General features: G+C 48.1%; 1 protein-coding gene across 4 annotated transcripts; it reads right to left on the reverse strand.

Moving 5' to 3' along the window:
• Positions 1-27,977: 27,977 nt before the first annotated feature.
• TRIB2 (tribbles pseudokinase 2) lies at positions 27,978-53,262 on the reverse strand. 4 transcript variants are annotated; one of them, XM_047782619.1, is made up of 4 exons: positions 53,175-53,190; positions 51,621-52,572; positions 46,444-46,736; positions 27,978-30,488 (listed from the first exon to the last, which is right to left on the reverse strand). In XM_047782619.1, exons 2-4 carry the CDS (start codon positions 51,888-51,890, stop codon positions 30,020-30,022), a joined length of 1,032 nt encoding a protein of 343 aa, XP_047638575.1. In that variant the 5' UTR covers positions 51,891-52,572; positions 53,175-53,190; the 3' UTR covers positions 27,978-30,019. The 4 variants fall into 4 exon arrangements, with proteins under 4 accessions (XP_047638575.1, XP_047638577.1, XP_047638574.1 ...); XM_047782621.1 differs by lacking the exon at positions 51,621-52,572 and having other exon boundaries at positions 53,175-53,262; XM_047782618.1 differs by lacking the exon at positions 53,175-53,190 and having other exon boundaries at positions 51,621-53,168.
• Between the last annotated feature and the right edge of the window lie 18,162 nt (positions 53,263-71,424).

Raw genomic sequence — 71,424 nt, forward strand, 5'->3', positions numbered from 1 at the left:
CCTTCCAGCACCTCTCCTGGGTGAAACAGCAGCTTCCCACAACTGGGCGGCATGTGAGTTTTAGTCTCCAAATCCCCACCCCTGCCTGCATACCTGAAGCATGTAAAGATGAGCTTTCTTAACATGAAACACTCTTTTCTGATTCTTGAGACTGTGGCCAGATGGTAGGAACAGCTGAATCTCCTTAGAGAAATTGTTAAGAAAAGGCAGGAAATAGAAGAATACAAAAATACATTTCTAACTTTTGGGAGAGGAAACGAAAATTGTGCAGAAAAGACTGAAAACTATGCATTAAGAAAACAAATTATTGGGAGTTCCTGCTGTGGTGCAGTGGAAACGAATCCAACTAGGAACCATGAGGTTTTGGGTTTGATCCCTGGCCTTTCTCAGTGAATTAAGGAGCCAGAATTGTTGTGAGCTGTGGTGTAGGTTGCAGACGTGGCTCATCTGACATTGCTGTGGCTGTGGCGTATGTAGGCCAGTGGCTACAGCTCCAATTAGACCCCTAGCCTGGGAACTTCCATATCCCATGGGTGCAGCTGAAAAAGACAGGAAAAAAAAGAAAAGAAAAGAAAGAAAGAAATTATTGGAGTTCAGCTTGATGAGGACGAGTATTCAGAGCAGGCTAGAAGGGACAATACCTGAAGTATCAAAGTATCAGAGTGAGTGACAAAGCCACGGGTGAAGGAAATGCATGGAAAGCCGACAGTACAGTTAATACATGGTTCAACCTCTTAGTGAATGAATGAAAACTATGGAGACTCCTTGATTCCTAATTGTCACTATTTCTTAAAAACCTTTTGCTTTTTAAAATAAATGGTTATTGTTCATTGCAGCACTATTTACAGTCGGTAAGACATAGAAGCAAACTAAATGTCTATCAACAGAGGAATGGATAAAGAAGATGTGGTCCATATATACAATGGAATATTACTTAGCCATAAAAATTAAATAATGTCATTTGCAGCAACATGGATGGACCTAGAGATGATCATACTGAGTGAAGAAAGACACAGAAAGACAAATATCATATGAAATCACTTATATAGGAAATCTAATAAAGATGATACAAAATAACTTATTTAAAAAACAGAAACAAACCCACAGATGTCAAAACAAATCTTATGGTCACCATAAGTGAAACTGTTGGGGGAGGGAAGAATTGAGAGGGTGGGAGTAACATATACACACTACGGTATAAAATAGATGATTAACGAGAACCCACTGCACAGCACAGGAAAGTCTGCTCAGTAGTTTGCAATAACCTAAATAGGAAAAAAATGGATATATGTGTATGCATGACTAACTCAGCTGTACACCTGAAAATAAAATTAAAAAAATTAAAAGATCACAAAATAAAATAAATGATTGTTTTCTAGCAATGCCTATGCTTTGGTGTCCCTAATGGAATGGAAATATGAAGAAAGAAGTGAAATCAGATGCTTGAAGGGCTTGAGAGCCAACATTTGCTGAGCACCTGCTGAATACCAGGCAACATTCCAGGAAGCAACTAGAACATCTCAAATCCTCTAATTCTCACAGATTCTACAAGAATTACCTCTATTGTACAGGTAGGAAGCCTGAGGTTCTAAGAGGTTAAAATACTCGCTCACGAGGAAAGGGTGAAGTAGAATGTACATCTGGCAGCATGGTGCCAAAGCTCCAGATTCGTTTATTTCAAAAGAAGACGACTTAATCATTTTAATGAAACTGATGGAAGTGATATGCCCAGGGCTCTGCTGTCTTCCTTCTCAAAACTGTCTCCACTCCACCATTCCATGACTATACTTAGTCTCTTCGGGCTCCTTGCAGCCATATAGGAAGCCTGCTTGGCTTGCAGCATCCTCCTCCCACGTTACCTCCACCTCTGCTGAGAAGTTCCACTGCACAGACAAGCCCTCAGGCAGTGCGAGAGGTCGGCAACCCAGGAGCAAGACACTGTCCTCCAATAACCCATTTCTCCGGGTACAGCACTGGCATGGGAACAAGTGCTAATTATTCCACTTCCGGCATCCTTCAGAAACAGCAGGGACCATGCTGGAAACCGGCCAGGGCAGCCTGATCAGCTCCACAGCTACAGAAGTTCCTTCTTAGAGGAAGTCACTGGGGGCGGGGGTGGATGCCTGTTTGTGGAGGGGCAGTGGGACTGAAGCCTGGAAACCAGGCTTCAAGGGGCATGTCCATCGGTTTCTCTGGTTCCCTTTCCTCTCTCTCTGCTTTTTTCTCTTTGTTTTCTCCTTTCTCTTCCCCTGATCTCTCCTTTGCATCTTTTATTTACAACCTCCTTATATCCTTCTCTGCAAGCTTTTCTTTCTCCTTCCTCCTTCCTTCCTTCTTTTCCACATTTTTACTTGCTTTCTTTCCTTCTGAGCTCTCACGACTAGAGTGTTTTTGCACGACACATTATGTAGTTTTACAAAAAAAAAAAAAAAAGCCTTAACCGTGTGTGTGTGTCTATCTGTATCTATATCTATCCACCGCTATAGATATACCATACATGGTTATCTGTATCTATATAGATATAGATATTTATTTGGCCACAGCCATGGCATGCAGAATTTCCCTGGCCAGGAGGAGTCAAACCTGAGCCAAACCTGAGTGGTTGATGTCAGATCCTCAACCACTAGGCCACCAGGGAACTCCTATATATATTTTTTTAATATCTTGAAGGTCTTGGTTTCCTAGAAACAACATCCTGCTCTCACTGTTGATTCAAGAAAAGATTTAGGCCTCTCAGTCTCAGAAGTAGGGGGGACCTCAGAGAACACCTAGTGCAATTCTCAGCGGATGCAGGTGTCATGCAGGCAACGCACTCAACAGATATTCTTCAAATTGTAGTCAGGCCCACAGATCTGGTACAGAAGGGTGGAGGAGGTGAGGGTTCAGGCAGCTCAGCACAGCACCCAGGTCATCCTGGAAGAGTGGAGACTCTACTGAAAGCAGTCAGCTCCAGGACGGGCACCCTTTTTTGAAGATCCCTGGGGTCCTTAGGAAAAGCTGAGACATGGAATTCATCATGGCCAGGTGAGGTGTGAGCATGGAGGGATCCTAGTTTTCTGTAGGGTCTATGGTAGCTGAGCAAGATATTCTTGTGGAAAAGAATCAAGGAAGAGGCCCCTGTATAACGCTCATTTTATAGAGAAACAGAGAAAGGGGAAAGTATGCATCTGTTAGCCCAGAATCAGGACTAGAACGCAAGTTCCTCGATAAGAACTACTATCTGAGTCCACTGCACTCAGCTATCTCTGTACCAAAAGCAAGCTGGTCTTGCTGCAAGATTTGGCTGCAGATCTGCCATGAAGACCCGTCTTGGCAACTCTCCTCCTCTGCCACCTGCCACGTCCTGTCTTCTCCTTCCTTCTCCACCTCATCTCTACCTGACCTCCACTCACCTGCTTAGTCCCCCCATATCCCAGCTGATGGCTCAGATCTACCAGGGACATATGGTGGCCTTCCTGATCTAGTGGCCAGAGTCTGGTCCTGGATAAGAAGAAAGGATATCACGCTGGGAGGAAAAGACAAGAGGCATCCCTGTAGCACCGGCACCGAATTCCAGAGCAAACGCTCACTCCAGGTCTCCAGCTGCCGTTGTGTGAAATGATGACACTCTGGTACTGGTGTCGACGCCGTGACCATAGGAGGAGGCATTGGTCTACAAAGACTCTGCATCTGCAGAAGTATAGGCGTGGCTGGGTCTTCAGAGCGCCTCCACACCAACCCTTTTTGGAATGGAAAACCAAATCCCAGAGAGGGACATGACTTACCAAAGGTCACACATCATTTAAGGATGAATCTGTTAAAAGCCCGCCTCTCATTCTGGCCTCAGAGCATCCCCACTGTGGGAGACTCACAGGAGAGTTCAGTAAAGGCTACTTCCCTCTCTTTGTTTCTTCCCTCCTCCCTCCCTTGTTTCTTCCTTTCCTTCCTTCTCATTAGATGAATTTATAAGTACTGAGTGCTTCATTTCCTGGGATTTTTCCCAAATTTGGTTAGATTTATGGATCCATAGTTTTCTCTTTTCACTCATGTCTATAAATGCACTCAAAGTGTTCTGAGATCCTTCTTCCTGCCCTAGACAGGGTGGGGGTGAACCTAAACCAATGACCTCCTAGATCTCCCTCAAACCCTGACCGGCTCCCCAAGGCTCCATGCAAACTGGAAGGAACATGGTGGAGGCAGATGCGTCCTGGTCCTGCTGCAGACTCCCAGGCTGCCCGCATTGCCTGGGTGCGCTCCCGAGAAAGAACAGGACAAGCAGAGAAAGAGCCTAGGAGACTGAAAGGGGAGGAAGAGCAGTTCCCCAGACCCAAGTGTCTCAGTTGAGTTCTGTAAAGGCAAATTGTGCAGTTGGATTTGCCAAAGACAAAAGAGTGACATTTGCCTACAAATCCCAGAGGTCTGAAGCCACGTAAAACATCAGTGCAGGGCCAAGGAGAGAAACTATCTTCTCATCTCCCTCCGGAGGTGACTTTCAGGGGTCACCTCTGGGCACTGGGGGAGGGGAGCAGGAAGGAGATGACACATGGGGGTGCAGGCTGAAACACAGAGCCTTAACTAATGTCAGAGAGACCCAGTTTCCACCCGAGTCTGTCACCTACCAACTAAGTGACTCCAGCCCAGGCAGTTAACTGGCTTTTGTGCCCCAGGTCCACTACTCACAACTGGGTGACCTTGGATCCATTACTTAACCCTGGCAAATCTCCTCCCTTATACGGTGAGTACGATGACATCTTCTTTGCAGAAGTGTGATAAAGATTAGACATGATTAGCACAGAGGACAGAGTAATTGTCGCTGTCCTGTTGTTATTGTGATCACCATAGAGGAGAAAGGGAGGGCCATTTCAAATGTCCCTCCGCCTAAGTGGGATTCCCCAGGGTGGAACACGCTCACAGGTGGTCCAGCCATGGCAGAGGGAGCCCTTCGTTTCAGCATCGGAACTTGCTGTATTTGAGTTGTGTGTCTGGAGCACCCAGAACACTCAGCAGATGGGTGTTGTATAAATAGCATCTTTGCCACACTGTTGTCACTGCCCAAACTTCCTTACCAAGAACTAGGTTGTGTCTGCACTTCTTGGTGCTCCGGCCCCTCCCCCTGGCCAGTGTGGCCTCCGGACAGTTTTGGACTTGTCCCTACCCAGGGGTCCCAGGACCCCGTGAGCCGTAGGTAGCTCCCTGGCTGCTGCCTCCTCAGCTGTCTATTCAATCAAAAGAGAGCAGCACCAGGCTCTGGCAACAACCGGAGCCCCATCCAGGCTTTGGGCACATCTCCATCTGGCCAAGCATCTTCTGTCTGGGATGCGACCACCCACGCATTGCTTCCCATCCAACAGTCAGGTTCATGGTGATTCAGCTTCTGCCTCAGTTCTGCAGGATCCGCTCTGCTCAGAGGCCTGGATGGCCTGACTGATGAGTGAGCAGGAAGTGTAGGCTGAGCGGCACTCCCACCCCAGGCTTCAGGAGAGCCTACTCACATCCGAGATGTTGGGGGAACTTCTCTCCTGTCATTATTTTTAGCCTTATTAGCTTTGCATAATCTTTGGAAGACAAAACTCAGGGAGGCACAGAAAGAGGGAGTCAGGCAGCTTGGCTCCCAGTTCTGATTTTGTCACAAGGAACAGTGTGACCTTGATTCATCTTTACTTCTTTGAGACTCAGTTTCCTCATGGGTCCAGTGAAATACAGATCTTCCTCAATGAAGGGATTCTGCCCTGTCCTGATAAGTCAATCGTAAATTAAAAATATCTTAAGTCAAAAATGCATTCCAGACACTGTCCTAGCAAACATCAGTGCTGAGTCTAGACTACCTTAAATGTGCTTCGACAATTACATTTAGCAACAGTTGGGGAGTTCCTGCCTTGGCTCAGTGGTAATGAACCCAACCAGTATCTATGTGGACACAAGTTCAATCCCTGGCCTCACTCAGCGGGTCAAGGATCCAGTATTGCCATGAGCTGTGGTCGCAGAGGTGGCTTGGATCCTGTGTTGCTGTGACTGTGGTGTAGGCCAGCAGCTGTAGCTCTGATTCGACCCCTAGCCTGGGAACCTCATGTGCCACAGTTGTAGCCCTAAAAAAGCAAAAAAAGAAACAAACATTAGTCAACCGTTGGGCAGAATCATCAAACACAAAGCCCATTCTATAATAAAGTGCCGAGCATCTCCTGTAATTTTTTGACCACTGTACTGAAAGTGAAAAAAAAAATGGTTGTCTGGGTGCCCAGTGGTTGGAAGGGTAGGAATTGTCGATCCACTTGATGGCATGATGACTGGGAGCCCAGGCTCAGTGCCACTGTCTGGCATCGTGAGACTCTTGTACCATACATTATTCAGCCAGGGACAGACCAAAATTCAAAATTTGAAGTACAGTTTCTACTGAATGGGTATCACTTTTGCACCATGAAAAGTTGAAAAACTAAGTCCAACCACTGGAACTCAGGGACTGTCTCTGTAATCCTGTCAGCCAATCATACGGAGGGCTGTTGACAGTCTCCAAAGAGATGATAAGAAGGTAAGAGAGCATTGTCAACTGTAAACCAACATTTAATTATCACAGACTTACCAACCCCTTGGTGAAAAGATTCTTTGTCTTTTAGACTTTGGGTTGGAGGCAGGGCCTGGAACAAGGGCTTAGGAAATTGGGAGAAGAAAGAAGTTGATGGTCTCAGAGTAAATGTGGGACACATTCTAAATGTTTGGAGTTTGCCAAACTGAATCTCTTCTTTCCCATCTTTTCTGCTTCCTTCTCTCACATTTTTCTTTGAGGCGACTCTGACAGTGGTTCCTTTGCCAGATGCTGTTGCTAGAGATACTCTGATGTGAAACTGCCAGGGGAACCAAGAGAGTACATGAGGAAGACAGAAGCAAAAAAAGAGATTAGGATATGGTGGGAGCTATAACAGAACAAGTGCCAGATTCAGGAAGTCCACGGGGAGAGTGAACCAATCAGGGAGCAGAGTGAACCAAGGAAGAGTGAACCAATCAGGGAGCCCACAGCACAGTGAACCAATCAGCTTTAAGAGAGTGGTCACCGGTGGTCTTCTGAGAGCAGTAATACCATCTTTATTCTACAGGTGGGGAAACAGATACTCAGGAAGTTTGGATACCCTGCCTCAGGTCAAAAATCAATAGGTGGTACAGCCTGGATTCAACCGGGTCATATATGCATCCAAAGATCCTTCATCCTCTTTTCATTACACTATTTTGAGCAACTTTGGCTGCACATTAAGGTTTTTTGTTTTGTTTTGTTTTTCTTGCATCAAAATTCTTGGAGTAAGGAGGTAATAATCCTCATAACCCCCTAATTCACCTTAAAAGGTCTTTTGTTCCAATACCGCCTTCCTAGTCTAAGCCTTTATCTTCCTACAGTAAGACTTTGTTACTGCAATGGCTTTCCTGATGCTAACCTCTCCTCTGTCCTCCTCAGATATTTTAATGACTCTATCAGGTCAGTATCGCCAGGACACAGATAAATTTTTGTTGTTGTTGCTGTTGCTTTTTTGGGGGGGGATGGGGGGAGGCATATGGAGGTTCCCAGGCTAGGGGTTGAATTGGAGCTGTAGTTGCCGGCCTACACCACAGCCACAGCAACACAGGATCTGAGCCATGTCTACAACCTACACCACAGTTCACAGCAATGCCAGATCCTTAACCCACTGAGCGAGGCCAGGGATCAAACTCACATCCTCATGGTTGCTGGTTAGGTTGTTACTGCTGAGCCACAATGGGAACTCGCTCAAGATAAATTCTTAAGCCCATTTTAGACTCTATCATTCTCCTTCCACCCTGCCTAACCCTCCCCAACTTTCTCCCAAGTTTGTCCAAGCAAATTTGATCTCTGCTCTTACTTGTTGTGAGCCACACGGGAAGTCCACATCTCTGCTCTTATTCACTGAGCTGCCAGTGGCTATGGGCACAGGGAGTAAAAAGAACACAGCCTCTGGAGCCACAGGATCTGGGCTCATTTTTCCCAACTCTGCCACGAATAGTCTGTGAACCTGAACAAAGTCACTGAGACCTTGGAACCTCTGTTTCTTTGTCTCCAGAATGAAAACATTGACATTGACTCCCTAGGCTTGTTGGAGGTTTAAGGGATGTGATTTATCACAGCGAGCCTGGGGAAGTGAAATGCATTTGATAGTCACCAACCTAGCAGGCAATCTGCAGATAGGCTAGGCTTCTGATGAGAAGAAGCTCTTTTTAACATTTATACCCTCCAGCTTCATTGAGCTATAACTGAAATATAATGTTGGGAGTTCCTGCTGTGGCTCCAATGGTTAAGAACCCTATACAGTTTCCAGAAGGATACAGGTTCCATCCCTGGCCTCGCTCAGTGGGTTAAGGATCCAGACTTGCCAAAAGCTGCAGCGTAAGTCACAGATGCAGCTCAGAACCCACATTGCTGTGGTTGTGGCATTGGCCAACACCTGCCATTCTGATTCAACCCCTAGCCCGGGAACTTCTATGGGCCTCAGGTGGGGCCCTAAAAAAAAAAAGGAAAAGAAAAAAAGCATGGCGGGGGGAGGAAATATAACAGTGAAAAAGTTTAAGGCGTACAGTGAGATGATTTGATATGTGTATATAGTGCAAAAAGATTGCCACAATAAAATTAGCATATCCATCATTCACAGTTACCCCTTGTGTGTGTGTGTGTGTGTGTGTGTGTGTGTGTGGTGAGAAATTTGAAATTTCCCTCCCTTTGCAACTTTGGAGGATGCCAAATAGTATTGTTAACTACACTCATCGTGCTGTACATTCGATCCATATGAACCTCCAGTTACAAGCTCTTTTTCTTTAAAGGCAGAATCTTCAATTCCATAGCCTTCAAATCATCTCTTTGGAAAAGATCATCTTTCAGGCAGATGCTCGCTGTCCCTTAAACTCTGACAGTGTAGATCAGCTCAACCTCAGGCCTGTCTGCCTGCCATCGATGCATCATTTTTCTCCTCCTCTTTCCCGTACATTGTGTTTCTCTTTTCTAATGAAGGTTCCCTCCTGATTTTCGCTGTTCTGAGCCCAAGAATACAACACTTGGAAGGAGATTCTGTGAATACACGCTGGGAAATGTGGGCCCCATGTCAAGAATGAGCGCCTCCAGCTCCGTCTAGACTGTAGACTGAGGCTCCGCAGGGAAGCGGTGGTGGCGATGCTGCCTGAGTCATTAGGTTCTTGGGCCGGGACCCAGGCTTGGCGCAGGCAGCCTGTGCGCCTCGTCAGCAGTGCTCTCCAGCTGGCACAGCCCGGCGCCCGATGACTTTACCGAGGCCAGCTTCTGTCTCCGGTTTCTTCGAATCTTTCACTTGTATGACATTGCAGGGAGCTGTGTTCTTCTCTGTGTAGATCCCCAGGACGATTTAAACAAAAATGAGGAAGCCGTCCCTTGCCAGATCTGTCTTCATCTCACCTGCCTACTCTTGAAGCGCTAAGCTCACGGGGAAATTTACCAAAGACCCAGCACACGCTGCCTCCACCCTCCTGCTATAAGTCTGATATCTGGCAAAGTTCACTGAACCCACCCTGGCTCCACTGTGTGTCATGGGGAGAAAGCCTGTGTGATCTCTTTTCAACACAAGGGTGGTAGAAGGTCAGGAAGACAGGTTTAATTGCTGTGTCTGCCACCTCCGGCTAGAGGCCAGACTTCTCTGAGGAAATACATAATAATGTTGTGTTTAATTGAATCCAAGATGCCATTATTTAAGCCCTTCCAAGAAGGGGAAAAAATGCTCCAATTAGACTGACACACTATTGACAATGAAATACATCCTGCAATCAGAGGTGTTAAAGTGTTAAAAAGGGGGGAAAAGTGTCTTAGAACAATGAAAAGTAGCACCTATCTTAAAAGGGTTCCCACAACAGTTCATTAAAATCATGCATCTGAAAGTGTTTTGCAAGCTGTCAAGTACCATAGACACGCTGTTACCTTTAATAGAGGCAGCCTGCTGCCATGGAGAAAGCCAGGGCTTTGAGGTCAGCCAACCTGGTTCAACTTCCAGCCGTATCACTTCCGGGCTGTGGAATCTTGGACAATTTTGTTTACCCTTGTGGCTCTCAGTTTTCTTCTCTGTAGAATGGAAAGAGTGATTCCGGCTCTGCTTCTCCCTCAAGCATAATATTCTAAGTATGGATGGGACATACTTACAGTGAAACTTTTTAAAAAAATGTATCCGAGATTCAACTTGAACTGGGTATCCTGTATTTTTATTTGCTAAACCTAGCAACCCTAATGGAAATGACAGGGACCAACGGATGCAAGGGGCAGGGCGCTCTGGGTCGGAGGAATAAGACCTGGGAATTGTCAAAGGGTAATATTAAAGGTGAATGAATGATCCTTTGTGGCTTGGGATTCTCCCATGCTTCCCTTGGGGGGTTAGAGACAGCAGTGGGGGGAGGGAGGCGCTTCTCAGAGACAGTGTTTGTGATGACTAGGGAGCAGCTGGGAGCGATGCAGAGGCAAATAGACACCATCACCGAGGGGTGAAAGCTTGGGTGGCAAGGACATCCAGGTGGTGCTCAGATGGTGTCTTGTGAAAAGCCAGGAGCAACAGTCAGCAAATAAATGTCTTTACAAAAAAAAAAAAGAAAAAGAAAATAAAATAAATGAAGATGACTAAGTGAGTAATAGCTGCAGGAAGAAAACCCAAGAGCTGCATTGAGTAAGAACATGTTCCAATGTTTTTCAATAAATGATGGAAAAGCTGTAAATTATTCATTTGTTATTTTTGTAAGCTTTTCAAATCTATGATTTTTTTTCCCTGTTTTGTCTCCAGTTTTTGGATCCACCAGAAAAATGTTTCTCCTCCTTCATAAGTAATTTCTCTTTGCAAATGGAGTCTCAAACCACAGCAAAACTGCAAAGGTAAGGTTTGTTTCTCCCCTCGTGGGTCCCACTGGATGGAATCCCAGGTCACCTCTGGGCTTCATACTGCGACCTTGTTCCAAGGAGAAGGCAGAGTTTGTGTGGGATTTGGTTTGTTTTGATTTTGGGAGTTGCTAAATTCAGGTCTTTGATATTTGACCATGTTTCTGCACTATGGAAATAGACTTGGATTGTCGTCAGTAAGAAATGAATGGCATTTGTGTTTTCTCAGAACACACACAGACCCATGAATGAGGTAGACTGGGGTTACGGTTGCTGGTTTGCCTGTGGGGACGCTGAGTCCCAGAGCTATGAGATGTAGCCCTCACTCTTGCACCGGTTGGAGAGGGAACTCAGGCTCTGGTGGCCCTCCTTCCTCTCTAGCTGTCTTGTCACTTAAACCATATGCACCTTCATTGCCTCCTCTAGGAAACACGATGACTATTTGCAGGAATATTTGTGAGGTTCATACTAATTCATAGGCATGAAAGTGTATTATAAACTGTAAAATGATCTATCAAGATATATCAGTATGAGCCATTCTTATATATTTAGTTTATTGGCAGAGCTAGGAGACATTCGGCTTTCTTAGATGAAATCTTTATTTCCCATTTTCAACCATGCACACTTGTGTATTAAGAAGAACCAACCTTCCAATATTAAGTCTTATTCTTATAATAGGAATCTCTAGCCCTTTCTCTGGAGGCAGAACAAGCTAACCTTGACTTCGGGAGGCCCTCCTACAAGGTGAGGTCAGGTAGAACAAGTCTCTTCGGAGATTTTGACAGATCCAGAGAAGCTACAGAGAAACAAAAGGGCTTTAAGGAAAGTTTGAATCTTTCATTGTTTCCTGTATGTTGAGGAAGAGGGTTGTTGGTCAAGAACAAACTCTTAAGAGCAAAAGATATTCAAAAATCTTTCTCAGTAAAATTTAAGTTTTGTTCAGAAAAACAAGAGTGTTTTGGCAATATGAGGGTAGACTGCCAATTTAACAGGACTAATTTCCAAAAGCTACATGTGGAAAACAATATTGTCACATAATAATCACACAGGCATAGTTTTCTAGAATCTGTATTATTAAAAATATGATCTAGATATAGACATTTAGAGCCAGAGGAAATCTTAGTAATCATATAAACATGTTCTTGTATTTTGGATATTTTGAAAACAAAGTCCAAATAAGAAGAGATTTTGCAACCTATGGGAGTTCCCAGGCCAGGGATTGAATCTGAGCTTCAACTGTGGCAAGGCTGAATCCTTTAACCCACGTGCCAGGCCAACTGAACCTGACGCTCAGCAGCTACCCAAACCGCTGTAGTCAAATTCTTAACACATTGTGTCACAGCAGGAACTCCAAGAAGAGATTTTTGACAGGGCAAATAAGGACAGAGACAAAAACAGAATCTAGACAGTCTGGCTCTCAGGATCATTAATTTTTAGGTGCACCAAGCTCTTTTTGCCTTTTTGTAGGATTTGCATGTGTTTTCCTACCTGGAAAATAGAACAATTTCTTCTTATTTGCATCTCTTTTCCATATAACAATAAGGCAGCAATAACACACCCACCCCTACCTCTGCTGTTGTCAAAAAATTTCTAGAAGTGACTGCTTTGCTGTGACTTTCTCAATGAAACTGGCCTAATTTCCAGTAGTTCTCATGGTCCTCATCTTATTGAAACAGAAAGGAAATAATTCCTTCTGAAGAGAAGCTGATTATAGCCGACCCTTTCTCTGGCTCAGAAGCATCTAAATTGATCGTTTGATCCTCAGTATGGCCAACCTTCCTCAACACTGCCCGTCTCTCTTAGTAGCATGGTATTCTCGTTTAAATCACATCTTCAGAAAATGCTGGCTGGATGTATTCTTCACAAGAGGCAAAGAACCCTCCAAGGTTGTAGAGACTGGGTAGAGGGATTATCTGCTAGCTTGAAAAAATAAAAGACTACATGAATGTCTTATAGACAAAAGGGTCTTTGGTCTAAACTCAGATCTCAATGTTAGAAAGAAAGTTTATCCCCTGGCAATTAGATTCTGATATTAGACCATGAGAATTATGCACCCACTCTTCCTTTTTCTTTCTTTGTTTTCTCCCTGCCTAGACTGTTAGAAACTCAAAGATGAGATTTTGTTCTTGATGTGTACGTCTTCTCTTAGCTCGGGCATCTAGAAACAGTGTTACAATCACTCCCATTTTACCTTGTACCCTGAGCCCAAAGGTTTGAGTTCCATCTTTCCTGTACATGCTTCACTTTGAGTTGCCTGAAATCATCTTTGCAATGATTCAATGTTAAAAACAAAATACAAGAAGTAGAATAAAGTGATGAGTTACCAAACAATATCCGTATCGACTTAAGAAGATGGATATAATGGACAATGATACCTTCACTTTGCTCTTCCCCCCTGCACCATCTCATCCTTTCTTTCTATAAGCGATTCTGCTATTCTCTTTGGTGCATATGGAACTGTCAGTCACAGTTTCCAACCTCTCCTCAGGGGTCAGTGTCTGAGCATTGGTTGACCAGCAGGAGTATCCTATGCCTCTGACTTCCTGGATTTGTTGGATCCAAATGGAACCCACAATCTTCCCGGGATGGCTTTGTGTCTACAGAGAGAGGACGTGTTTCTTTCTGCTGGAAGGGTATAGATCAGGGTCTTCCAGCAATCATATCACCACTCTTTGGAGGTTGCTTATGGCTAATAAAGCCAAGCAGAGGTAAGCTGAGTGGAAAGAGAAGGAAAGGAAGGGGGAGACAGCAAATTCTGATGTTCTTATTCAAGTTCATGGAGCTGAACTTATCTGAAGCCAAACAGAGGGGGCCAGCCCTGTCAGAGTTTGAGCTTCCCGACCTGGCTGAACCTAAAACTTGATGTATCCAGAAATTTCCAACAAATTCTACTGTTTCTGTTCTTGAGATTGTATGAGTTGAGTTTTTGCACTTATAGCTAAAGACTTTCTGAATAAGAGGAGGAGGCAGCATGAATCAGCTGAGAGGATGAACCAAAGCCATCCAGCCTTCAAGGGAAACTTCCATGAAGTTCCACTGTAGAAAGGGACAAAATGGCATCTCTAGAGTTGATGCAAGGATGGGGAGATGTGGAGCCTGGCTTGATGCTCTTTGCAGCCTCAAGTGAACCTTGACCCATCTCGGTGGCATCCAAGTGCTCCAGGTAACCTGTTTTAAGACCACCTGTGTAGTGTAGACTCCAGGGCTCCCTAGATTACAAACTCAGTGATGGTGGGCACGGTGTCTGTCCTATTCTCTTCCGTATCTCAGGGCCTAGAGAAGTGCCTGGAGCCTAAGTTCACAAGTATTTTTTTATGTGGACTATCTTTTATACAGAAAGAATGATGTGGTTATTTTCTATTTGTGTTTCCTTAGCAAAGTGCCATAAGCCCCTTCCCAGTTGGAATTTCTTCCAGTGCTGCTGAGAGGTTTAACTGGAAGATGATAAGTGCAGTACCTAGATGATTCCTTTCCACGTACTCCCTCCAAAATGCCTTAAACATCTGTTACATTTAGTCAAATACACACCAGACTTGAAATCAGGAGTCCTGTATTTTAGGTGCATTACGGTGGGATTGTCAGCAAGCCCCTCTCCTCTTTGGGCCTCTCCTTCCCCATCAGTACGTGAAGGGGCTGAGCGAGATGAGCCCCCAGCTCCCTTCCAGGCCTCCCATCCCACGGCTGAGTGTTGAGCAGGATATTGATGACTCATTTAGCAGGATAAACAAGCTCTCTCAATGTGCAGTCTGCTAAAGGAATGAGCAATGTGCAGAACTCTTTCTAAACAGAAAAAAATTTTCACACCAGACAGAGTCCAAAACCTCTGAGGGTTAAATGAGGGGAACTATAATACTAAGCAGATGAATCCTCTAAAATAATATTGCAACACCTCCTGGCATTCCTATCCCTCTTTCCATAGGATCTCTCCTAAGTGATTTAGCTGCTGTGCCTGGGGACACCTGAGGTCACCTCCAGCTCTGGCCCTGCCCCACCCAGCCCAGCACACCCTTTGCACTGGGCTGCAGGAAGGCCTTCAGTCCATGGAACCTGCGGACTTGCTTCCAAAGGCCTCCCAGAGAGGCCAGGGATGGGCTCCTCTGTTGTCCATTGGCCATCACACTTCCTTCCTCTCTCCTCTAAGCAAATGTTGATCCAGGAGGTTCCTAGGTTGCCTAGGAAGCAAATTCAGATAGAGAAGCTGAACCTGGCCATCTAATATGAAGAAGCCAGGAGTTCCTGCTGTGGTGCAGTGAGTTAAAGGATCCGGTGTTGCTCTGTGGCAACAGAGGTCACTGTTGAGGCACGGGCTAGATCTTGGCCCAGTGCAGTGGGTTAAAGATCTGGCACCGCCGCAGCTGTGGTGTAGGTTGCAGCTGCAGCTCGACTTCAGTCCCTGGTCTGGGAACTTCCATAGCCACAGTGTGGCAAAAAAGAATAAGCCACATTGCATCTTCTGCATATACTATGCCCTGTGACTATCACCATAAATGTATGAAGTAAGAATTCTTCCCCGAATTACAGATGAGAAAACCAAAACACAGAAAAGTTAAATAACTTGCCTAACGTCATCACTCTGCTTCAAAAACATGGATCCAGCATTCAGACCAAAAGCATCTTCCTCCATTTCTGTGTTCTCAACCCGTACTATGTCTGCAGCGTGGGAAGCTATGACTTCTTTTTGCAAATGTGAGAGAATTCGCTTTTTGAAAGACGGGATGAATCTATTTTCTCCAACTGGTATAGTACTGACCCTGTCAACTGTGAGTCTTGGTGAAAGCAGGTCATTTATTCGGTGAGACCTGAAGCCCAGAAGGAAAACGGGCTCAAGTGCACGAAGTTCTCTTGAACTCTCAGAGCGGCTGGCCTGGGGTGGGCTGTAAACTCGGCTGTGCTGATCCAGCCCATGTGGCCTGTTCTCCTGGGTTCTGCTACAGCAAGAACAACCCCCCCCCGCCCAAAACTAGAGGTGGGGGCCTGGCTCTCAGCAAACCCTGTAGCAAGAATCATCCATAACCCTTCCGGCAGGAATTTTTTACCCGAGGAAATCAATCGAGAGTCACCTCTAAAGGGGTCTTTCCAGAGTCTCGGAGGAGGCGGCCTCTGTCCCCGTGGTGCTCTTTCCCCTCATTAAGCTACAGCGGTGCTGCCTGTTCAGTGCCCAGCCCACCCTGCTGGGGACCTTCCGAGAATGGAAGGGCCCTCGGGCAAAACCAGCATCTATGTCCATGGCAACCTTGATCCTGAGAACATGGCTCACATCACTGTGTGCTCTTTCTAAGATGTGAGAAAAAAAAAAAAAATGTTCAGAGTTTGTTGGCAGGAAAAGTGTGTTTTTGCTGCTGAATTAATACTTTTTATTTAGTCAGACCTTGCACCCTTCGTAACCAATTGTGTTTCACTCTGGACAGAAACAGTCAGAAATATACTGCTGTCTGGTTCTGGTGACTCCAAGGAAAAATTCTTACCGACATTTTTTTTTTTTTTTTTTTTTTTGGCCACACAGGTTGTTGCTCATTGGTTGAGACCCGGTCTGGTTGTATTCTTTCTCCGCAAGTTTTTCTCTGCCTCCCCCGAGGCTGGTTAAGGGGCCTGATGACTCCTCAGGATTTACCTCCATCCCAGCATGCTCTTGGTCCTCTCAGCTTCCCCATCACGCTCTGGGCTCCTTCCTGGTGGGAATTCTCTGTCCTTCAAGCCTGTGTTTCCTGCCCAAAGCAGGATGCAGAAAAACCCATCAGGAATATTTGCTGATTTAACACCTGATTAAATGAATACACAAAGGAAGGAAGGGAGAAAGGAGGGGGAAGAGGGAGGGAAAATGAAGAAAGAAGGACAGACTAATTCACATTCAGTCCTAAAGGTGATCACCCTGGAGCTCCCTTTGTGGCTCATGGGGTTATGACCCTGACTAGTTTCCACGAGGATGCAGGTTCGATCCCTGACCTCACTCAGTGGGTTAAGGATCCCCTGTTGCCATGAACTGTGGTGTAGGTTACAAATGAGGCTCAGATCTGGTGTTGCTGTGGCAGTGGTGTAGGCAGATGGCTACAGCTCCTATTTGACCCCTAGCTGGAAAAACTCCAGACTCCTCAGGTGTGGCCCTAAAAAGCAAAAAAAAAAATTAAAATTAAAATAAAAAAAATAAAGATGATCACCCTAGATTTTTAGGCTGTTTACCTTTCCTCCTTTATCCTTTGCTCTTTGTTTTTGTTTTTCATTTTAGGGCTGTACCCATAGCATATGAAGGTTCCCAGGTAAGGGGTCAAAACAGAGCTACAGCTGCTGGCCTACACCACAGACACAGCCACAGCCACTTGGGATCCAAGCCGCGTTTGTGACCTACACCACAGCTCACAGCAACGCCAGATCCTTAACCCACTGAGCGAGGCCAGGGATCGAACCTGCATCTTCACGGTTCCTAGTCGAATTCGTTTCCACTGAGCCACAACGGGAACTCCTACTCTTTGGTTTTGATCCTTGAAGTGGTATAGAATTATTTTATCAGGAAGGAGGAGTGGCATGCGTAAATGTATAAATACGTGCAGGATCTCTGTGGGATGACTTTGCTCTAATAAGACCAACACCACTGACAGCCTTGCTACCCCTCAGGCCTCACAAGGCACCAGAATCACAAAAAGAGGATTTTGGGGGCATCTATCTGTGCCAGGGCAGGTAAACGGGCCTCAGGAAAACTGATTCAAAAGCCTTCAGGGAGCTGAACTGCCAAACTCTTTCTTCTATCAAAGAGGCAACATCCAGGCCCTTCTTCCTGAGAAAGACGTTTGTAAGCCTGTGGGAATTTTGACGCCTTTGAAAACATCTCTCAGGACAACTGCTAGCTAAGCAGCTCAAAATGAAGGCAAGGCCAGGCCGCATGTCAGCCTGCCCTCCTCCTGCCCTTGGCATCTTGCAGCCCCACCCCAACTCCCACCAGGCTAGCGCTGTGCACAGAACATCCTAGAATCAGCAAAACTCTCAATATTCTGATTTTTATAAATCACACTTGGGCTCCGAGTGTAAGCGATTGGCCAAATTCACATATTGAAAGCATAGCTGTGTTGGAATTTGAGCCATGATGTTCTCATTTCTCATTCATCACACCGCCTTCTAATGGTCTAGGGCCATGGAAATCTCTGTGGGACTTGGCAATACAGGTTACTGAGGCCAGTGGTCAGCCCTGGCGATCTGGTGTGTGAAGGCTCACGGGAGCACTTCCTCCCCCTACCCCCTACCCCCACCCCCGGGGATGTTAGAATCTCATTTGAAGTGGATGATAGGTGTGTGGCTTAAAAAAGCATATGTAATAACATAGCAAGTTTATATTTAGAAAATGAGAGATAGGCATTCTAAAACAGTGTTAACTACAGAAAAGAAGACTAATAAAATTAGTCTCCTCATCATGAAAATAAGCTGAAGGTACATTCTTGGGGGAAAAAAAAATATCAGAAAATCCAGGTCAGTGGATGGGGTTCAAAGATTGCCAGTTTTATCCCCTAAAGCCTGGAACTGTCCTTTAAAGGCTAATCTACCAAGAGCGGTCTCCTGTTTACACTGGGCTAAACATCCCCAGGCCATTTCTCTAAGCATCTCCATAGATTTCACACTGACACCGGTGAACACTGCAAAAGTAATATAAAAGGATCTAACTCACATTGAGGTGGCTTCTAAATTACTCTTTAGAATAGTTTCCCTGGCAAATGATATCAAGCTGCATCCCCAACAGTCTGTTAAATCTCTACATCTTTCTACAAATATTTGTTAATGGCCAGTCCCTTCCCAGATCTTATATGAGGCTCAAGAATACGTGTAATAAAGAACTATTTAATAAGAGTTAATAATAAATAATAATTATTCCTGATGAATACTAGGTACTAGCATGTAATACTATGTAACACAGAAGCAGTGCTTGCTCAAGAAGCCCTAGAGTGTAGATTTCGGTCCCTTAAGTGGTAGAAAGAGTTTAAGCACTCAAGCAGATCGTGGCTGTATGAATTTGTACACCACTCCAGCTGTGTGAGACTATGACCACCACTGTATGAGAGGTGTCTCCGGTTTGACCCTGAGCACATCTCTGGTCCATCTTCATCCATGCAACACACATGTGATGACTGCTGACTCTGCGCTAGGACTCATGTGGGCCACTGGGTGTATAGGGACCAAGTCAATGGAACCCTGTCCTCAAGGAGACCACAGTCCAGAGGTGGAGCAGGTCCCCTGGACAGGTGGTCATTCGGGCACGACTTTCTGGAAGAGGTGACCCCAGAGCTACGTCTTGAAGGATGATGTTGTGAGAACAGATTCAATGTTTCTGTCTCTCCCTGACTTTCAGTGTCCTTCCTCATCCGTATAAATGGAGATCCAAACTAGATGACTCAAGTTTCTTTGCCATCCAAGTAGCACTATTTACAGAGAGCATCCGTACCGTGGAAGGCACAGAGAAAACTTAAGTGTTAGTATCATGCCTTAGTATCATGTCTGCATCATGCCCTAAGTTTGGTCCAGTTAGATGAGCATTACACTAGAAGTCAAAAGACCTGAGCCCTGGCCTTTGCTCTGTGAATTCCTGGGCAAGGATGCTGATCAGGGCCCCAGAGCTGAACTCTTCATCTCCCATCTCTGCTTCCCCCGAAGGCAGTGTGGGAACAGCAGTGCTGTGAGCAGAAGATGAGTGAGTATCAGCAATACTCATGAGGGAGGTGGGTCTCCTCCTCTGGCACCTCTTCCAGGTCATCCCCCATCTCCACCCCAGGAAGTCCTCCTAGACCACCTGCCCAGATTCCTGCAGCACAATATACCATTGTCCCCCTGCCGACTTAGTGTAGAGCTTCAAAGACAACTGAATATGCAGCCAAGGCAGCCCTGCGATCCGAAAGTCAAGGCCCTGGTTGGGAAAATCTGGGTTCCTGATACATCTTGGTGGATTCCTCCAAAGATTTTGGCTCCCAGAATCCGGATACCTCAAAGTCCGAGCCCTAGCATTCCCATTACAAGCCAGCATCCCTCCTGTGTGAGAAAACACTAGGACAACAGAGTTCCCTTGGATACCAAGTCAGTAATCTGTGTTAAATAGCTGCACGACCCAGCTCCATAACCCAAATAAGCAAGTATTATAATGATTTCCTAGACGTTTCAAGGACCTTTGGTCACATGGTAGGATCGACAAAGAAATCCAGAAACCCAAAGTGTCCTCACAGCTCCACTTAGTACTGAGAGGTACTGCATTCAAATGCAGTAAATAGTATTACATTCCAAAATTGCTACAACAGTCAGTAGCATGGATTGGTGGGAATGAATATTTACATTCCTGGATTTTAAAGATTCTTGATCAGGGGCATTAGACCATAAAACTACGTAAAAGAGAGCTTCTTGACTTGGGGACCCTCTCCTTGGGTACAGATTTACTATCTGTCATAGGCAGAAAAGTAACACCCCCATCCTCAAGATGTCCTAGTCCTAATCCCTAGAATTTGTGAATATGTCCGTTTTCATGGCTAAAGGGAACTAAGGTTGCAGTTGGAATTAAAATCTCTCATCACTGACCTTGAAATATAATATGGTGATGATCTTAGATTATCCAAGTGGGTTCAGTTTAACTGGGAGGGGGGGTCCTTAAAAGTAGAAGAGGGAGGCAAAAAAGGGTCAGAGAAAGAGATTTGATGATGAAAGGAGAGGGATCATGTGATGCTGGGGGAGGGGAGCTACCAGCTGAAGAATGCACTTGACCTCTAAAAGCTGGAAAGGGAAGTTCCCCTCATGGTTCCGTGGTAACGAACCCGACTAGTATCCATAAGGATGCAGGTTCGATCCCTGGCCTTGCTGTGAGCTGTGGTATAGGTCACAGACATGGCTCTGATCTGGTGTGGCTGTGGCTGTGGCAAAGGCCGGCTGCTGTAGCTCCGATTCGACCTTTAGCTAGGGAACTCCCATGTGCCACAGGTGCAGCCCTAAAAAGCAAAAAAAAAAAAAAAAAAAATTACATTAAATTAAAAAATAAATACATAAAACCTGGAAAGGACAAGGAAATTTGTTCTCTGCCAAGTTTACAGAAAAGAAAGGACATGGCGGCCTTCTTGATTGTAACATAGTAACACCTGTGTTTGACATCAAACTTAACCTTAGAAGATTATCAAATTTCTATAATTAGAAGATTATAAGTTTGAGTTACTTTAGGCCACTAAGTTTATGAGAATTCGTTACAGCAGCTTTAGAAAACTATGACATCACGCAGCAAGGGTCCTGAGGCTGCTGCCCACAGGTTGTTAGGAGGCATCCAGAAAACTCAAGACAACAGTGGCCAACACCGAGCCAAGCTAAAAGCCTGAGTTAGTAGGGAGACAGCAGAGAAAGGGATTAATGCAAGAGAAGACAACATGCTGGAAAAGATGTACTCTGTGAAGCCAGGAGACCCACCAAAGGATGGGGTTCCATGGTGGCTTAGAGGCCACCAAGGTCATCAGGAATGTGCTGGGGAGAGACACCACACATCGCAGCTAAGGAAGAGGGCCCGTCATGGAAACGGCTTGCAGGAGCAACAGGAGGGAAGCCATAGAGGTAGCCTGTTGACAACTAACTAACTGCCAAGAATCAAAAGGCCACAATAACCATGATGTCAGCTGAACATTAAAAAGAAAGTAAGAACGATGATCAGGAGACCAATGGTAATAAAATGATTGTAATAAAGTGCCATGTGCTTTGTCCAGTTTCAGGCAAAGTAAGGAACCCGGAAGGAAGCTTTCATACCCAGGCCTGTTGGCATTCAAGTTACCTGGTTTCTCGGGAGAAAGGGCCCTGGGGTACCACGGTCTGTGTTTACTATGCGGGCAGAGACCTCATTTAGTTGCTCTTTGCTTTATTGGGCTTCACAGATACTTCAGTTTTTTTTTTTTGTTTCTTTCTTTTTTAACAGATTGAAGGTTGTGGCAATCCTGCGTCAAGCAAGTCGAATGGCGCCACTTTTTTCAAGGGCATTTGCTCACTTTGTGTCTCTGTGTCATATTTTGGTAATTCTCTCAATATTGCAAATTTTTTTCATTATTGTTATATATGTTATGGTGATCTGTGATCATTGATCTTTGACTACTAAGACTCACCAAAATCTCGATAACAGTTAGCTTATTTTGGCAATAAAATTTTTTTTTTTTTTTGCTTTTTTTTAGGGCCACACCCACTGCATTTGGAGGTTCCCAGGCGAGGGGTCAAATCGGCGCTACAGCTGCTGGCCTACACCACAGCCACAGCTACTCGGAATCAGAGCCATGTCTGCGACCTACACCACAGCTCACGGCAATGCCAGATCCTTAACCCCCTGAGCAAGGCCAGGGATCAAACCTGTGTCCTCATGGATCCTAGTTGGGTTTGTTAACCAGTGAGCCACAAAGGGAACTCCCAATAAAGTATTTTTTAACTAAAGTATAAACATTTTTTGGACATAATGCTATTGCACACATTATAGGCTACTGTATAGAATAAATGTAACTTTCATATGCACTGGGAAACCAAAAACTTTGTGTGACTCACTTCACTGTGACATTTACTTAATTGCAGTGGTCTGGAACAGAACCCGCACTACCTCCAAAAAATGTCTATAATGACTCCTCAGTCCTTTCCTAAAGGGAACTAGAGTCACTTACTTGGGTGACTATGGCTGAGGAAACAGGAGTATCTGGACATTCCAAAGAACTTTGGACACAGGATGGGACCGATACTGATACCCAGAAACCCAAAGTGTCCTTACAGCTCCATAGCGGCGTGGAGCCACGGAGGTCAAGTAATATATAGAACCCTTGCCCACTTCATACTGGGTCCACTGGGTCTGCAGACATACCTGCTTGCCATTTCCGATCCCTCAAATGTGTAACTGAGTTTGACATGCTCAGCGCATATAATAACTCCCGCATTGGATCTTGACCTATGAGCCAGCATAGTGAGGAAGCCACATGAGTCTTCTTCTGAAACTAGTTACCTACCTACCTGATCCCTGAAAGGAAAACAAATAAAAATTCACAGGAGTTCCCCGTGTGGTGCAGGGGGTTAAGAATCCAGCTGCAGCAGCTTGGGTGGCTGCAGAATCACGGGTTTGATCCCCGGTCGGCGTAGTGGGTTAAAGGATCCAGCATCACTGCAGCTGCCGCTCAGATTCAATCCCTGGCCCAGAAATTTCCATGTGCCTCACAGATGTGGCCGTAAAAAACAAGACAAACAAAAACAAAACAAGACAGAAAGAAATAACACCCCATCATCAGACAGATGGTGGTAATTAGTGCCACCCAAAAGAGTCTCAAGATGAAGAAGGGATGGTCCCTCTCACATTTCCATCAAGTGTGGAAGTTTGCTTCCTACAGGCCAGAGGGATCCTGGAGAATGCCTACAGAGGATCAAAATCTCAACCAACCATTAGCCTCAACCAAAGATGCTTTCCCAGATGTGGGATCACAGCTAGAGCGGATTCAAATGGCCACAGGTACATGCTATGTGGCCATTAATTTGGTAACTGCATTCTTTTTTACCTGAATCATGAAAGATGATACGGAAAATAGTTTGCTCGGACACGAAATAGACAACGATAAGTATTTACAGCTGGCCCAGAGCCAAGTTAATGCTGTCGCTTTCTTTCACTCTCTAGTCGGACACTTCACAGAGCATCACCTTAATCCACTCCCTGGATAACATTATGCTGATCAGGAAGGATGAGCCAGGGTTGGGTAGCCTTTTTAAGATGTCTATAACTGTATTTGGGGGGGGGTTGATTGTTCATTTGTCGGGGGCCACACCCACAGCACATGGAAGTTCCTGGGATAGGAGTTGAATCTGAACTGCAGCTACCAGCCTATGCCACAACCACAGCAACGCTGGATCTGAGCCGCATCTTCGACGTATGCCGCAGCTTGTGGCAATGCAGAATCCTTAACCCAGTGAGCAAGGCCAGGGACTGAACCCTCATCCTCAAGGATACTAGTTGGGTTTTTAACCCCTTGAGCCACAGTGGGAACTGCCAAGATGGCTGTAATCGTAAAGGATGGGAGATAAAGCTAATGAAGATTCAGGGCTCTGATACTTCGTCAAAGGTCTCAAAGGTCTCAAATGTCCAATGGCCAAAGACAGCCTCTTCACAGGAAAAGATAAACTATGGGTTCAACCTATTTGAAGAAGGAAGGACAACGTTTACTAGGCCTCTAAGTAGAGGTAAGGTGTTGGCAGCTCATCACAGGATGAATGAAGAAGGGCTATGATGTGGAGTTCCCGTCATGGCGCAGTGGTTAACGAATCTGACTAGGAACCATGAGGTTGCAGGTTCGATCCCTGGCCTTGCTCAGTGGGTTAAGGATCTGGTGTTGCCATGAGCTGTGGTGTAGGTCGCAGATGTGGCTTGGATCCCACATTGCTGTGGCTCTGGCGTAGGCCGACGGCTACAGCTCTGATTTGACCCCTAGCCTGGGAAACTCCAAATGCCGTGGGAGCTGCCCTAGAAAAGGCAAAAAGCCAAAAAAAAAAAAAAAGGAAGGGCTATGATGCTATCTTGCTTGGAGGTTCTTGAAGGGGTGATCTGGGCTAAGGGTGTATGAGGTTAAGGTCTAAAACAGTACAGCTGGGAGGTCCAACCTGAAGGCTCAGCCCCTTTGTCTGAGGTCCTTCCATCTCAACCTCCTTCCCAGCTTCAGCTCAGGCCTCAGAGCCAGGGCTCTGGGATAAGGAGCTATGAGGGGCCCTTGGAGGAGCAGCCTCACTGGTGCAACAGCTGCATCTTGGGTAGGGGACCGCAGGGGCCATCCCTCACTGCCTCCGACTCACCTAGTTGAGTCCCACTCTCCCTCACCCTTGAATCCAACTCAGAATTTTAATTTTAGCCCCTACAAGCTCTAGTACCACCCAGACCATCTGTCCTTGTAGAAGCATTCGTAGCCTGCTTTACAGTTTACATAGCATGGAGACTTACAAGAAATTAATTATCCTCACCATAATCCTTTATTTCCACTTCACACGTGAGAACACGGAGACTCAGCCAGTGATGTGTCAGAGATGACACAGGACTCAGGGGGAAGAAGAGCCTGTGAGCCAAGGCCTTCGAATCCCAAACCCTGTTGTCTTTTCATGACATCTGGATGCCCGTACTTTCAAAGCTTCAACAGTCCGGGTGAAGAGACTTTTCTCTTTAGCGAAAGAAAGCCATTCCTTCCAGGGTTCAGCAGAGGCTTCGACAGTAGCCGAATAGCATCCTTCAATTCATTTAATCTCTGAGAGGCTCACTTTATAGGTTTGTGAAACTTGCTGCCTCCTTTGAATGGTTTATCACTAGGTTGAACAGATGTGGGTTCCTATTCTGTATTTCCTCCTTCCCTGCATCTCTTATTTGTTTCAAAGTTTGGTTTCCTGCGGTGACTGTGTGTGTGTGTGTGTTTGTGTGTGTGTGTGTGTGTGTAAAATAGGGCCTCAAGTGCACGGAAATAACACACAGACCTGACAGGCATCATCCATGGGCTCAGCTGGGGACTCTGTCTCCAACGCTGAGTTACCTGGACTTTATCTGTTGTTGTGACACTGGGCAATTATCTGACTGGGGTAAATGGGAGCGTTTAAAGGCACAGATGAGGGGAAGAGGGAGAAAGTGGGATGGACAGGGTTGGTAGATGCAAACTATGACATTTAGAATGGACAAGCAGTGAGGTCCTACTGTACAGCCCAGGGAACTATGTCCAATCCCCTGGATATAGTAAAACATGATGGAAGATAGTATGAGAAAAAGAATGGATATATATGTAGGACTGGGTCACTATGCTCTACAGCTGAAAGTACCACAACACTGCAAATCAACTGTAATAATAAAAAAAAAAATAAAGGCACAGATGATGAATAAGAATGCAGACATTTGACAGGTTGAGATATACATCATAATTATTTCAGATGATCACCTGAGACGCATGAAATATCAGCCCCTGGGCTGGTCTTGGAAGAAGGCGGCTGTGAAAAGGATCTAAGGTCGTAGCCAGAGGAGCTGGGCAAATAACAAATCCCGAGGTTCGAGTCGATGACACACCTTGGTGCTCCAGGCCAGAGTCCAGTCCCTGCTCTCTGGGTGGGCTCTGGCAATGCCCTTGACGTCGCTGGACTTGGTTGCTTTCTCGACTCTTTATCAAGAGCTAGACTTAAGTAATAATCTTTGAGCATGTCCAGTAGTGGAACCTCATCTTGCCGCCTATGTCTACTGTAGAACTACACATGGAAAATAGTAAGGAGGAGCTGCTTTGATTGTAGCCGGGGAGGGGGCTCAGTGAGTCCCTGTCATCAGGGACTGGATCAAGTCTCCACTCCAGGACCATCCCCGGTCCTAAGAACGCCGTCGTATCATGCTCTTTGCCGACCTTGCCAATGGTCACTTGTGCAGCCCGGCTCAGGACTAAGCCCGGGACGTGCCCCTCACCTCGGTCCTTACAAAGGGGAGTGGTTTACTCGGTCACAGCTGATATGAGGGTGAGAATTCGGAGCCCGGGCCCTACATCCCTGGTTCCTGCCTTCACTCCCGGTGGCCCAGGCGCCTGGCCCTGCCCCAGGACCCGCGTTAAGTATAAGGGTGAAGGTCTTATCCCCGAAAGGATGATCAAATCAAAGATTTCTGCTGGCTCAGTCTCAGGACGTTGAGAAAGAGGAGGCTTGCCGATGCTGTGTCCCCACCAAGGTGGAAGCTCATTATATAGAGGCCAGAGGTACGTGTGCCAACAACGGCCTCCCCAGCAACCGCACACGGGGAGCTTTGACAGAACACAATTCAAACAGGCACTCATTAGGCAGCAGGCCCATTTGTGCTTAATCACAGGCAGGGAAAGAGCAAAGAACTTGAATCAGCCTGTCTGTGCCCCCAGCAAAAGCCACTGCTGGTGGGCTGCCGTCCTCGTGAAGGCTATTTCCTAACGATGCGCCTCTTAGAAACCTTGGGTTGGAAGGACATTTAGCAGCACAAGAGTGCCCGGCACAAATTATACATCAGTGAACAGTTGTTTACTGAACACACCCCCCAGCTCCCGGCAAGGAGTCAGGCACTGCTGGGTATAGAGTGACGTCACCGGACGATAGGCACTTGATGAATTTAGAAGACTGGTCCAGGCAACTAGAAAGCCTTTGCTTCGGCCACATCCCCTCGAATGCCACAAATCACGAATTTGCAAGGACTTTCATGAGCTCCATCCACAGCTTGGAACTGAGGACGGTTCACTTGGGCAAGATTCTAGATTCTTCTCTCATGAGGTTCCCTCTGCTTAGAATACTGCTCTTCTCCTCCTTCATCACCCAAAGCCATTTCCTTCCGGACTGATTCCGTGGCCACCCCTCCCAGGACACCACCTGACAGACCTAGACAGGTGAGCTGCCCATCTTCCGGGCATCCATGAACCTGCATTTTCCCCACCGCTCCATTCTGCCCACTGGTTTTTTTCTGTTTCTGTGCCTCTTTCCCCAGCCTGCCCTGAAGTGACAGAGCAGGCCGGAATAAAGCTTTCAGAATTGAGCTGACCCTCCGTGGGCAGGAGGGATAGTTATTTAATGAGATGCACTGTGGGTGGGCTTGCTCTGTCACTCCTCGAATCTATGACCGAGCAAAGGGCTGCTGGGTGGACACCGCATTTCTCTGAGTAGAGTGGTCTCCACTTTGGAGGTTTCCAATCAGGTTTGCGGCAGATGCTTTTTCTGGGGAATCGTGTAGAATCCTGCATCCCTTGAGGACCATGTAAGCCTGGCTACCCCAGAGCTACTGTGACATTCGCCTTGGGAAATTCTGGGCTTGGAAATCTTAAGCGTAACCAGCTTGGGTTGGGATTCAGCAGATTTGGGGTCTGTTCCTGACTCCCCTGAACGTGGTTTCAGGCAAGAGACGCAAACTTCCGGGCTGATTCCTAGTCTGCAGTAGGAATGTAATTCAGACCTCCGAAGGTGTGGATTTCGTGAGATAGTACTTCCGCATCGGCCAGCCGCGCATGCCCAAACACGCCGGAAGGGAGCTTTGGCTTTGGCTAAACAGGAGTAGTGGTTCACTCTACTAAGAGGGTGATGATCTCAGAGAATTCAGGCGTTCCTGGTTGGTGTGAGGAGGCCCCAGACCCCTGATGGCCAAAAATCATCACTTGCCAGACCCCACGAGTTTAGTTAAATACGCACAATTTTATTGATTGAAGAGATTAGGACAAAAACATTAAACCAAATACAGGACAAAGCACCAGAGGCCACAGATTCCCACCATGCATGTCATCCATCTTTCCTCCTACAGGGTACTCCAAAAAGAAGGGAGAGGGAAGAAAAACAGGTCCTTCTTGACGCAGCACCATCTTCAGTATGTTAAAGAAAGAAAGAAAGAAAGAAAGAAAACCTCTCTCCTTTGTCTCTCCCATGATCAAAATAGAATCAAGAGCACATCCATGGCCTCCTTGTCTCCTGACAATGAAAGGTTAGGCCGCCCTCCTGGGAACATCAGGCGGGGCTCCTGCTAAGTCGGCGTAAAGCATCCAAGGTCTGAACATACATGCCACGGACTATAATGAAGCACAGATTCAAGTAACATTTACATACTAGAGTCCACGTGTCACCTACCCAAAAACATGACCATTTCACAAAACGTATACAGGCAGTAAAGTCCAAACAACTGAGGTACTGGAAACACAAATATTGATGCCAAAAAGAGTTCTGTATCATACAGCAATAGAAAAGCCATTTAAAAAAAAAAAAAAAAAGGAAAACATTTGCCACTCAAAATCAAATCAAGCTATCTAGAAAAGCCAAATAAAAGGTTATTTCAGGGACAGAAATACTCGAACAAGGAAAAAATATATATAAATGTTAACTACAGCATGTAACATGTTATCCCAAGTCAACCCGTAATTGAAGTACTGGCTTAATACATCACAATGTGACATTTTCCTTAATAAATAGAAGAGTTCTTGAAAATACAAAGGTGCGTATTGGGATAGAGAGCTGTTTGTATTTCTATCATCCTAGCTTTCAGCTTATTTTTCCTTTCCTCGCTTGTCTCTAATGGAGGGTTTTTCGTCCAGACCAAAGGGCCTTTTCCAAGCCAAAAGAATCATACTCGGTAAAGAAAACTAAATAGCTGCCCTGTATTTTATACATGTGGGACAACCTGCTTTGTTTCACGAGTTTTCAATAAAACAACGTTCCGATAAAACAAAATGTTTAGTTGAGACCAGAGTGTTGCAAAAGCTTCAGACTCCAAGAGCTTCCGGTATCTCACCCCACGGCTATGGTCTCAGCAAAGAGACACGCCTGTAACACAGCCCTCATCACTCACACGGGAAAAAAAAAAATCAAGGAGTCGAATTTCTCTTTTCCTTTCGTCTTCCTTTCTTTAAACTATGATAGCAATCATGCGTCTGGCAATTTGCCTTCTAATAGCTTCCTGCCACACCAGTTGACACAAAACAGAATAGTGGGTTAAAGGAGAGATTTTTTTTTTTTTCCCCTTCAGGGAGTAAAGCATTAACATGCCATTTCCTGACCAGGATATTCAATAGCTGATTTAGAAGAAATGAGTGGAAGAGTGCAATTAAGAGACACAAACTGGACTTTTATTTTCTTTTAGTTTAGCACCCAGGTTTCATTTCAGTCTGTGTGCACCGAATTTTTTTTTTTTAAATGAACCCCTTGAATTATAGATAGGTGGTTGGCTTGTTTAAAAAGAAAAAAAAGAAAAAAAAAAGAAAAAAACCAAAAAACCCTTGGCCAATGGTACCTTCCCTGAATCATGACAAGAAGTTAAATGCTAACAGTGCGATGCCAAGATGTGTGTTTTGAGGCAGAGTTTTGATTCTGTCAGGATCTGCAACTATTTTGGAACAAAATGAAAAGTGGGGGAGGCGGAAGCGGCCCAACTGACGGGGGTGGGGGTGGGGTGTCTGGAGGGCAGGGGAGGGGCTCCATCAGGCAAGAGCCAGGGGGCTCCTGCATCCCACCGGAGCCCGGAGCCCGGAGCCCGCCCCCAGCCCGCACCTCTGGCCCCCATGCTACACGTTCAGTCAGCTCCTTGACAGCTTTCCCTCTTTGAACCAAGAAGCCTGTGAATGTCAGTGTCTTTCTTGCTACCAAGCCAGGCGACATGTGTTCCCTGGAAGAACCCCTCTCTGCTGCCCTCTCTCGCTCCTGGTACCTGCTCAGTCTCTGTGGGGCGTGAGCTCAGTTAAAGAAAGGGTCCAAGTTCTCTTCCATGTTGACATCCGGCACCAGCTGATCAGACGCTTCCTTAGCACCATATCCTGAATTCGAGACGCTAAAATCTGTAGAAAACCAAGGATGGTCCAGAATCTCCTGCGAGGTCAGCCGCTCTGAGGGCTCCCGCCGCAGGATGCTTCGGATGAGGCACTTGGCCTTGGGCGACAGGGTCTCTGGAATGTTGAACTGGCCGCGCCGGATCTTGCTGAAGAGGGAGCTGGGCTCAATGTCATGGAAAGGGTACCGCCCGACCAGCATGGTGTACAGCATCACGCCCAGGCTCCACACATCAGCCGCCTTGCCCGAGTAGCTGCCGCTGGTGTTCAGGATCTCCGGGCTGACGTACGCCGGGCAGCCGTGTTTGTCAGAGAGGGAGTCATCGTCTCCTCGTAGAATGTAGGCATCTTCCAAGCTCTCCAGCTTGACCCGAGTCCTGCAAGAAAGGGAGGAAGACGTGAGCCAGGAATCCCACCATCGCATCACAGCTCTCGCTCTGTTGCCCATCGCGTCATCCATCCGCTCATGCATTCACTGGACCAGCCACACACTCCTTACTGGGTACCTTCGAGGTGCCAGACCCTATTCCCGGCGTTAAGGACCCAGGAGTAGACAAGACTGGCAAAGACCCTGCATGGAACTTATGATCTACTGGGGGACTCAACCTTCATCAAGGAATCACACCAAGAGCTTGGTAACATTGTTAAAGTCATCTGTGTGCTGACGGAGATTCATGAGATCTGAACTCGGATCCGGCCAGCTGGGAAGCCCACGGGAGCTCCGTCCAGAACTTCTGGCACTCTTGTGGCTAACACAACACAATGCAGGAGCAAGGACCTGCCCCTCGAGGGTGTTTGGGCTTCACAACAGTCCTTTTGTTAGTTGTGGGGGATTTTACTATCCCATTTTACAGATCAGAACATTGAGGCTCAGTGAGTTTGAGAAAGCTGCCCAAAGCCTCCTAGTCCGGAAATAGAGAAAACGTGGCCTCACCTCTTTCTAAGGCAACCAGCTTGCTCCTTCCACTACCGCAAGCTGCCTCTCTTAGGACACAAGCAGGGCCAGGGAATGTTTGCTCAGACGCGCGTCCCACCACCCAGCCCTTCCACAGTCATCCTCAGCTTCTTTCCAAAATTTCCTGAAGTCACCTCCTGTCCTGGGCATCACACTCCAGGGCCTGGTCCTTGACCGGGGACACACGTGACTTAGGTTGCCTGGGCCCTCCACCAATGCCAACACATATGCGGTTCTGATGTCTCACGTGGGTGCAAGGCTGTGTGTGTGTGTGTGTGTGTGTGTGAGAATCTTCCCCTGACCATCAAAGGACCACTAAGCTGGCTGACAGGGAGGCAGGACTCTCCTGGGTACAAGGGGGAAGAACAGAGGTGGAGGAATTCTGTATGAAACTCCAAACGCCTGGACCCTCACACGCATCTGTATGCACAAGGGCTTGATACCATCACCGAGCACAAAAATGACTAAGTGTTCAGAGCCCCAGGCCCAGCCAGCATTCCCTCCTTAGCCCAGGACCTCCTGAGACCACCTGCATCCCTGCCCTACGGTCTCCGAGTGGCAAATGAGGCGTGGTGACCTTCCAGTGCTTAGCACCGACATCCTCCTGCCAGTCCCCCGGCCAGAACGCCGCCACCACCAAGTGCCATGGTTCTCAGGCCCAGGCAAGTCAGCCACATTCCATCACCCTGACGAAGGCCTGCCACCAAGGTGACAGGGGACGGGGGGAGGGGCTGGAGTCAGGACCACGTGGATAGTGCCAAGGAGATCCTACAAGGCCCATTTCATTCACGGCAGTTGGTCCCTTCATCTCAAAAGTACCCATCAAAACATCCATCCTGGGCCCTGCTGCCCTGAGGTGTCAGGAGGCTCAAAGGAGCAGAGAGCAGAAAAGTGTTTAGAGAAAGCACGGCAAGGCTTTAGTCCTAAGTCAGAGCTTGTGACGCGGGTCCACCCACTGCCGTTTCTCTTTCTTTCTCCAAGTGCAGCTCTTAGCCTTTCAGGGCGGTCACCAGGGCTCCTCAGAGAGCCACAGACGGGAGGCGAGCCTCAGGTCAATCCAAGGAGAAGGGCTGCGAGTTCTCCAGATCAAAAGGTCTGATGAACCCTGGGCTGATCCCAAGACCCCGTGTTTGGATCACAGGAGTTTCAAAGACCAAGGGGAGACAACCTCCCTGCCCTCATTTCCATCAGGCAGCAAGAAATAGCTGTGGTCACTGGATAAAGGTGCTGGGCTAGGAGCTCAGAGAGCAGACTCCAGGCCAGAGTACATCTCTTACCTACTGTGTGGCTGTGAGGGAGTCACTAAACCTCTCTGTTCTGGGTCTTAAAGCGGAGTGTTGAACAAGGCAGTCTTTTTTTTTTTTAACTAAACTTTTTTTTTATTGTGGTACAATATACGGGAGATACAATTTACCATCCTAACCATTTTTAAGTGTACATTTCAGTAGCATTAAGTTATGCATCCATCTGGACAAGGCAGTCTTTAGGTCTCTGCCAGTTTTAACATTCTGGGATTCTGGAATATATAGCAATGCGTCTTTTTATCTGCTCACCCATATTCTATTATAATCCATAATGTACGTGCCCTTCTCTCCCCCTTCAGTCCTGATCTGTAAAAACAGGAAGGATCTGGATGTGTTAAACTGGAATTGAGCAGATTAAAAACAAATCTCCCTTCTGCTGCTTCTAATCGAAGGTGGCAGGTGGAGCTGACCTACTCGGGCCTCACTAGCTGTTCAGAGACTGGAGGTGAGTCAGGGAAACCCACGGGCGACCCGGGAGGGGTGCAAACCACAGGCTCCAGGGGGTTCTCTCCGCAGTCCCCGGCCCCCTCAGCAGCAGCAGCAGCCGCTCCCACCCAGCTTCAGGACCAGCCAGGCGCCTCACCTCCGAGTTCACTGTCTTGGCAGCAGAGAAGCTGGGGGAATAATTACAGTGGTGGGAGCCTCAACAAGGCCTCACACCTGTGTGATAAGGCAACATGGTCCAGTGGAAGGAGACTTGGAGGCAAAGGGCTGGGTTTGGGGCTGGGTTTCTCCGCCAAGACCCTCAGGCGCTATCTCAGCTCATCCAAGGGGGGGGGGCTGTCCTCTCAGAGGCTGCGGGGTGACCACGCTTCAGCCCCACTCCCTCGCTTCCGATCCTGCCTCTGCAACGGTTCCTCACACACACTGACTAACCACAGCCCTTCCCGGGGCCGCTGCACGAGCCAGCCTGCCCCCCCCCCCCCACCGCCCAGGAAGATTCTTTCTCCAGATATGCGAACCGCTCACTTTTGCCAGGGCTCTGCTCAAATGCCCCTTATTAAAGAGTCCTTGCCAGACCCTCCTACACAAAGGAGCACCCCCACCCCCCAGTCCCCCATCCCCCATCCCGGCCTGGCCTACTGACATTGACATTGACCCGGTTCCGCAGGTCGGTTCCATGTATCATGATGCCGCTGGTCATTGCAGGGGCATCGCCTCATTCCCCACCTCCAGGGGCTCGTGGGCAGGTGGCCCAGGTCACGTGGAATGTAGAGAACACCACCGGCATTTCTGGCGGTACCTCCAGCCCCTAGACTGGCACCCAGCACCACCCGGCAGGCACGCAATCCAAAAGTAGGGGACAGTCAGTCAGTGGGCTCATTCTTTAAAGGAACACCTGGCCCTGCTCTGGGTAAAGGAATTAAACTTCCTAGCATTGCATGGAGGGCCGGTGAAGGCTCTGGCAGTCAGAGCATCTCAGGTGCCTGTTCCGCGGACGGCGCGGCAGGAGGGAGAGGTGGCTTCCAGGACCTTTCACAGGACAGACTTCACCACTTCGAGCTCTTTGTGCTAAGCCAATTCTAAAGCCCTTTTTCATTCTTAGCCCCTTCCAGGTGCTGGCTTTCTCCTTCACCCTGTAACCCCCACCCGCTCCCATCCAGGCAGCAGCAACCTCCCTTCCATGCACAACCCTCTTCTGGAACCCTTCTCCGGATCAGAGACAGAGAGAGGCCTTGGAAAATGGCTAAGGTCTCTACCTTGTCAATCAACCCCCCACCCCCTTCTCCAGAATTCACCGCTCTCCTCCTTCAGATCAAGACACGGGCTCAGGAGCTACATAAATACTTCATGAATTTGAGAGTGAGATTTAAAAAACAAAACCAAAAACCCACCACTCATGCTGCCGACTTCTGCTGCCCCTAAGCCGATCCATCTGCCACTCGGTCCTCGTCCCTTCAGAGGCTGAGCTCTCGGCGGCGGCGGGGAGGGTCTGGATCTGCTGGTCACACCGGGTTCAGTGCCAGGAAAACCAGGCCAGTTCAGAGTCAGTCAGAGACCTGGGTTCATGGTCTGGCTTGTGGCAATGCCCAAGCACCCTGTGTCATACACTGTCTATATACTTAAGCATGCGTTAAGTATCCACAGAGATTTTCTCTTTAAAATTTATAAAATCAGAGTTCCCACTGGGGCTCAGCAGGTTAAGAACCTGACCAGTATCCATGAGGGTGTGGGTTCCATCCCTGGCCTTGCTCAGTGGGGTTAAGGATCTGGCATTGCCATGAGTTGTGGTGTCGGTTGCAGACTCCTCTTGGATCCCGCGTTGCTGTGGCTGTGGTGTAGGCCGGCCTCTACAGGTCCAATTTGACCCCTAGCCTGGGAACCTTCATATGCCGCAGGAGCGGCCCTATAAAGACAAAAAATAAATAAATAAATAAAATCAACTTCCAAGGCAAGGAATTGTTACTCCTTCATGTGGACACTGAGCCCAGTACTCAGAGAGGGGTGGTAGCTCATCTGGCTGGGAAGACTCGTTAGGGGCTGAGGGCTTACCTCTCTCTGGGCTGAGAGCTTAGGCCCATCCCCACCCATCTGAGCACCTGCTGGAGGAAACCAGGCCAGGCTGGCTGCGTCAGCCAGGCCCCCGCCTGGCGGGTGGCACCCTAGCGGCCCAGGATGAGGGAGCTGGCTGCTTCTGGGCAGGCCTCCCAGGCAGGGGAGGGGCGGAGGGGGAGAGAAGCCTGGAAAAGGATGGGGCGGAAACAGCACTCCAGGCATTCTTCTGACCTCGAGCCCCTCTGGGAACATCCTGAGCTTGTTTACATCAGTCCCAGGCAAGGGTCGAGGCAAGGGGTCTGGATTACGTCTTTCAACAAGGACCTTCCGGGGTGCACACAGCTCGGGGACCTGAGCCAGGCTGGAGCTCCAGCCCCAGTCCCCATGGACGGACGTGCTACCCAACTGCAGGACCATTCCGTCCTGGTGGCAGGGGCCTTCAGGGGTGCCTGGCCGAGCGCCTGCACCTGCCAGGATGGGAGGAAGGGAATGAACAAGTCTTTCCGCTCCCGATGCCCCTGATCAGTCTGGGGCTTAGCGATTTCCAGGCAGAGGAATCAATTTTCAGAAAAATCAACAGGAGTGTCGGTGGCCCTAGTAACTCATACATCCCACGAATCGTGTGGGCATTTCGACTACACACGGGAGAGGCAGCCGCGACACGCCTCACCCATCACCTTGGTTTCCGTGAAGATTAAACCAAACAATGCAAGGAGAGTATCTATCCAAGACCCTGGAGAGTAAATCTATTACAAAAATGGTGGAACCCCGAATTGATGTTATTAAGACAAGGCTGAACCTTCAGCCCTGAAGCCTGGAGGAAGAGGTGAACGAGCCTTAGGCAGAATGAAATGGATATGAATTCTGTCCCCGGGTTCCTTCCCAGGCCCTTTGCACTTGTTTCTCTTTTCCCCTACCTAGAATGTTCTTCCTCCAGATATGTGCCCAGCTCACTCCTGCTCACATTATTCAGTACTAGCGAAAGGAATCAGGATGGGCTTCCTGGAGGCGGTGAGACTAGAGACGGTACACGAAGACTAGAGATTCCTCACAGTGACAAGGGAGGACAGTGGCAAGTATTTGTGTGACCAAAAACTGTCCACGACAGTGCTTATCTCTCGCAGCTTCTGGGAGGAGGAGAAAGTCCTAAGCCAGGAGCCCCAGGCAGGGCGGATTGGTTGGGCTGACAGGCTGCATCCCTGCCTGGGTTTTGTAACCTGTCCCAGGCAGAGCCGGGGGACAGTCTGCTTTTCAACCTCTAATGAACAAGGCTGACATCAGGGGCAGCCTGGACCCGATGTGCAGGGCCAGGCCAGTGCCAGGCCTTGTGTCAGTGGATCCTGAGCCAGGCGAGGAAGCCAGAACCAGCAGGAGCCAGTTCCACTCCCTGCAACTCCCCATGGAGGGAGCAACCCCACTGGCCTTGGAAGCCGGGACCCTATGTGATGTCCTGCCCACCCTTGGCAGAGGCATCCGTGGCTCCCTAGGGGCCACTAAATCCACCAGTGACCACAGGCTCTTCCAGCCTTAGTTTCCCTTCCGTCAAATGAGAACCAATGGTACACAGCCTGAAAAGGGCGTTTCTGGCTTCAAACTTCCTGATTTTATCTTTTCTTTAACTCTTAAGCTATAGGGACTGCACCACTTCCTACATAACATCCTGACATTGATACAGTAATTATAGTAACAACAATAACAAGGATCACGAATTAACCATTGACCAAATGCTGGGCGTTTTTTCAGTCTGTGTGTCTACTTCCCATAACAAAACAGAGAGGCAAATATTATAAGTCCAAACTTCCTAAAAAAATAAGGAAACTGAGGCAGAGAATGAAGGTTAGAGTAACTAAAAAAAACCTGAGCTCTGATACAAATCAGGAAGGTTCTAACACTGGCGCCCTGTCCAAAATACAGCTGCGGCATCAACATCACAGATTACTTGGTGTCAGAGACAGAGAAACAGAGAAACTTTTTTTTTTTTTTTTTCGTTTTTAGAGCTGCACCCATGGCATATGGAAGTTCCCAGGCTAGGGGCTGAATCAGAGCTGCAGCTGCTGGCCTACACCACAGCCACGTGGGATCTGAGCTGCATCTGCTACCCACACCACAGCTCATGGCCACGCTGGATCCTTAACCCACTGAGCGAGGCCAGGGATCGAATGTGCAACCTCACGGATCCTAGTAGGATTTGCTAACCACTGAGCCATGAAAGGAACTCCTGAAAGAGAAACTTTTAAAGGAAGATCCTGGAGTTATGGAGACAAACATGGCCCCGGGTTTATTCAGCATCACATCACACACACACGCGTCAGATACAGGACCTAATGGCTGCAGTTCATGGGCTGGATGGTGGTAGCTGGTCCTGCCCATTTACTAGATGAAGAAACTCAGGTGGAGAAGGCAGACGTGACTGGTCCAAGGCCACCTGGCAAGAGTGGCAGAGCTGGGATCTAAACCCAGGCTTTGTGGTGCTCCATCCAAAATACAAACAACGGCATCCGCAAGCCAATCGTGCTTTGCTTTTCGACCTGAAACCCCACCCTGGCCTCTCAGCAGGAGGAGATCAGGACAGGGTGGGCCCGGGTGAGGCCAGGCTGGAGTTCAGCCAGGCCAAGTGGGTTTGGCCTGGACGGGAAGTCCGGTGGCCTGAGGTCAGTGGAATCCAGAAGGCACTGAAGGCCTTCCGTGGGGTGGGTCCAAGCAGGCTAAGGGTCCAGGGAGACAAGGCAGCTGCTGCCAGGTCTGGCCTTGCTGCCCTTGGCTGCCAGTCCAGTTGTCCAGCAACAGCCCCAGTTGGGGCCACCGCCAGGGGGCCGAGGAAAGACCCGTCCCAACACCAGGGGCTGTGTTAAGCTAAACTGGCAGCCTCCACTGGGAGGCCACAGGCTGCAAACTGCTCAATAAATCATCCCTCCTTTAATCCTCTGTTTCCTGCGTGCATAGCTTTCCCAACAGTCACCTCTGAGAGCAAATCGATGCTCCAGGTCCCTGAGATCCGTCGAACAGACCCAACGCTTAGGTCAAGCAGCTCACCCATTAGCGAGAGAGCAGCAGGTAAAACCAGTAAGGGCCCCACTGCAGGGCAGGGTGAGCGCCAAAGATCTGGGAGGTGGGGAAGTTCCTGCGCCCGTTTGATGTGCCTGAAAACTGCATTTTGGAAGGATGGAGCCACTGGCCGGGAAACAGCACAGCTGGGATGAGAAACCGAAGCCAACTCAAGCTCCCAAGTGTTTCCACGGCACTGGCTGCTGAGCCAGGAAGTAAGAGCCCGGGCGCTCGGCAGGCAGGTGCACGTTCCTGCCCGACTCATCAGGGCCCCGGTGGGGACGGGGAAGCCGCTCCACCTCCGCAGGAGGACCCCACCCCCGTGATGAAAAGACCCGGACAGTGACCGAGGTGCCTCCAGCCTCCTCATCAAGAGTCCACTCCCCTCTCCTCCCCTGCTCTGAGCCCTGATGCCTGGCCACCCCCCACCACAAATCAATGGATTCTGCCTCTCAGGAAAGCTTCCACAGGCCATCACCTCCCCCCCACCCCCCCCCCCACTAGAGAGCTCTGGCTGCCCTGAGGGCCCACCCAACCCAGATTCTTCCAGGGAGAGCCAGGCACATCCCCCAAGGGGCAGCTCCTTGCTGCTGAGGCTGATCTTGGGTCCGGAACATTCGTATCCATGCCCCACTGGTGGGGTGGGGGCCAGGCTCAGGCCAGTCCTTCCAACCCCGCCAACCCCAGAAGCTCTGAGAGCAGCCGGTCCACACCTTGAGCCAGACAAGGATGCTTTCCTTGGCAGAGCCCTGGGCATCCCCAGAGGGCCCAGGCACCCGCTGAACAAGTTCAGAGAGTCAGAAGACAGTTCTGCTCTTGGTGGTGTCACTAAAACCTTATAGGGCTTGGGAAGAACCTTCCCCTCCCAACACCTGGGAGCTTGAGTCGGCTTCGGTTTCTCATCCCAGCTGTGCTGTTTCCCGGCCAGCGGCTTCATCTTTCCAAAGTGCAATTTTTCACGCACATTAAAGATAAAAGAGTTGGGTTTAAATCCCCTTTTTGGAGTTCCCGTCATGGCTCAGTGGTTAACGGACCTGACTAGTATCCAAGAGGACATGGGTTTGATCCCTAGCCTTGCTCAGTGGGTTAAGGATCTGGCGTTGCCGTGATGAGCTGTTGGTGTAGGTTCCAGATGCGGCCCGGATCTGGTGTTGCTGTGGCTCTGGCATAGGCCGGCAGCTAGAGCTCCCATTAGACCCCTAGCCTGGGAACTTCCAGGTGCTGCAGGTGCAGCCCTAAATAGACAAAAAGACCAAAACAAAACAAAACAAAAAAAACCCCACAATAGCAGGACCTCACTTATTGGGTGTAAACTGCTTAATTTAAATATGGTAATTCATGCAGATTCAATTCCTTCATTTAGGTGCTGTCGTTACAACAAGGCCTGGTCTGAGGTGGACCCTGGATACAATTTCACTACAACGTAAGTCCCGTGACAGCAGGGTCTCTGTCTCGTCTGGCACTGCAGTATCTCCAGCACCTAGAATAGTGCCAGGCACGTACCAGGTGCTCCGTAACTATTTGTTGGACAAATAAATGAATCTCCAGGTTGCTGGGGTACGAGGCGCAAAGCCACAGGTGATGACAGACAGCAGTCAGGACAGCTAGCTTTTTAAGTCCCTGCAGTGCACCAGGCTCTGTGCTGGATACTTGAAGTTCATTATCTCCAACCCACGTCACAGAAAGCAGGCCGCGGTCCAATGGCCAAGTGGAGGAATCAAAAAAAAATCTCACCGCCACGTCCTTTGCTCTATTTGCCTAGGATGGGGGGGCGAGGAGGGGCAGTCTAGCCCGTGAGCTAATTTATTAATCCCAAATAGTAAAGAGCCCAGCCAGAAATCCTGCTGAAGAATACCTACTATTTAGTCTACTTATTAGCTTAGAACTTTAATGGTGACTGGAAGCTCTTCCTAAATAAAATGACCCCTGCCAAAGACATGCATAATGTTGTCTTGAAAACAATGTCACTTTTGCATAAATCATTGAATCAAAATGCATGAGGGGTTCATTTGCTACTGATGTGGAACCTTGAAAATGGTTTTCCTTAAAAAGGTGTCTACGGGGGAGATTCCTAAGTTTTCATCTCCCTGGCCTGCCACGCTGGGTGATGGCTGAGATAACCATGCTATCACTACTTGCCCCCCTCTCCATCTGCCATCAGAATCCAATCTGAGCTGCTGCTACTCAATCAAAGAGATTTTCATGCATTCAGTGCCCACTGTGTTTTAGGAAGGAGGCATATGAGGCAGCTTCTGACCCCAGGGAGCTCCCAGTCCAGCACATGAGGACAGTATGGCCACGCACACGGACCATAAGGACAGAGCAGGAGACATGTGACAGGCCAGGGTGGGCACCACCGGAGGGGATCCCTGATGCATCCTGGGAAGAAGGGTGGGGGGAGGGGAGCTTTCCCTAAGGATGGGCAGTGCCTGGCATGCATCAGGGTGCGTCACATAAATAAGAGAATTCAGCAGCTCTGTCTCCTTCAAAGCAAAACAGCAAAGCGTTGTCCCAAAATACAAGGAGCCTACGACTTAGCATAAACCGCTATTAATGAAAGAAAGCAGAGCCTGGTCGCCAGGGCTCCCACGCCTGCTCCCTTTGTACTTTGTTAGACATTGAGACTCCACAGAGGCAGGAACAAACTGAAGCTCTAAAGCCAGAATGTAGAGTCTAACACCTGGGAGAGAGCACTGACCTCGCCTGGTGTGGGAGAGAAAAGGCCTTCACCCCACGGGGAGGTGCAGGTCCAGTGCCTGGGCAGAGGGCATCTGTTCCAAAAGCCCCAGCGTCCCTCCTGCAGAAGCAGGCCCTGGTCCACAAAGCAGAGGAAATGAAACCTGTGACGTCAAGAGATAAAGATCTTCCAGCCACAGAAGAAACGTGTACCGAAGCAGTCGTCTCAGTTCACATGGGGTGTTTCTGTGCAAAGACATGTCAACACTAAATAGTGACTGGGGACAGGGATGGGGGAAGGGGTGGCGGCAAGGAGTCTTGTCCCAAGGGAGAGGAGAAATCCAGCTGGCAAACTGGATTCAGGGACTGGATACAGGCATTGCTATAGAAAAAATGCTCCCCCCTTTTTTTTAGGGGACCCCCATGGCAGCCCCGGGCTGCAGCAGCTTTAAAGGGCTTTTCATGTCTTGAGTCAGCAGGCTGGCCCCGTGTCCCCTAGAGGGTCAGACACAAAGTGCAGGGGAGGCTCAGGACAGCAGGAGCCCGTGTGTGCTGACGGCTGACTGTGTGCCCAGCATCAGGTTCACTGCCATTAATTCATTTAATTTCATGAAGCCCGTCTTCCTGTTATGATGAGGCGACGAGGCGATGGGGCGGAAGAAGTTGGGTAACTTGTCAAAGTTAAGTTTACCAGCACGTGGAAAGGAGAGACAGGAATCCAGAAGGCAACTGAATCTCCATGGGAGGAACCAGCCTTGTCCCGAGGGGTTTAGACTGAACCATGGGGCCGCAAGGAACGGGCTGACCAGGCAGATCCGTCCAACCCCAGAGCAGGGCGAGGGGGCCTGGAGGACACACCCTGCCCTTTCTCAGACGCAGGGCCCGAGCCCACAGGGGGCCCCTCCCACCGGCACAGAGCATCTCGGATTTTACCCCCGGAAATGCGGATGCAGAGGGTGTGATCCAGGGCAAGTTCAGTCGGGGGAGGGGTTTAACTTCCTCAAAACACAAACAAAATGACGAAGGCTCTGCCCTGCAGAAACATCGCCCTGGGGGAGCAGAGGCAGCAGCTCGGGGACAGCACAGCCAAGGGTCCAGGCCTGGGGGGTGGGCAGGATCCCCCAGCCCCTGCCTCCCTTTGGTGTCTCCTCGACCTTCGAGTCCACCTTCTACTGACCTTCTGGCAACTTCTGAGCTACAAGTTTGACATCACATGCCCCTGACCTGTCAGTCGCCCTCCTGACACGGATCCAGCGATTAAAATAAAACCAAAGAGAGAGAGGAGGCCATGGCTTAAAGCCTCACAAGGGCCCCACCTTCACATAAACGGTGGCTGCATTCTGCATGAAAGTCCGGAGCCCTGGGAACGGCTCCCCCATAATGGGACCATTTTATCAATGACTCTAGGACCAGCTGTTGAGTGAGGACCTGCCCTGCCTCGTGACTCACGGCATCATCTCCTTTCACTCTCATGACCACCCCCTACAGTGATGCAACGATGATTTCTGCTTCGGAAGCTGCAGTTCCAAAGCAAGAAATGACTTCATCAGGTAGCTCCTAAGTGGTAGAGCCAGCACTTGAATCTGGCTCAAATAAAACAGAACAAATAAAATCAAAATAAACAAAACAGGAGCAGAAGACTCTAAGTCGCTGCTGATGCAACACAGAGGCAGAAGGCGCCCCAGCAGTCTGAATAGAACAAGGGGTCATCGGCGTGTAATGTCAGCAAAGCCACTTGTAGGAAACTGCACTTCAGGTGTGACAGTTGTTAAAAATCTTTCCAGGGATGGCCAATGGATGCAGGACTTACAGAGGGTCCAGCACCAAACATCTATGCGTAAGAAGTCAGCACAGAAGCAGCTCTCTTTCGGAAACAGGGAGGGCCCAGCCAATTTTACTATGTAATGCTTTCACCTTCCATCATTTTCAAGATCATCAAGGAACAAAAAGCACATCCTTGAGTGAGATGACTGATGTGCAAAAGAGGCATCTGCTGATTTGAAGCTTAACAAAGCAGTGCTTCCAAAAAGTCTCTTCTAGGCTTTTCCTCCCTTAGGACCAAAGTGCTAAGAATCAGAATACATCACCATGACGTCTTGTAACTTTTCAAAGGCCTCTGATTTTTTTTTTTGCCTTTTTTTTAGGGCCACACCCACGGCATATGGATGTTCCCCAGGCTAGGAGTCCAATCTAAGCTGTAGCCATCAGCCTATGCCACAGCCACAGCAACTCAGGATCCGTGCCTCATCTGCGACCTACCCCACAGCTGACGGCAACACCGGATCCTTCACCCACCAAGTGAGGCCAGGAATTGAACCCACGTCCTCATGGATCCTAGTCAGTTCATTAACCTCTGAGTCAAAGGCCTTTGAAATTCAACCCATTGTTTCTCACACCTCAATGTTTTCAGGAGAGGAGGAAGCTTGTCCAAATAACTATTGATTGAGGTCCTACTGATTCAGATCAAAAGTGAGGGCAGCCAGCAGGGGGTCCCCAAAGAGGTCCGGGCCCCTGACTCCCGTCCCCCTCAGGAAAATACAGGAGAGATTCTGTCATGAAACTCCATGGCCCCTGGGAACTAGAATATGCTGAGTGACAAAACCAGTCTCACCTGTCTGAAATCCAGAGGTTTAAAAGCCACACGAAAAGAAAGAAGGCCACGAAGTATTATTCGTCTTAAAAGTAGATGGTTGGGTGAAAAAAGATGGAAAAAAAGAAAGGTCTATTAGTTACTGAAGAAAACATTTAGACCATCCTTGAAAAGGAAAGCAACCCTCTTTTGGAGCTGCCCAGACAGAGACACTTGTCATGTTTGGAACAGCAAGCCCACAAGGACCTCGGGGTGGTTCAGGCCAGAGAAAGAGCTCTGGGGGGAAATGACAGGATTTCTAGGTCAGCTCCATTGTCAGCCTGGCCGTGAGACCTTGAGCAAGGTCACCTCACTCCTATGTGGCCCAGTCACCTTGCCTATCGCATGGGGAGCTCTCCTTCACCCAGTGGTCCCTCGGGAGGCGGGGCTGCAGGGGCTCAGACACCCCGGGAACAGAGGATGGCCAGCCTCCTTCCTGTCCCTTGCATTGCCTTTTTCAGAAGGAAAATGCTTTGGGAAGGTAAAAAGGATGCAACTTCGACATGCTTGCTCCAGTAGAGCGTCCTGGTTTCACATGCACCTGAGCTACTTCTTTCTGGTTCTTTTTAGAAAGGGCCGTGCTCACTTGTCTAGGTCAAACATCACTCCAGAATGAGCATCAGAGCCCCACAGTCCTTGTGCTGGAAGCTTCTTCTATGTGGGTGTTTCTTCCCCAGCCCCTGCAATGTCAAGGGTTTTGGGTCTGCCACCACACACTGGTCAGCAACCTCATACATCTTCCCATAAAGGCCAAGCAGGACTGAGGGCGAAGCCCTGCACCAGCCACACTGAGGCCAGGCTCAGTCTGTTTTTGCTCCCAGACAGCTCTGGGCTCTGGGGAAAGCACCCTCACCTCTGGGCCCCTGCTTCCTGGATGCAAATCGAGAGGGTGGCAGCATGGACCCTCGAGCATCCATTCCTGCTTCCATATCCTGTGACCTGGAAATGTGCAGCCCACGGAGAGTCCCTGCACAAATCTGTACCTGCCATGGCTGTGCTAACACTGGAGGGGCCACCCCACATCCTCACCAACGCCAGAAACTCCTCTTAAAAGAGATACAAGGACAGATGACGTTTAAAACTGTGAATCCCCATGAGAGGGGACAGTCGTTGTTCTGACTCCCCATCGTGGCCCAGTGAATTTCCTGAGAGCTGACCTAACAAGGAAATCTGTCTTTACTTCTGTTATATTTTGTGTCTGTAACTTTGGGACTTCGCCATGCTGCACTCTGGAGCCCCCATCGACCATGGACATCATCACCTCTCCAAGGTGCAGAGAGAATTAGGCACGTCAAGCAGTAACTTCAGAGCAGGATCTTAGTTGTGCAGTTAAGAGTTATTAGATCTGCCAAGGAAGGTGGAACTCTCAAGGGTGAAGAAGATAGCTCTGTCACTATCAGCTGAGGTCAGACGTCAGATGTCTATCTTTCCATATGAGAATGTTCAAAGCAGCACATACTTCATGCTGTCACTCACAGAGACCTTACAGCCCATTATAACAGAGCCAGGGAAGAAAAGGATGAGGAAGGAACTTGAGGGCAAAGGCGAAGGGACCAATTTCAAGTCATAGAGAAGAGAAAAGGCCAACACCGGATAAGCACCTAGGTGTCCAGGCTGCACGGGCAGACGCACCTGAGCTGAAACAGAAGTAGCCATCACCCCACTCTGGACCTCAGAATAGGGCCCCCCACCCTCTTGGGTTTGGAAATAAAGTTAAAAGCCACCCACTGTCAAAAACACAGAGATGAGCCACCACAGACGCCTCTGAGACGCCTCGATGGGAGAAAGTATAGGACAATAACCAATGTCTCTGGGTCCAGGAAATCCAGGGGTTCTTTGCACTTTGTAGACTCAGCTGGGATATAAATGCTCACGCAATTATTTCACTGGGTTAAGTAACCCCAGGACCTCCTACCCGGGTTAATCCCTAAATGCTTCCCAGACATGGACTGCCCAGTGAGCTCAAACCACGAAGATGGAAAAACCAAAGCAGCCACCACTAGACTTCTCCCATTTGGATACCATCAGACTTCTGGAAGCAGTCGCCTAAAAATATCTCAGGCCCCTGGGAGAGATCACCGATCAACTGGAAGACAGAAAGGCCTGATAGCAAGATCTGTTCCAGACGCATACAAGGCACTCCCGAAATGTCTGGTGAGTGCATGAGTGAATGACGGTCCCTGGCCTTGTCGTTCCGATGGTCCCTAATCGCTTTGTGACAATGGAACCTCCACTTCACGAAACATCTTCCTATCAAGAGACGAGGATGCCCAAGGCAGTGCGAGAAACCCATGGCTTCCTGTACGTAGAGCCCTAGAACAATTCTTGGAATAGGCAGCAATGAATATACATCAGTTTCTTCCACTCCTCTTAAAAAGGCACGTTATTAAAAAGGGGGGAAAAAAAAGTAACTTGAAAGAGTTTTTACAATCAAAGTCAGCTGGAGAAGAAAGCAGGGCCCCCGTGGGGTCTGCTAAGTAGAATGTAATGAGTTAATGGAAGAATCATGAATGAAGGCCAGATGCCCAGCATCCTGAGCAGCTGTCTCCTAAAATAACCGAGACCTTCACATTGCCATGCACGTGCAGGGGCAACCCCCTCACCTGGAAAGCAGGTCCTTCCCACAGTGCCTGTGACACAGTCGTCTTGGCTCCGACACCACCTCTCCTAGAAAAACCTTCTTGATCCTCCAGGTCCGAGTTGGAACTGACATCCCAGCCCCCAGCTCCCAGTGGACCCAGTACAGACCTGCACGTAGGGCCAGTAACAGTTGCTGGGTGCATCAGGGGACCGGCTAAGGCATCCTGATGCCCACAATACCGAGACTTAGGAACAGACTTAGGCAAGAGCGGTTGAATGAGTGAGCGAAGGCGTGAATTATACACGACGGATGCCAGGCCCAGAACATTTGAAGTCTGGATGTCTGGATTTTCACAATCTTGCCTTATTCACCCTGAAAATGCCACACTGCCTTGCAGCCACCATCAGAGTTCACTGACACCAAAACAGAAATAATTACCAGGTCACAGAACACACTGGCACGCGTGAGCATTCGATAACGACTTTAGAGCAGCAGTGAGTTGCTCCCCAAGGGCCCTTAGAACATGGCAAGAGTCACCTCCCCATGTCCTTCTGCGCTCCCAAAACACCATCGATCCTGGCCTCTCCAGCAAGCTGTCCTGAGCAGCCTGCCGTAGCACAGGGGCCTGAACCAGGAGCAGACTCACCTTTCTTCATCCTTAAAGATAAACTTGCGCAGCTTGAGATCGCGCAGCACCAGCCCCCCGTCGTGGCAGTGGGCCACCGCCGAGGCGATCTGGTAGAACAGTCTGGCCGCCTCCTCTTCCCTCAGCTTCTTGCAGGTGCGCACGAAGGAATGCATGTCCCCATAGCTCCGCTCAAAGAACACATAGGCTTTGGTCTCCCCCAGGATAATTTCGGTGATTTGGTTGATGTTGCTGTGGGCAGACAGGCAGAAGCAGGGGGCCAGGGACTCCTGGTAGCAGCCAATGTCAAACACCTAGAGGGCAGGGATCACAGCAAGACAAGAGTCAGAGGGGCCTCAAATACAACCCAACCCCCGACGCAGGACGCCTCCCCCAGTTGCAGGCTTGGGAGTTGACAAAAAGCCAGCTGAACTCGGACCCAACCCACAACGGCCCTGCCTCTGACCGGCTGTGTGGCATTGACTCAGTCGCGGGACCTCTCTGGGCCTCCAAAGCCTCTTGTGGAAGATGCACAAGTGATTGACTCACAGGGTTGGGAGGAGTCTATGAGAAACAAAGGTCAGAGTGCTTGGCACGATGGAACCCATGACCCAAATGGTTAAGATTGATGATTTTTTTCCTCTCTACCCTAATCGCCTCTGTTTATAGAAGAAGTAAGGCAAAATTTGCAAGAAAGTGACCCCTCCCCTGCTGCAGGGACAACGCCTTATTTACCTTCACAAAATATACATACAGAGCAACACTAAACAACTAGAGCAGCTGCACACAACGTATTTTGTGCTGGGCAATTGGGCTGTATAGCTTTATACACCACACTAGCAATGAATAGATGAAATGCATAGACTTTGCCTCAAGGTTAGCTAACGGAATACCTTCATTTCACAGACGTGGAAATCGAGGCTCAGAGAACAAGTGAAATCAAGCCCCCAGCGGCAGAGCTAGGAAAGGATGCAGTCCTTCCTATTAGAAAAGCAGACAGGCGCCTTTCTCTCTTCCCTCCACAGCTATCTAGCTCAATGAATCAGTTATGCAACGATTTTCTGTGAATCAAAATAAGCCTGTGAAATGCCACCTCATTGCGGGGTTAGTTAGAAAGAAAATCCACCCTCGATACATTCGGGAAACCGACCTCAGAGGAATGAACACTAGAGAGATTTTCTGAGGTTATAAGAAAACGCTTTCATTCATTTCAAGATCTTCCGCTAAGTCAGAACTGCAAATCTCTGGCTTTGCAATGTGGCTTCACTGTCTGCCTGGGAACGTGGGAAGGATGGTGTCTGCAGGAGTGAGGGGCAGGCTGGCGTCGGGGGAGCCCGTGCAGGGAAGCATCAAAGGCCAGGACGGCTGGAACCGCCACATACTGAATGTTATTGGTTCACCGTCATTTACCTTCTAAATCTTTTCCATCACAACAACACTCCCCTGGATCACCATTTTGCAGTGTGGTGGGGGAAATGCTGGCCCAGACCTCACCAAGTGTGAGTCTCCAATCCTGGCTTCGCCGCCAAAAATCAGGATGAGGAGGAGAAAGCACTAGACAGTCCCTCCTTTTCAAAAACAGAAGATGCTGACTTAGAAGACGCTTGGCTTTTTTTTTTGGGGGGGGGGGTGTCCAGATCCCACCTGAGACTCTGATAAAAATTCTGGCCCCTCCGAGCTGACAAGGCCCGTTCTCAAACACACGTCCAATATAAGATTTGTTTTCAGGGGATTCACAGACCTTCCCAAACCCACCCAGGGGCACAGGCTGCCGCTGAAGAATCCAAGAGTTAAGCCACGTTTAGCGTCAAAAAAACAAAAACCACAAAAACAAAATCTGTGAGTCCAACCGAGCTGGAGAGAACCTCGGTTAGGGCTGGTGCTAATCCTGGACAAGGAAGCAAAGGAACATTGTGAATGAACCTTAATGAGGCATCTGAGGAAAACGGCACAGCTGCTGCCACTATAAACTAGAATTTAAGAATGAATACTTCACTGTCTCCAGAGACCACAATTACACCCTGATACTGTCAAATGAGGACCTGCCAGCAGTGACCTCAGAGGTCCGTTCAATTAGGAATCTGAAATGCCTGAGTCAACTTTAACACCCAGACGGCAGGCAGCAGAAACCCAGGAAAGCCTCGAACATTTCACAGAGAGTCATAAACGCTTTGCAGTGGCTCATGTAAACACCGTGTGTTATATAACGAGGATGATGTGATCTGAAGCACCAGGCTGCAGGTTCTGTCGCCAGTGCTCACGGAGTTACGATTATTTGTACCATACTTCCTGCTTCAAGTTGCATTTGCAAAAACAATAAAAGGTGATTTTTGCTCAGCACCTTTAGTCTAGTCGCCTGTCCTACTGCTGAAAAACTGGATGGACACTGCAATAAAAACAAAAACAAAAAAACACGTATATTCATGACAGCTTCAAAATGTAGCCAGACCCTTTGTAGAAGAGACCAAATTCCAAGATGGTGGACAGAGGATGGAAAGAAAAAAGAAAAGAAAAGAAAAAAAAATAAATAAAAGCAAGTACTTACAGGTTCCCAGATGGGTAGGAACCAAACTTTTATTAGTAGCTATAACAGGCATTTATGGGCTTGGATTGGTATTTAAACCATCACCTTCAAGTGGGAAATCAAGCCATAAGCCTGGTTGACAGCTTCTTTTAAATGTTTAATTTGGAGCCTTAGTTATATAATGTGACAATTCAGATAAGGCGGTGAGATTAAGCCATCATTAATAGCATTTGCCAGAAAAAAAAAAGGGGGGGGCCCATTTGCCAAGATAGTTACAGTGTCAATCTGCACAGGAGCTACAAGTATTTCCATAAAAGCCATAAGCTAAGGAACCCCTAAACCCCCTTCCTTCATGTACCTAGCTTAAAGTAGGCACATGGAGAAAATAAACAGGCTTGATTATTTTGGCTGAATGACCATCCAGTCTTTTCCCCCCGCCCCCCACCCACTCAAACAGTGTCCTACAGAATTCTCCATAGAGTTCTCGGCCAGTGGCATCTTCACATCTGATCTGTTTTTGCAAAGTCTTTTTCCCTGGGTCAGCACAAAGCTAGGAGACGTGAATTCTCTATGTTAAGATGTCAAAAGAACTCGATTTCATGCATGGATTTGACTGTGCCTTGCAGTGAGCTAAGGGGCCACAGTTATACGTGAGGGTAGTTCTTAGAAGCAGCCTTATAAAACCACTTGGAGCTCCCCAGGAAATACACAACTCCGCTTGCATAAGAAATCACCCACCTCACCTCTGGTAAAAAAAGGCAGGAAAACAGAAGCTGCTGCGTCTTAAAGGGATGACCTCTGTCAAGCAGGACAATGATACTGCACTTAAATCCACTTGCAGCCACATAGTAATTGGTGAGGGGCTGGTTCAACCTTTGCAATAACTAAACCAGAAGATTAAGGAGAGTTTCAGGCCAGAGAGCGAGTCTAGGAATTACACTGTAAGGTCAGCTGAAAGTGAAATGTCTTGAAAAGTCCAAAGGGAGAAAGACACGGCAGGGGCCAGAGTCACCTCTGCCTTGAAACAAAGAAATAACGGAGATGCTCCTGCAGAATTTGGCGGCAGAGTCCCTGTACTTAAAAGCGTCCCCAGCCTTTGAAAAATATTAAGATGCTGTATGGAAGTTGAGCAAAAGGAGTGAAAACACCCGCTGCTGGGTGATTGTGCATATTTCATGAGAGTGGCAGTTCTGTGGAATTCATTCATTTCAAAGGATGACTACACTATTGTACAATGTTGTAGGTCTTCTGAGAATTCAACTGCGCTCTGAATAGCCTGCGGAATTTTGGTTTTAACTGGGAAGAGCTGCTCTGGGTCTTAATAACTTGGAGAAGATGCTAAATACCAAATGCCCAGTACAAGCAAGAGAGCAGTATCTGAAGAGTCTGATTTTCCCCTCAGGTCTGAACCGAACAATTGCAAAAAAAGACTGGAGACTCCAAAAAACCCATTTTTCACAATGAAATATTCTCCAGTCCCCATGAAAGAGAGCAAGTTCACAAAGCAGTCTGTGGTTGATGGTAAGAGTGTGATGCCTTATTTGTGGCACAGCTGTGCAGAGTGCCCCTTTCAAAGACAGTAGGGGGTCCCTGCTTCTCTTACCTCCTTAACCCCCCCCCAAGAAAAGCCAACAGTGAGCAAATCTAAAATTAAGTGACAATGAATTCTTGATCTGTGTCCCATTCCCGAGTAGCCCTATGCTCCACCGTCTTCATTTTGGGGGGCAACTATCTCCCTGCTTCATCCCCTGTTTGGAGCCCTGTGGGCGCACACAAAGACACACGGACAGGCAGCAGAGACACAGACCGGTTCAGGGTCAAAGACGAAAAGGAAACTAGAGTGCCCATCTCTGTCTTAGCACTGCGAATCCCCGAGGCCCCAAAGGCTGGCCTCTAAACCATGCAGGCAAAGGTGTGTTAGAGGGGAAGGCGAAGCGGGGGCGAGGGGGGTTCGGGCTCGGAGATCTGGAGATAAGAAACGGCGATAAGCGGAAAAAGACTCCAAGGATTCACTCTTTCCTACACCCAAAGGTGAGCCCCGGGGGTCTTCTGATTTCCACTCCCAACCCAGCTTTCCCAGCTCCAAGCAGAAAGAAGCTCCTTTGTAAACTCCCTCCCCGCGCTGGGCCCCTGGGCTCAGCCGGAGGGGACACCTTTGTGTGTCTTTTTTAAAGGGCACCTACGGAACAAAGGTTCAACACCTGCACGCTGCTAAGAACAATGGCTGCGAAAAGAACCGAGTCATCGGTGCCTTAAAATGAGCGGGGGATTCCCTGCTCCGCGTGGGAAGGGGAGGGGGCTAGACCCAGGGAGAAATCCCGGAGCCGCGGGACCTGGCTCGCGCAGACTAGCTCCACGAGCCTTTAGGAGCACGCGTGGCCGTGGCCCCCGCGCAATCCCGCCATCCTCCCTGCCGCGGGCTCTCCCCCCAAACGCCCCCGCCGCTGGCTGCCCCATTGTCTGAATCGCTCTAAAAACTTCCCAACTAGTCGAACATGAACAAATAAATAAACAACCCCATTTAACGAGGGACCACGGATAATTATCCCACGAATCTCCCTCCCCCGAACTGCAGGGCTTGGCGATCTCCCGCCCCTTCCAAAAGGCCGGGGGAATCTTTTCTAAAGACAAAAAAAAAAAAAAAAAAAGCAAAAGCAAACCCCGGGCTCTTTACCTTGCACACCAGCTCCTCTCCAGTGTGCAGATGCACGGCACGAAAAACGTGGTCTCCCTCCAGAGGTTCCAACAATAAGTATTTCCCGATGCAAGAAACGCAATGCGACAAGTTCGGAGTCTCGGGCGGGCTCGGGGAGCCGAGGTTCGGGCTAAAACTCTGGCTGGGTTCGGCGGACCTTATAGACGACAACTCTTCGAAATCCTGGGTTTTGTTCCGCGATCTCCCATATCTTGCTATTGTGATGGGGGTAGACCTGTGTATGTTCATGAGTGTGGGGATCGCACTCGACAAACAAAAAAACCCGCTGGAGAGACGAGTCGCTGGCGAGTGCGGCTGCAGGCGCCTCCGTGCCACAGATTTTAAAAGGAAACGAGAGGGGAGGGGATGGGAAGGGGGCTACGTGGAGAAAGAGTTAGAAGCCCCCAGATGGGCGCCGCCGGGCACCTTGTCTGCTCCGAGCCCGGCTCCCTGGGGTCCTCGGTCGGCAGCAACTCGGGTCCTTTTGTTACCCCACAGCAGCTAGCGATTCGCAGAATCTTCGCACTTTTAGTTTCTCTCTCTTTCTCTTTTCCAACGTGGGTCTAGACCAGTAACCAGATTGCTAAGGTGGGGGAGCTGCAGCGCCGGGTCACCCGAAGCGATCCCCACGCAGGCTTCCGAGTCGCAAACCGGGCGGAGGAGCCCTGCTGTAGTTTGTGCAATCTTCGGGGAGCGCGCAGCGGCGGCTTGGTCTCAGCGCGTTAGAAACCAAACAAAAAGGAAATAAGCACGGGTACCGGCTCACGCCGCACCGCAAACAGAATCCGCGCTGCACCCCCTTTTTTGGTGGAAAGGGTGGGGGGCGTGGAAGGGGGGGTGCCGGAGAGGGTAGTTACCTACGTTTTAACTGTAGGTGGCGTCTGAGGCTTTTCCAAGATCTCAAGAGCTCTCCAAAATTTAAACAAACAGACTGGAAAAAAAAAAAAATAGCAAGGGAGCATTTAACTTAGAGCGGTCAGCGCTGCCAACAAAAGATTGCAAAAGCTAGGCAAGGAGTTGCGGCCGGGCGCAGGTACCGCAACAAAGCCCAGGGCTTGGCCCGCCGGGCGGAGGTCAGCACCGGCTCATGCTGTCGCTGCTCGCTCGCGCTCCAGATCGTCCTCCGAATAAAGCGAGAAGTGTACGCAGAGACGAGGGTGGATCAATGGTCTCCGATTTCCCCCGTACGAGCTTTCGGGGGTGGTGGGGGGGTGTCCTCCCGGCACTGGAAGGGGATGCACCCCCAGCCCAGTCAACTGGCGCCGTTCCTCTCTCGCTGGATCACTGGATCTTGCCTTAGAATAATGTGCCACCAGTCCGTCTCCCCCTACCCTCAACCCAAATTGCCTGGCGGGGTTTGTTTGGAGAAAACTGATGGCTTTTCCTCTTCTTCTTTAATTTTGGTCTTCCCCCTCCCGGAGGTAAGAGGAATGTGTATTTAAAATTCAAAGGGACGGCCGAAGGTGCCCGAGGCCAATCCCCGAGCTCAGCACGCCCGCATCTCTGGGCGAGACGGTATTAATAGTTACTTACGTGGCCGGGGATCTCGGAGCAAGCCGGGCCGTGTGTGCGCGTGTGTGCGCGCGCGCGCCTCGCTCGCGCTCGGTCTCCCCATTCAATGTCACCGACACATTTCTACAAAGCCTCCGCCCCCCCCCCCCCGTCTCCCCCTGCGGCACCAGCGACTGGCTCAGCCCAGAGCCGGTCCCGCCCCGCCCCCGCCTGGGCCCCCCTCATTGAGCCGGGGGCCCATCAATCAACCTCACCGCTGCCAGTCCCCAGGCAGCTCCCGGCGCCCTCCGGCCGCTGCCACTACTGTGGCAGCTCCCGGCCCCCGGCTAGGGCGCTAGCTTTCCCACCCGGTGGCTCGGCCGGGGAGAGGTAAACAAAATGTAATATCCATCCGCCGCCCGGGGGTGGGGAGTGAGCGCACCCGCCGCTGGGAGGGAGGGTCCCCGCGCCGCCGCAGGCCTCGGACTCCACGCCCTGCTGCAGGCGGCTGGGCAGGAGTCGCGGGACCGCAAGTACCCAGGCAGCTCCAGCAGTGCCTAGTGTACTCCCTTCTCCCTAGTTCATCTTCCTGGAGCTTTTCCCCAGAAAGCCGGGCATCCTCTGAGCATCAGGACGCCGCTGTTCAGATGGTGCCCCGAGCGATGAGCTTGCTCTGTTGAAAATGCGCTTGCATCCGTGGTGCTGCATGGAGTTTTAAAAATTAGTTTCATTATCTTTTCCCAGCCATCTCCTCCCCATTAAAAAAGAAACAATTGCTGGCTTTTAGTTGGTGTCACCCTCCAATCTCCGCCCCCCACGAAAGCTTTGAGTATTTTTCAGCAGAAGAGCAGCCGAAGGCACCTTTTAACACAGACCAAAAGACCCAATGTAATCACTAATTCTTTGTCTCCCAAGACAGTGCCCAGAGAAACAAACCTCAGCGCCCGCACCTCCTGCAAGGCTTCTGGCCGGAAGCCAGAGACCTCTTCTCCTGGCGCCCCTCCCCCAACACACACGTGGACCACAAAGGCATTCAGTCCTGAGGCTCAGCTGAGGGATGCCTTTTCATTCCAGTTATTCTCAGCTTCCCCAGGAGGGGCCAGGCCCCTGGCTTAGGCAGAAACCCACCACCCGAAAGGGGCTTGAATTCAGGCAGAGGCTTGGACCTCCAGACCTTCGCTGAATGTATCCTGGTACATCAAGCCATCTGGTTGGGAAACAGACTTAAAAAACAGGCAAGGGCCTGGGAAAGGGGAGTTTGGAAGATTCTTGGAGGCCTCCGAGTTTTTACATGCGTGTTGGCCTATTATCTAGTTGGAGAGGGGAGGGGGACCATGTAATGTACTGCCTACATTGGGACACTTTTGAGTCAAAAAGAGAGCTCTGAATAATTATGCCCACAGACCATATTTACAACTTACAATTATGCACAAACAAATCACTCCAGAGATAAGGAGCTCCTGGGAGATTGGCCAGAGAGGACACCACAGGGCCACAGGGTTTGAAAAGAAGCTCAAGAAGTGGCCCCAGGCCTCCTGGCACACCTCCCCGTCCTCCTCCTGGCAAACCTGCCTAGGGCTCAGTCCCTGACCCTAGATGACTCATCTGTCCCCCCAGGTCATCATCATGGCTGTTCAGTAGGACCTCTCCATCCTTGTCCCATGAAGACTCTTGTGCTGTTGCCTGTCTCAGGACCAGACAGGAGGCAGCCTCTGCTGATGGGTCAGAAAGAAAGGCGCAGCCTCCTCTGCTCAGTGACCAGCAACAGTGCTTTATAACTAGGGGTTTGGGAGACCCTAGTCCAACCCTGTCTGGGTCTGATTTGGAATGAAAATTGAGTCAAGACATTTTTTTTTTTCTCCCTAGGCCCCCCTTTCTCCAACTGTAAAATGAGAAGCCTCACACTTGCCCTGCTCAGCTCACGTGATTGCTTTAGGAATATATATATATTTTTCAATTCCAGAAAATCTATGAAGGTTTACTATAAGCCAGCCCCTGTGCTGGGGGTTAAGGATCCAAGTGTGAGTAAGATTTGGTCTCTGCCACCCAGGAGCTCAGAGTCCAGATCCAGAGAAATACATGGAAATATGTCCTTTCATGGTGTAAAAAGGTGACAATTAGATATCAAGGTGTCAAGGGATCGAGGAAGAAGAAACCTCTTATTGGATTTCGGGGGGTTTTCTCAAAAAATGTGATTTTTTTTTCATCTTGAATTAATCCAGAAGAAATATTTATTGAAACCTACCATGCACCAGACACTGAGGATAGAAATATAATGATTTAAAAAATCTATTTTGGGGAGTTCCCGTCCTGGCCCAGCAGTTAATGAATCTGACTAGTATCCATGAGGAGGAGGGTTTGATCCCCGGTCCCACTCAGTGGGTTAAGGATCCAGCATTGCCGTGAGCTATGGTGTAGGTCGCAGATACGGCTCGGATCCCACGTTGCTGTGGCGTGGCACAGGCTTCAGCTCTGACTGGACCCCTATCTTGGGAACCTTCATATGCTGCGGGTGTGGCCTCAAAAAGACAAAAAAAAAATCCATTTTCTGTCCTCATGGATCTTGAAAAAGTTCTGTGAGTCATTAAATGACATGAATAAGAGATTGTCACTGGCATATCGGGCAGAGAGAAAGAATGTGCGAGAGCAAAGTCCTGAAATTGCTGGTAACTCCCCGTTGGCAGCTTGGGACAAGTGTCCAGGCATGTGGCTGGAAGCATATTGGGATTAGAATGAGAAGGGGCCGAGAGACCAGCCAGAGTGGAAAAGATGAAGAGTCAAGGCTTCTATTAAATGGGGAAGCAGCATGGTTCATCAGGTTCTAGAAAGATCACGCTGGAGGTCACATGAAGTAGTATCAGTGGGCTTCCAAGGAAAAAAAAAGCACCATCACCTGGAGATCCAGAAAGAAAAAGCTTGCAATGAGGCGTAACCAGTGTCTCCATGCTTGCCAGTACATTCATTACTTCCCATGAACTTATACAGTGGCCACAGTCCAGCCCATTTTTGAAGGTCAAATTTATGACCTTGGCCACCTACTGGAATGCAGAATAAATTACATAATGTCTACCAAGCACCTTAAACTCTTCTACCCCGATTGGCAGTAATTCTCAGATTGAAGGATAAAAAAAATATGACAGGAAGATCTGTGGGAATCTTCATTCTTGTACTTTTTAGCTCTATGACCTTAGATGAATTTAGAATTCACATCATCACTCATTAGTTCATACATACGTTTAGCAAGTGTACAGTAGGTACCTGCTAAGTATGAAGCCCTAAACTAGGTTCTGTGTCTATGGACCAAATCAAAGTTTTTTTGAGAACCAATCCTAGGACTACTGTGTCACCTTAAAGCTGATATATGCCATAGGTGATGACATTCACCTTTCTTAAACAACTCTTAAAGAAAGCCATATCTAGGCTCAAAAACCTGTGACAAACTTGCAGGACAAATTGTAGAGAATGCCACCCCATGCTGATGCGCAGGCTGTGGACTGCACAAGTACAGAACATTCCATTCTGCATTGAGGCCTTGTGAATGGCACCCCTGGAGTTGGACAAAACAGTCTTCTCGACTGGAACTTTGGGCATAGACACAGGGGGCTGGAATTCCAGAACTCCCCAACAACTTCATCTCCTACTCTTCCAGGTTACATGCTGGACAGCCACTTACCACATGATGCCTATGGCTTGAATCATACCTGCTTTGATGTTTGATGCCTCTATGTTTCCCTGAAATTAGCTGTTTCCAAAGCATTCTGTCCACCTTGTTCCAGCCAGAGTCCCCAGCTCTCATGTGACTTTATGCTGGCCTAGGGTTTTAAATGGTAGGTTCAAAACCAGGGAGGCATGGGTGTGCATGGTCAACGAGGAGGAGGTTTGCAGTGTGAAGGCATGAGCTGTAATCTAGATTTTCCTAACAATAGAATCTGCAGCTAGTTTGGCATTGGAGTCAGTAAACGTTGGCGAGAAGATAAGCCCCCCTAATACTCCTCCCTGTTAACTCCAGGAAGAGTTCCTGTCATTCTTCGAGGAAGGAGGAAGGGGGAGACCCGGAAACAGGGTGCCCGGCTTCACTGCTGCAGCCATCCATCGGAGACGCATTAGGTCAGGGTCACTGAGATCCAGGGGTTTGCATAGTCGTGATGGAAAGACGCATTTCCAGTGGTGATGAGGCCTGTGGCTTGCTTCCAAGCTTCATGTCATAAATTGCCCCATTACTTTGAGAGTCTTCTACTAACTTTAATAATTATTATACTTTAATTATGTCTCTGGAGCGCTAGACCAGCCCCTTTCTCTCTGATTCTTACATAATCCATCAAAATAGGTATCATTCCCACCACTTTACCCATGAAGCAATCAGGACCCAGAGCAACTCATTAATTTTTCCCATGGTCTCCCATTACTCCACGGCTGTGCTGGTGGCGTGGCTGTTTGTGTGTGTGCCTGTGTGTGCCGGGGAGGAAGGGGGCAGGGGGATGAGTTTCCTCTGACACTATACAGAGTCATGTTGCCTGTCATTACGCTTTTTTAGATGTCTAAATTTGGGGCTTGAACGGCCCACTTGAAATCCTCCCATAACAGTGGTTTCTTTTTTTTCCTTTCTTCCTTCCTTTCTTTCCTTCTTTCTTTCTTTTTTGGCTGCGCCTGCAGCTTCAGCTTGGAGAAGCTCCTGGTTCAGGGATCGAACCTATGCCACAGCAGTGACCCAAGCCTGTACAATAACAACACCAGATCCCTAACCCACTGTGTCACAAGAGAACGCCTATAGCGGTTTCTCTTCTCAGTTTTTTTTTTTTTTTTTTTTCCCAAACAACTTCTCTCTCTTTTCCTTAGGGCCACAAGTGCAGCTCTTGGCAACACCTGATCCTTAACCCTCTGAGTGAGGCCAGGATCGAACCTGCATCTTCATGGATACTAGTTGGGTTTGTTTCCACTGAGCCATAAGGGCAACTCTTCAAACAACGTGTCTTTGAAAAGTAGGTGCTGGAGTTCCCTCGGTGGTGCAGTGGAAATGAATCCGAATAGGAACCATGAGGTTGCAGGTTCGATCCCTGGCCTCACTCAGTGGGTTAAGGATCCAGTGTTGCTGTGAGCTGTGGTGTAGGTCAAAGACACGGCTAGATCCTGTGTTGCAGTGGCTGTGGCATAGGCCAGCAGCTGTAGCTCCAATTTGACCCCTAGCCTGGTAACCTCCATATGCCATGAGTGTGGCCCTCAAAAAAAAAAAGGCAAAAAAATAGAAAAGTAATTGCTTATGTACAAGGTGATTCCTAGTAGCACCCATTAAAATGTAACTTTTTGTTTCTTGGTTTTACCATGGTTAGGTAGGGGACATGTTTGTCTCTTTGGATAAATGGCCCCATAGGAAAAGTCCAGTCTACAGAATAAAAGAAATTGCCATGTTGGACTCATTTTTCTCCCCAGGCTCTGGTTTTTGGCTCTTCTTCCCATGTGGGAAAATAGTTGGTGAGTGCTTACAAATGAAATAAATACAGGAGATTTTTTGTTGGTGCTTTTAACTCAGAGGAGGGGGGAAACCCAACACGTGGGAATTTTCTGGGTGTTGCATACTGTCTCCCATTGCTGTTATGTATAACCAAGCAGCCAATAAACAAAAGTGAAAACAGGTAAAATGATCCAGCCAGCCCAGGAAGTGCTACAAACGTGCGTATTATCTAGAGTGCTAGGTTACTGTAAAAATAGATTCAGTCTGAAGGGCGTTCTGGTAAATTTAGTGTGTGTTTCCATACCTGGCAGACAGACAGACAGACAGACCTCGGGGGGGAAAAGGTCCCATCGCTGTGTTTCTTGAGCTTTAGGGCCCTTCATGGAGCGGAGGTAACAATACCTTCCTCACAAAGGGGACAGACGGACGCAAATGACCATCCACGACCGCCTTCAGCTTTTTAAAAGCCAACCTTCAGTTTGGGGAAAAGAGCTGGTCACCAGTGTCTACACTACGACACGGTGAGTGTTCAATCCATTTGGGCCCCGACTTGGCCAATCAGTAACATGACCCTGAAGGGCCCTGTTGGCTCAGATGGGGGTCTGCGAAGCATGAATGTGTGCAGCAGGCGTGCCCATTTACGAAGCCCTCTCATGCATTTCCTCCCATTTCATCCTCACCGTAGCTCCGGAGAGGAGGTGTCATTACCAGGCTCAGTAGAAGAAACTGAGGGTCGAGGAAGTTCACTCACTAGCTTGTGAGCACAAACCCAGCACTTCTGAGAGCAAAGCCTGCATGCATTTTATGACACAGCTCTCCTTCCTGTCACTGCCTCCCCCAGCCCTCCCCCCCTGACTTGCTTCTTTCCTGTCCCTGTCCCTCCTCCATCTCTCCCCTCTGTCTCCTTCTGCATCCAGTAATCATTTTAAATTTAAAACAATGGTGGGGTCCTACACTGAGGCTCCTTGCATAGAATTTCACGTGATGGCTTCACTACATAGTTGCAAACCAGGAAAGCATATCTAAAGAAAAAGCTGGTAGCTATAGAATGGTGGTCTCTGGCCCTGGCTTCCCACCTGGGCCTAGAGCAGAGCATGGGCAGTGTGGCCACCCAGCGTTGCGTGGGACACTGAGCCACAAGTCTCAGTGTGAGACTGTGGGTGGAATGGATGATATGCCTCATCTAGTCTGTGCCATTCACTCCCAAATATGCATGTGTGTCTCGGGATTAATAAACTATACAATGATAAACATATAGCATATTTCATAATATTTTTCCCCATTTAGGCAATTGAAACATGTAATCTAAGCATAACTGCTATGACTCGAGACAAAGTGGAATTTTCTATCATTCAAACTGGGTCCCAGAATTCAGAAAGGTGGGGGCTTGTCTTTACTGGATTAGCAAATACCCCAACACTTTGGAAAATTCATGGACCTCGGGGACTGCATGTGATCCTGAGTGTGTAAACTGGAAAAAAGTTGAAGAAATAAAGTCCTTTGTTCTGAATAGGGGATACACATTGAGCTTCAGGCTTATCTTCAAAGAGCCAGCTCACAAATATGACTTTTAAGGTATTTTGCCATAAGGAAGTAAGACACTTTCTGAACCACACAGTTGCTCAGTGACCACAGCACTGACAGGCTCAGAGACCACATATAGAAAAGAGTTAAATACAAAAGCCAACCAACCATCATTCGAGGGGTCAAGAAAATGTTGATTGACACTTATTTGAAGTTCAGTATCTCTGTGACTGTAGGTCCATTACAGAATATCCCCGAGTCTTAGTTTCTGCTTCTTGGCACCATCACACACAGACCTTCTGGAGTTGCCTGAGGACTGTGCACAGGTAGGCAAGGCTCTTAGTTTAGCACCTGGAGATAGTGAGTGTCAGCCTTGAACACCATGCACTCAGCCCTCCGTATCCACAGGTTCCACCTCCATGGATTCAATCCACTGCAGATCAAAAATAGTTGAGAAAAAAAAAAAATCCAGAAAGTTCCAAGAAGCAAAACTTGAATGTGCCTGCATTGGCAAATTTTTCCCATAGCATTTACATTGTATTAGGTATTATAAGTTGTCTAGAAATGATTCAAAGTATATGGGAGAATGTGTGTAGGTCATATGCAAATAAAAATGTTTTATATTAGAGACTTGAGCATCTGCAGATTTTAGCATCCGAGGGGGAATGGGGGAGGGGTCCTGGAATCAATTCCCTGTGGATCCTGGGACCACTAACCAGCCCACTATCCTAGTGGAAGACAGACCCCATGGGGATTCCCAGCCAGAAGTTCAAATCCATCAGGACCTCGAGAAGCTTCACCAGGTCAGACCAAAAGTCTCTCCTATGTTCCTTTTCTCAAAGTTCTCCAAACCTCCTCAGGAAAACATAGGACCAAGTGGCAAAAGATCTCCTTTTCCTTACGTGGCTCATCATCTCCGCTCCTACCAGAGCCCCTTCCTAGGTCATCTCGGGGAAAAAAACAAAATTTACCCTAATGCTGGTAAGAAGTCCGAGTCTCCATGTGGCAAGAGAAAATCAGCTTTCATTGCAGACCGCAGGGTTCCAGACACAGCTTGCCGAGTTTGGGGGTACAAGGCCGTTTCAGAAGTGGGGTATTCATAAGAATTTTGGTCAGCTTTCTACTTCAGCCAAAGGAGGCTGTGTGCATGTGTGTGTGTGTGTGTGTGTGTGTGTGTGTGTGTGTGTGTGTGTGTGAGAGAGAGAGAGAGAGAGAGAGAGAGAGAGTTTTATAGCCAGGTTCCAAACTAAGGGGAATAAAGTGCTTGCCTTAGATACAGTTTAAAGGGGAACCAACAATCTCAGTCATCAAGAGAAATAATATTTTAATTCAATATTTAAAAAAATAAATATTAAAACCAAAAAACAAAATCCATGATGAAAAAATTATATATAGATAGTAAATAAGACCAGGTCAGTATATCTGATTGCATTCCTTTTGCCCCAGGCTGGTTTGGCCCTGTTACTCATCCTATCTTTTCCTAGGGAGGGGAGAAAAGAAAGAAGGAAATTAATAGTTGTTTTTCTGCCTTTAGATTATGACAAGCTTTTGCAAGCACTACTTCACATTTCCCTCATGAGCACAGTGAAACACACACACGAGGGATCCCATTTCCAGGGAAGAAAAACCAAGGTACAGCAAAGGGAAGTCACTGTCGCACAGGCTAGAGAGACGGCGTTCTTGCCAAAAGACAAGGTCCAAAGACAGCCAATACAGGCAGCCCAGACAAAATACCACTGACTGGGTGTCATAAACAACAGAAGTTTATGCCCTCACCTTTTGGGGGGCTGGGAGCCCAAGATCAAGATGTCAGCAGGGTTGTTTCTTTAGAGACCTCTCTCCTTGCCTTGTGGATGGCCACCTACTCATGGTGTCCTCAAACGGCCTTTTCTCTGTGTATACACTCCTGGTGTTTTTGCCTCTTCTTACAAAGGCACCAGTCTTATTGGATTAAGGCCCCACCCTTATGATCTCATTTAAGCCTAGTCACCTCCTTACTGGCCCTGTCTCCAAATAACAGCCCCATTGAGGGTTGGGCCTTCCACATAGGAATATGGGGAGTGGGGACACAATTCAGCCCATATTGGATGACGTGCTGTAAGAGTTTGTTAGTTACCACAAATGTCGCCGAGATTATGAAGACCGTTTCTCTGTCCTCAGCATTTATGATTCCGTTGAGTCACAAAAGATTTATATAAAGTAATACCACCATACATTCAACGAGAGAAACTAAATTATAAAGTACAAACCAAAATAAAGGCAGGGGATCTGGTCTGCCACTTCATCCTCCAGGGTAGTCCTTGGCACAAAAAGGGTTTGGCAGCTCTCAAGAAGAAATGGAATCTTTCCAACCAGGATGCGAATCAAGGAAAACATTTGACCTGGCCTTGATGTCTGAGCAGAATATGAGCAGGTCAAGATGGAAGAGTGTGTCTAAGATAAGACACTGTGCCAAGTCCTGGGGGTAGGACAGCCCAGGCCTGTCGGGATAAGAAACACCAGTCAGATCTGCCAGGGGCAGAAGCAGAGGCTTCAGGGAGGGGAGACAAGGCCACTGTCAGACCATGAGGGAACATGACTGCTGAGCTAAAATGCTAGGACTTCATGCCACTGACCCCTTGGTGCCCTGGCCTATGTATGAAAGATCCTTATTGGCCACAAATCACAGGGAGTGGTAGAAAACCCACTAGACCAAGAGCCACACTAGTAGAATTTTCTTCTTTCATATACCTGTATTAGTTATCTGCTGCTGCATAACAAATTGCCCCTCAAAACTTATACTTCCAAGGTCACTCACATAGGTACTGGCAGTCCTTGAATCTCATTGGACTGAGGGTCTCATTTCCTCCCTAGATGTGGCCTAGAAACCACCTTCAGTTCTTATCACATGAGCCTGTCCAAAGGGAAGCTCCCAGCATGGCAGCTTACTTGACTGGAACAAACACCCAGGAAGAGACACAGGGAGAGGACAAGCCAGACAGAAGTCAAAGTCGTTTAGAGCCTAATCCTGGATGGGGACTTTCTACATCAATTTTCCATACTATGCTTGCTAAGAGCCAGCCACCAAGACCATCCCCAACACAACAGGAGAGGATTCTGCAAGGGTGCGACTAGCAAGGATCGTCAGTAGCCTTTGCAGAAGTTGCCTGCCTTGGTGTTCTCTGGGGTGGCATGTCAGACACTTGGGGTGAAGCTGATTATGTTTAATAGGAAGGGGTAGAAGGTAGAACCTGCTGGCTTACACTGAAAGAACTGCCACACTTCTGATATTCTTCAAGACATCTTCCCCCTGGCTTGGTGACTCCATGGCTGGGCTGTGTGACATCTGAGCCTCTCCACCTCCTACCATCTGGATTTGACCTAAGAGACCCAAGCATGTTCCTGGAATCAAAGAATGGAGAGAGAATACCCCAGTCTGGAGACCTGCAGACCCTGGAAACCTAGCGCCATGATTTAATTTCCCTCTAAACCCGTGGTGTTAGGACAAGGACGAACCCATGTTGGTTGTTATCACTGTTTTCTGAATAAGTCCGTCTCTGGAAAGCCTGGTGTTGCGGAAAGAGCCCGGACTTTGGAATGGGGGAGAGAGACCTGGGATTGACCCACATCTGTCTGGGCCTCTGCACTTCTGTGCCCACCCAGGGGCCTCAGTCTCTGCTTGAGCGAAAGGGGCTGAATCTTGTCACCCAGGCTCCAGATGCTTCTTAGATGTTTCTAAATGATTGCTTTTTAAGTCCACATTTCCCAACTAAAATGATTCCATTGTGTTCTAAAAAATTTCCTTAATTGAATGTTCTCTTTGTCAATCCAATAAACTGCGAGTTTTGCAATAAGATTCCCCTGGCATCTTTCCTGGGAGGTTTAGTGTGAGAAATTCACTTGCATAACTAGAAATATAGCAACGGAACGCCTGTCAATTAGCTCAGTTCTGTTGATGGATCACTTTCTGTGTGTCAAGTGCCATACTAAGTCCTAAGCAGAGCTCAGTGGACCTTACAGCAACTCACGATGCTCTGACAGACGCCTCGCATACCCTGCCCTATTTCCTCATCTGAGATTTTTCTTTTTTTTTTTTCTTTTCCTACAACATTTTTCCTTGGGCCACAAATCACCAAGATTTTCTTACACTAGAAGTGACCACTGTAGAGGGATAAAAGGGCCAGGTGAAAGAGGGTCCCAGAGCTCTGATACTCCTCCCATTAAGAGATGGGGTCCAGCCCCCTGCCCTTGAAAATAAACTTGTGTGTCACTGTTTGGACTGATGCACGGCCAGTGCTAGGGCTTGCCTTTGGGAAGACTAGAAGCATCCTGCTTGGTCTCTGAGAGCCCTGAGCTGCCACACAATAAATCCCATCAACTGAGCTCCTGGAGAAATCCCACAGAAAGGGCCAAAAGATGGCACAGAAAGGGACTGCAGCCCAGTGGCGCCAAGCCTTCTGGCCAAACCTTGACAGTGCTCCGGGCATGAGAAAAAGTTTTCTTGATCTCTCCAGACCAGCCCAACAGCCAGCAGAATACCACGGAGTGAGCCCTGGTTATGCCAGCTGCCCAAATGCCTGCCCTACAAAATGATGATATAATAACCTGGGGGTTGTTTTCCACCATTAGGTATCCAGTCTGTTTTTTTCCTCAGTAATAGGAAAGTTGGAACGGTGTAGATAGTGGTCTCCCAGGGTTTGCTAGACAGGTCCTCTAGGAAATCTTACCTACAGGAGGAAAAGAATATTCCTATAGTAAGATGATACCCAATGAACACAGATTGAATGTCTCCCAAGCCTCTTTCTTCTGACACATCTGGCGAAGGGAATATCCCCTTTCCTCATGGTCACAGCATCATTTGACAATAACTGTGCAATGAATTCTGATTAATCCGCCACGGCTGAGGTGAGCATGACTTTCTCAGTGGGTCGGGAGCTCCCTGAGGAGAAGGGCTTGGTCTTCCTTTTCCTGTGTTCCAAGCTCAGCGAAGTGCTGAGTACACATGCATGCCGAGAAAAGGCAGTTCCATTAAGAAAATAATGATTGCTTTTGGCCCAGAGGTTTTAGAATTCCTTTAGTCCTCAGCAGAGCCGTGACTGTCACTCAGGGCACCTCATGTCTGTCCTTGCTCTGTCACCAGGTGCCTGTGAGCCAGTGAACTTCTCTCACCAAAACTCAACTACCTCATCTGTAAAATAAGGACATTTTTATTTTATTTTATTTGGTCTTTTTTTGTCTTTTTAGGGCCTCACCTGCAGCACATGGAGCTTCCCAGGGTAGGGGTCTAATCGGAGCTATAGCTGCCAACCTACACCACAGCTCACGGCAATGCCGGATCCTTAACCCACTGAGCGAGGCCAGGGATCAAACCCTCAACCTCATTGTTCCTAGTCTGATTCATTTCCACTGCGCCACGACGGGAACTCCAGGACATTATTTTAAAGACACCCAAGTCTCTTCCATCTCTGACTGTCAGTTTTCCAACCAAGAGTTTGTTTACTCATTTATGTTTCAAACATTGCTCGTCCAGCTGCCATAGAAAACTTTGCTAGATCTTGGAAAGCAACCCATGTTTAAAGACAGGGGGTTCCTTTAAGGAATTACATTTTAAGGAACATCTGTATGTTCTTAATTCTAAGAAGGTCAGCCCTTTGCTGCAAATGATCTCCCATGAAGATGGGCACAGTTGTTGCCATGGATGTGGGGAAAGGTACTGCCATAAAAACTCTCCCAGAAATCCCTTCCTTGATTTTCAAAAGGCCACCGATGCTTAGGATCATATAACAAGTATTTCTTCATAGCTACACATGTGGCCTTATTTCCTGCCACTCTGGGCAATGCATTCTATTCTCCAGGAATTGATGCTCATGCTCTTGACGGCCTGGAATACCTTTCTCATCTCCATAAATCTTGCCAAGATTCATCTTGAGCCCTAGCTTTTTTAGGAATTCTCAGGTTGAGCTGTGAGTCTCTCCACAGTGCAGAGCTCTAGTTTAGTCTGGCCAATTTTTTATTGAAATGATCCACGCATATTCCTACTTTCAACTTGTGCATTCCTTGAAGGTATGGACTACATCTTACTTGTGGTTGTACATATAAGGCTTCAGCTGTGTCTGCACATCCTAAATAAATGGTTGACATAGCCCTCACCTACTGTCTCCCAGTTTATAAAAGGTACTCATTATTATCCCTGTTGAATTGTGGTTCAGAAGGGAACGTGACTTTCTTAAGATGACCGAACTACACTCCCCTCCCCCACAGAGGCTTGCTAAGATTCTTCCCCACATCCTGGGACCCTGGGACATCTCCCCGGTTGGAGGGAGAGAGCTCCAGCCCAGCCCTCCCCATAGACACATCTCCTTTGTTTTCTGTGTCTGAGAAATGCCCCAGGATTCCCTGCTGTGTTACCCTGGGAGACTATTGCTCAATCCCAGCAGCTGTTCTGGAGGAAAAGAAAGAGCAGACATTCTGAATGTATCAGACATACAATGCAATATTGAACCGAAGGTCGCTAATGAGCAAGAAGGCTTTCATGAGGCAGTGAGGTCCCGTGTTCCTCATTTCCAGTGGGCGTCGCAGGAAGTACTAGTGCAACAAAACCCCCCATAAAATAAAACATATATATTACTAATACTGTTGCTATATAAAACAATATTTGGCCAAGGTGGTTAAGATATGATTCAGTCCTTGTTCATCACGTTGCTAAATATTATCCAGAGAGTGGACTCGCCATATGGTATGACTGAGTTTCCTTGAGAAGCGGGCTGCCACATTGCGTTGGGTTTAGCATGGGGCGCTGCGCGTGTCTCTGGCCGGTGGAGTCTGGAGTAGGCTGCCGACTGATAACTCCATGAAGCCCTCGTGCAAAGATGCGAGTGCACGTGGCCAATGGGAAAGGCACAACCAGCACGGATCCCTCCAGGAGGCCGGGTTTCTCTCAGAAACGGATGAAGTGTGGGCAGAGCCACACAGCTAGACCCAGATGCAATCTTGAAAGAAAAATGTGTGTGGGCACGTACAGTACCAGTTGGGAAAGTCTAAATGACTGAAAGCTCTGACTCAGAAATCAGAAATCGCCTTCAAATTAATGAAGCTCTGTGGGGATGACTCAGTTCATTCATGTCCTTAGCTTGCAGGCTTAAACGCTGGCAGAAGGGGCCTCTGTCTAAAGCTGGGACGATCCAACCCCACGGAGGAAGCACGTCTCAGCCCAGGGATGGCGTGTGGGGCGGGGGTGGGGGTGGGGAGTTGGGGGAGGGTGCTGGCGGTGGCGGGGGATGCTAGGGTGTATGTCGCAGGGACAGGGGCCCGAGAGGCAGGTGAGCAACCTCAGCCAAGTGCCCTGCTCTCTGGTCCTGATTTCTGTCCCTGTAAAACGACAAGGAGAGATCCGATGATTTTTAAGCTTCTGTCAGCTTGGATGTTCTGATTAGCAAGGGTCCCAGTAAGAAAAGGAACGTGCCCCCAGATGGTTTGAATTAAGAAAATTTAATACAGGGACACTTTCTAGCTGTCTGTGCCAGGTTAGGTGAACATAAGAAAGAGTAGTAAGGCACCCAGAAACCAGTCAAGGCAATAAGCCACGGTCACTCCCTGGGCCAAATGGGTGAAAGCAAAACAGTGTGATTGGAGCCTGGTGAGAGGTGGGACACTGGAGAAACCCACCGAGGACTCCGAGGGGGCTACGCCGTGGAGCCATAGTCCCCAGGGGACACAGTCCTTCCCCCCCCCCCCCCACAGTGATAACACAAAGAAGGAGCAGAAAAGAAATAACTTGTGGTGTTCCCATTGTGGTTCAGCAGTAATGAACCTGAATCGTATCTGTGAGGATGCTGGTTCGATCCCTGGCCTTGCTCAGTGGGTTAAGGGTCCTGTTTTGCTGTGAGCTGTGGTGTAGATCACAGACATGGCTTGGATCCCGTGTTGCTGTGGCTGTGGTGTAGGCCGGCAGCTGCAGCTCCTGTTGGACCTCTAGCCTGGGAACTTCCATATCCCTAAGGTATAGTGCTAAAAAAAAAAAAGGTAAGAAATAACTTAAAGTAGTCCCCAGGGATCAGAGAAGTACAGAGAAGGCTAGAGAATGCCTCTGGAGTGGGCGAAAAGAGAGATACCAGCACATATTCTCTGAGTTTATATATGTTATTAGGCTCCTACATTAAGGAAAAGAGCAGAATATATATATATAATATATAAAAATATATATATAAATAATATATACAATAATAATATATAAAATATATAAACATATATAAATATAATATATTTATAAATATTATATTTATAAATATAGTATAAATATATATATTTATATAATATATAAATATAACATATATAAATAATATATACATATATATATATATTTTTTTTTTCAGGGAGTGATTGAAGAATGCTTCTCAACAACCAAGGCCCTGATCTCTTTAACCCATCAGAATCCATCACAATGTCTGGCACACAGCAGATAATCAGGAAATATTTGGCGAATTAAAGACTGCTCACAAATCAACGTTTATAAGCATCTACAAGTGGCCAGGCCATGAGGCATGGTGGATGCTCCGTTAATATCTGCTGAATGAATAATGAATGTGTAGGTTCAAAACAAATTACGTAATCCTGCAGATGAAAGGTTCTGCAAACCTCAGGCAAACCCTCGGTATTTTTATTCTCATAGTTGCTTTGAATATGATTGATGGTTATCATTGCACAATCTGTTTAAATTTCCTGGATGATGAAAATGGACCTGCTGGTGTGAGGCCCAATGATATAATAAATGAATAAGCAAGAGGGGGCTTAAAAGAGACACCTCCTGTTTTCCTCAATGTTGAGTTTTTCCAACAAGGGTGCTTACAAAAATAGAAGGGTTAGCATATTTAAATACTTGTGAGATCACTTCCTGGCATGGAGATGCTCTAACGGGGATGCGCTTTAGCCTCAAGGAGCCTCGGATGGTCAGCCAGCTCTACTCACTCAGCTCTCTGACCCGAGACTAGTCCTGGACCCGTGAGCCTCAGTTTGGGTTTAATGGTGCCCCACAGGGTGGGTGTGAGAACTGAATGAGTTGATGGTGTCAAGTTCCTGGTAAAGAGATTGGCATATAATCGAGGTTGACTTCCTCTCAGCTCCATCTTGCTGGTGGAGTCACTGATTGCCTTAGAGACGACATAGGTATAAGACCAAGGATGAGAAAAGATGTTTTCTGCATTGCTATCTCTGCCATAGTTAACAGACAATGACTATAATTTCAGGGACCATCCTGTGCCTAAGAGAAGCATAAGAAACAGTGGAAGGTACAGAATGCATCTGAGTTAGCATCCCCCTTACTCTTCTCTTTAGTGTTCATGTCTCTCAAGGACTGACGTTGTTTGCACAGCCAACCACTCGTCTCTCACGCCTCTTCTGTGATGGTCAAATTCAGTTCCCTCTACAGAGGCGGAAATGACGGACGCTTTTGTTCCCCAGGCTTCCTTGCAGCTAAGGGAATGGAGAGCATTTTTGTTAGAATATTCCTCTTGTTTCTCAGTTCCTGAAATAGCTCCACAGCAAAAAATGTGAAACGGGGGTCATCTGGCATTTGTAACAAGGCTTTTTCAATTTATACCTGAGTTTATGATAATAAGATGACTTTTGGAAAGCCCCTGAGAATAGGGGCTGGTTGCCAAGGGAATCAGCCTTGATTAGAGAGTTGAAAATTTCAGCCCCACCCCTCCCCCTCCAGGGAGGGGAGAGGGGCTAGAGACGGAGTGCAGTCACCAACAGCCAATGATTTCATCGATCAAGTGTCCATAATGAAGCTGCCATAAAACCCCAAAAGGATGGTTTCAGAGAGCTTCCAGGTCGAACCAGAAAGCACCCATGTGCTGGGAAAGTGGTGCACCTGAACTTGGTGAGGACAGAAGCTCCTGTGCTCCCTGTGTACCTCTTTACCTGGCCGTTTATCAGTATCCTTTAATATGCTTTATAATAAGATCGTGATGCAGTAAGTGGACTGGTCTCCTGAGTTCTGTGGGCCCCTCGAACAAAATCATCGAACCCTAAAAGGGGGTAGTGGGAATCTCTGATTTATACATGATTCGTCGGAAGGTAGCAACTGGGCTTGCATTTGACATTTCAAGTGTAACTGTGTGTGTGTGTGTGTTTGCGCACATGGCAGGGGAGGCAGGCTTGAGGGATGGAGCCCTTAACTGCGGGATCTGCCCCTATCTCCAGTATCTCCAGGTAGATAGTGTCAGAATTAAGTGAAATAACAGGGCATCCGGCTGGTATTGAGAACTGCTAGGTGTGTGGATTTTTCCACCGCTCTAGCCTCGCGAGTTAGAAATGAGTGAAGTTACAACAGTGTAGAGTGAAAGTGAAGGAAACACACACCAGGAATGTTGTTTTTGCACAAGAGAACCATAGAGACACTGCCCAGAGGCCTGGCGTAATCGAAATAACCAAATTCCTGTCTTAAGAATTTGCATGCTTAGAGAGCCATTTATAAACACTTACTGTTTATGCCTTGTTTGAGTCATGTATTCTGAAACCAATAGCCTTAGAAGTTCTCTTTAGGTTTGTTCTGGGAGGTAATTGAGTCCCAGAGTTTGTTAGTTTTTCCTATTTCTTTTTGGGGCCACACTAGCAGCATATGGAAGTAGCCAGGCTGGGAGTCGAATTGGAGCTGTAGCTGCCGGCCTACACCACAGGCACAGCCATACCAAGATCTGAGCTGCATCTGTGACCCACACCACAGCTCACGGCAATGCTGGATCCTTAACCCACTGAGCGTGACCAGGGATCGAACCCGCACACTCATGGATAATAGGATTCATTTCTGCTGCGCCACAGTGGGAACTCCTGACGCCCTGAGTTTTTCTCTTTTCTCCAGTGGGTAGTTACAACCCTAGAGCTTTAGAAATCGCCTTAGGCATTTTTGATTTTTCCATCCTCTTACTTATTGATCCATTCAATCAATCATTCATTATGTATTCAATCAATGCAATATGTGCTTATTCAATCCGTACCTATTCTTTATTCCAATGGTTAATTTTTGCTGGACTTCAGAACCATGTGCCGACCTCTTGACTTTGAGGAAGTCTTCCTGGGATCTTTACATTCAGCTAAATGCCCTTCTTTCGTGCTCCTTAATAGGGAGTCATTATGTATATTTTTGGCACCCATCATATTCTATTGAAATGAGTTTTTATATCTATTCAACTAGAAAAAACTTTTCCTAAATTCAGTGACTAACCGATAGCTTTCCTTTCTTCTTTCCTTCCTCCCACCCTTCCCTCACCTCCTCCTCCCTCCCTCCCTTTGCTCCTTTTCTTCCTTTCTTCTTTTCTCCTCCTCCTCCATATGCTCCTT

The sequence above is a fragment of the Phacochoerus africanus genome, chromosome 5 (assembly GCF_016906955.1).
Source record: "Phacochoerus africanus isolate WHEZ1 chromosome 5, ROS_Pafr_v1, whole genome shotgun sequence".
NCBI lineage: Eukaryota > Metazoa > Chordata > Mammalia > Artiodactyla > Suidae > Phacochoerus > Phacochoerus africanus.

Bases quoted from the DNA above. Each gene is read 5' to 3' on its own strand.
- TRIB2 (XM_047782619.1), bottom strand. From the start codon at position 51,890: ATGAACATACACAGGTCTACCCCCATCACAATAGCAAGATATGGGAGA. The intron at 46,737-51,620 runs GTAAAGAGCCCG...CCTGCCCTCTAG, and splicing joins GAGAGGAGCTGGTGTGCAAG to GTGTTTGACATTGGCTGCTA. The intron at 30,489-46,443 runs GTGAGTCTGCTC...CCTTTCTTGCAG, and splicing joins ATCTTTAAGGATGAAGAAAG to GACTCGGGTCAAGCTGGAGA.